The sequence below is a fragment of the Oncorhynchus tshawytscha genome, linkage group LG01, assembly GCF_018296145.1.
Source record: "Oncorhynchus tshawytscha isolate Ot180627B linkage group LG01, Otsh_v2.0, whole genome shotgun sequence".
In the NCBI taxonomy this organism is placed as follows: domain Eukaryota; kingdom Metazoa; phylum Chordata; class Actinopteri; order Salmoniformes; family Salmonidae; genus Oncorhynchus; species Oncorhynchus tshawytscha.
In genome coordinates, this window is record NC_056429.1 from 89,603,862 (window position 1) to 89,675,950 (window position 72,089).

At 42.4% G+C, this 72,089-nt stretch overlaps 1 protein-coding gene and 1 pseudogene across 1 annotated transcript in view; both read left to right on the forward strand.

Moving 5' to 3' along the window:
- The first annotated feature begins 3,525 nt into the window (after positions 1-3,525).
- Positions 3,526-29,204, forward strand: LOC112261414 (annotated as a pseudogene).
- Positions 29,205-39,479: 10,275 nt separating this feature from the next.
- The window catches only part of LOC112259988 (polypeptide N-acetylgalactosaminyltransferase 2-like), a 127,858-nt gene continuing 95,248 nt past the window's right edge, over positions 39,480-72,089 (forward strand). Inside the window, exon 1 of the mRNA XM_024434752.2 lies at positions 39,480-39,706. Within this exon, the coding sequence (XP_024290520.1) occupies positions 39,611-39,706 (96 nt within the window). The 5' untranslated portion in view covers positions 39,480-39,610. The remainder of the gene's footprint in view (positions 39,707-72,089) is intronic.

Here is a 72,089-nt window from a genome sequence, read left to right on the forward strand (position 1 = left end):
ACTGCAGCCGATGTGAGTCATCAAGCTTGAGACCCTGGGTCTCGACCCCGCCCTGTGCAACTGGGTACTGGACTTCCTGATGGGCCGCCCCCAGGTGGTGAGGGTAGGTAACAACATCTCCACCCCACTGATCCTCAACACTGGGGCCCCACAAGGGTGCGTTCTGAGCCCTCTCCTGTAGTCCCTGTTCACCCACGACTGCGTGGCCACGCACGCCTCCAACTCAATCATCAAGTTTGCAGACGACACAACAGTGGTAGGCTTGATTACCAACAACTACGAGACGGCCTACAGGGAGGAGGTGAGGGCCCTCGGAGTGTGGTGTCAGGAAAATAACCTCACACTCAACGTCAACAAAACTAAGGAGATGATTGTGGACTTCAGGAAACAGCAGAGGGAACACCCCTCTATCCACATCGATGGAACAGTAGTGGAGAGGGTAGTAAGTTTTAAGTTCCTCGGCGTACACATCACAGAAAAACTGAATTGGTCCACCCACACAGACAGCATCGTGAACAAGGCGCAGTAGCGCCTCTTCAACCTCAGGAGGCTGAAGAAATTCGGCTTGTCACCAAAAGCACTCACAAACTTCTACAGATGCACAATCGAGATCATCCTGTCGGGCTGTATCACCGCCTGGTACGGCAACTGCTCCGCCCACAACCGTAAGGCTCTCCAGAGGGTAGTGAGGTCTGCACAACGCATCACCGGGGGCAAACTACCTGCCCTCCAGGACACCTACACCACCCGATCTCACAGGAAGGCCATAAAGATCACCAAGGACAACAACCACCCGAGCCACTGCCTGTTCACCCCGCTATCATCCAGAAGGCGAGGTCAGTACAGGTGCATCAAAGCAGGGACAGAGAGACTGAAAAACAGCTTCTATCTCAAGGCCATCAGACTGTTAAACAGCCACCACTAACATTGAGTGGCTGCTGCCAACACACTGACTCAACTCCAGCCACTTTAATAATGGGAATTGATGGGAATTGATGTAAAATATATCACTAGCCACTTTAAACAATGCTACTTAATATAATGTTTACATACCTTACATTATTTATCTCATATGTATACGTATATACTGTACTCTATATCATCTACTGCATCTTTATGTAATACATGTATCACTAGCCACTTTAAACTAACTACTTTACATACTCATCTCATATGTATATACTGTACTCGATACCATCTACTGTATCTTGCCTATGCTGCTCTGTACCATCACTCATTCATATATCTTTATGTACATATTCTTTATCCCTTTACACTTGTGTGTATAAGGTAGTAGTTTTGGAATTGTTAGCTAGATTACTCGTTGGTTATTACTGCATTGTCGGAACTAGAAGCACAAGCATTTCGCTACACTCGCATTAACATCTGCTAACCATGTGTATGTGACAAATAAAATAAGATTTGATTTGATTTGATTTCCCTTCTCTCTCTTCAGCTTTGTTTTTCCACTCAAACCACCATGTCTGCTCACCAGCATCAAATTCAGATGTTATAAGCTCTTTGGCTTGGCAAAGGGAGCACTCTCTATACATACACTCTTAATTCAGGTTATCACAGCACAAAGACTCAATAAGGTTCCCATTGTTGCTGCAACTTTGTAATTTTGTGATACTGTAGTTTGTCCGCCATTAACTGGACATTGGCTTGGGTTTTGCATGTGGCATGTTTCCCTATCCTGGACTGTTGTTGACTTGACAACCCAAAAATATGTATTTTAAATAATTCATGGTAGGACATTTTAATATCTGAATTTTCCCTCTTAAAATCCTAATAAAGGTTCTGAATTGTGCCATTCAAGAAGCACTTCTGCTTTTTCATCTTGTTCCTCGTTAGTGTGTCTTTTTTCCCTGTTGTTGCTCTGCTGTTGTCATCACGTTCATAGAATCTAGTGATGTTCTCTTCTGTGGCTGTGCTAATTATGTTACACTGCTTTTTCCTGGAGTATTGAAGACTGGTTGGCCTGTTTCCCTCAATGCTTTTGCTGAAAATCCAAATTCTCTGTTTGCAGCTTTGACCAGGCCATACTTTCTCAGGATGTTGCCTCTGAGCATTTTTGAAGCCACTTGTTTGTCCTTGGCACTGTACCTGTTTTGATAATTTTGCTTTAACTCTGCAATGATGGCATTTTGAAACAATAAAATCCTTCTCAAGTTCTTCGGAGTTCCCTTCATTTTTCTGTTTTATCTTTGTCTTTGGGGAATCTTATCTCTCCATTTTCTTCATCAGTTGATTATCCGGCTACCCGGATAAAGCACTAAATAAACTTCAGTTCGTGCTAAATACGGCTGCTAGAATCTTGACTAGAACCCAAAAATGTGATCATATTACTGCAGTGTTAGCCTGCCTACACTGGCTTCCTGTTAATTAAGCCAAGGGCTGATTTCAAGGTTTTACTGCTAACCAACAAAGCATTACATGGGATTGCTCCTACCTATCTTTCTGATTTGGTCCTGCCGTACATACCTACACGTACGCTACGGTCACAAGACACAGGCCTCCTAATTGTCCCTAGAATTTCTAAGCAAACAGCTGGAGGCAGGGCTTTCTCCTATAGAGCTCAATTTTTATGGAATGGTCTGCCTACCCATGTGAGAGATGCAGACTTGGTCTCAACCTTTAAGTCTTTACTGAAGACTCATCTCTCAGTGGGTCATATGATTGAGTGTAGTCTGCTCTCTCTAATTCTCTCTTTCTCTCTTTCTCTCTTTCTCTCGGAGGACCTGAGCTCTAGGACCATGCCTCAGGACTACCTGGCATGATGACTCCTTGCTGTCCCCAGTCCACCTGGCCATGCTGCTGCTCCAGTTTCAAATGTTCTGCCTGCGGCTATGGATTCCTGACCTGTTCACCGGACGTGCTACCTGTCCCAGACATGCTGTTTTCAACTCTCTAGAGACAGCAGGAGTGGTAGAGATACTCTTAATGATCGGCTATGAAAAGCCAACTGACATTTACTCCTGAGGTGCTGACTTGCTGCACCCTCGACGACTACTGTGATTATTATAATTTAACCATGCTGGTCATTTATGAACATTTGAGCATCTTGGGCATGTTCTGTTATAATCTCCACCCGGCACAGCCAGAAGAGGACTGGCCACCCCTCATAGCCTGGTTCCTCTCTAGGTTTCTACCTAGGTTTTGGCCTTTCTAGGGAGTTTTTCCTAGCCACTGTGCTTCTACACCTGCATTGCTTGCTGTTTGGGGTTTTAGGCTGGGTTTCTGTACAGCACTTTGAGATATCAGCTGATGTACGAAGGGATATATAAATACATTTGATTTGATTTGATCATACCTTTATTTTGTATTTCTCAGTTTTCCTGTTAAGCTTTATCAAGTTTGGCATTTGTCATGCAAAGATCTCTATGTTTTTGAGCGACCACTTCCAACCTTTTTCCTTCCAATATGTATTAGACTTCTCATTCCTGTTGCAGACGATGAGGAAGGGGTATCAGGGCGTGCATCAGGGGCAGATAAGTTAGGGGGCAGGTATGATGGCCTCGTGTTATGGCTGCAGGTCATCTGGTGACTGAGGTGTTGTGTTGCCTGATGGGTAGGTCTCCATTGCAACTGTTCTCTTTAAAGTCTGTCTTCTATTCTGTTGGTTGGATTTCTATAGCCATCTCTTGCCTCTTTGCACTCTCTTTGTAAGCTCGAAGATAGATATCACTTCTCCCTTCTTTTTTTTCTTCCAGTATCTCTTCCTGTCTTTTTGCAGATGTTCCTGGTGTCGTATAGGATCATTTTTTAAATGTTGTTTCTATGTCTGTGACCTCTGTGCTGTTTTATGTGGCATCTTCTAAAAACAAAGAATAATACTCAAATTTTCCAATTGTGCACACCTTGGATAATTTTCTATATTAAAGTAATTTATAACATGATTAAATAAGCCTAAAGTTTAAAAAAAGTAAAAAGTAATAACATAATAGATTTTTGTAATTTCCACCATGTTCTGTCATTTCCATCAGAGTTACGTTTGTGATGGAAATGACTGTGATGGAAATGACGCTTCTGCTGTTTTTGGAGAAAAATTACAGACTGCTTAGCATGCTTTGGGCAACTACGGGAACTTCTCTGTCCTCAGGGTCAATTTTGTGGATTTTATAAAAAAATATATGTTTTTATTCTTTATATGTTAAGTTCACACGACAATCACCCCATATTGTTTTCAACATCTCTCTATCAAGTATTTTAGCTACTTTTCAGATGCATTTTATACCTCAATTTCACTGTTTTGCCCTTGTCCTTGACCCAGACTTTTGAGCTACTACGTTTTTCTATGAGAAAACATGAATAATTACACATGATGTAATGTTATCTTCTAGAGAAAGAGTCAATTAAATCAAATAAAATCTATATCAATATGTATTGTGAGTATGCCCTTTATATTGTTATTTCCACAAAATATACTTGTCCTTTGGTAGTGGTGTCATTTCCAGCACTGAGGGCAAATTCCTCTTGAATAAAGTTTTGTCAAGAGAATATCTTTAACGTTTGTTTGCGGACCACCATTTTATATAGAAGATGAAGACGAACACCATTTTCTAACAAACACATAATTGTGCATTTTATTAAAATGAGCAGCGCTTGAATTGTTCAGACATTGCCTCATCTGCACCATGCTTTCTTGATCAAATAGGTTCATGTGATTCTTGTTTGTTCTTACTAGCATCTCCTTCAGTTTTGTTACAACCTCATGTATTTATTAACTTCTTTGACCTGACAGGTCATTTTGACAGATGTCAGCATTGCAGCAACAATCTTATACCTTAGTTATAGTTATATAGTAGCTCATCAGGTTTCTCTCTCTGTTTTCTGCCTATGTTTTCTCTCAGGCTGATACAGAGAGACTCATCCATGCTTTTATTACAAGCAGGCTTGACTACTGCAATGCTCTCCTGTCTGGTCTACCTAAAAAAAGCCATTGGTCAACTGCAAAATATACAGAATGCTGCAGCAAGGGTACTGACCAAGACCAGACAGAGAGCACACATTACACCGGTTTTCCAGGTCTGCACTAGCTGCCTGTGAGATTTAGAATTCATTTTAAGAATCCTCTATTGGTTTTTAAATAAATCCACGATTGTTCACCTCAATACATGTCAGACATGCATTTAAGTTATGTACCCAGTAGGTCCCTCAGGTCCTCAGGCACTGGACTTTTAACTATCCCAAATCCTAGGACCATTACAAAAAAAGATTGCAGTATTTGCATGAGGTAGACACGGCTTCCAAAATAACACTGTTTTATTTGCTGCAGTAAGTTTGCAATGTAAGAGTGCAGTAAAACTGCTGTTCAACTGCAGTACACTACATTTATTATTGAAACACACCTTTTTAGCTTTGCTTTTCCTTAAGAGGCTTTTTAGCCATTCCATTCGTGTTATTCTTTAGTTTTTATCCTCATGTTTGTTGTGTAGTAAATGTTTCAGTTTTTATTTTTCCTGTGGAGCTCATTGTGTTGCATTCCATGTCTGAAATGTGCTGTAGAAATAAGGCTTGATTTCATTTGATTGGGTATTGGCTACATTTTATATTTAAAAAAAATCTGATTACAAGTTTATTTGACCAGTACACTCCAGGCATGGTACATTTATATTTCACAATCATGAGGATACTTCTATTTCAAGCCCATTCACTAGCTCCATTATTCCAAGTTGTCATAATTTAACTTTAAGGAAACGACTCCCTCTGCTGGCCAAATAAGATAACATTCCTTTTGTCTCAGAACTGTATTGACTCAGGTCAATCTCTCCCTTTCCACAGGCCTTGTTTTATGTACAGTATGGCTTCCATTTACTCTGTTATTCACATTAAGCTGAAAAAACCCCAAGACACCCTGGGTATAAAAACTGAACCATGCCCATTTTACACTGATGATACAACTGTTTTATTAAATGTCATGATTTCAAAAACAAAAAAAATCTCTCCAGGTTATAATTGAAAGGATTCAGGAATTGCCTCAGAGACCTCCTCAGCATCTGTCTCCACTGTGCTGAGCTTCTGTAAGGGCATCCTGCAAATCACAGTCCCCCTGACACAGGTGTTTGAGGTCCTTCTTACAATGAGCAGGTACCTCACTGTCCAGAGGTAGCAGGCCAATGTCAACCGTGTGTTTGTCCAAGTCACAACACACATGCTCCCGCATCTCCCCCTGCTCAGGGACCTACTGACCATCAGGGCCTAGATGGCTGAGAATGACCCATGTGTTGGCCAGCACCTGAGTAGGGACATCCGTGGTAAGGTGGACACCATCCGGCAGTCTGCCCTGTTCCTGCCAGACCACCTCCAGGCGTATAAGGAGAAGCCAGGAATGAAGAAAGGGTTGGCAAGGAAGGGCCTACTCTCCCTAATCCACACAGTAATTACAAAGCTCTGTGACACCGCTCTCCGTTACGGGGTCAGGTGGAGTTCCCTCCCGCTGCTCTTCAGGTTCTCACTGGTCGCCTACTGTAAAGGAGAGGATAATAAAGAACACAGTAAATCACCGCCGTGGATTTCATAAACGTGGTGACTCCCAAAGACACGTTTGATGGTGAAAACTGCAGCTTAGCTCTGCTGGCTTTGGAGAACCTCTTGAATTTATGCTTGACGGGAGACATTTACAATGTGTTGGCTGACAGGATAAAGAACAAGGAGGTTCAGTTGATTTTTTATAGGAAGGTGGTTAAGATGTTGTTTGACAATGCCAATCCCATTATATCAGCATGGTACCACTGTCTAAAAGCCCTGCTCAGTCTCAACCACCTGATCATAGAGCCGGACGTGGACGAGCTGCTGTCGGCCGGATGGATCAACTCCGACTGCACAGAGCCACGGGTTAGGAAGGCACACGAGGCCCTCATCTCCTCTGTTCTCCTGACCTACGCCAGGCTGAGGAGCTCCTGGCTGTCATCTGCCGCCCAGCAGTGGATGAGTTCCGACAGCCTGTTCCTCCAGTGGCAGTACAAAGGATGCTCAGCAGTGGATGAGCGCCGACAGCCTGTTCTTCATAGGACGCTCAGCAGTGTATTTTTTTCTTCACAATTATTTAACCAGGTAGGCTAGTTGAGAACAAGTTCTCATTTACAACTGCGACCTGGCCAAGATAAAGCAAAGCAGTGCGACACAAACAACACAGAGTTACACATGGAACAAACAAACATATAGTCAATAACACAATAGAGAACAAGTCTATGTACAGTGTGTGCAAATTAGGTAAGATAAGGGAGGTCAGGCAATAAATAGGCCATTGTGGCGAAATAATGACAATTTAGCAATTAAACACTGGAGTGATAGATGTGCATCGGTGTTCTTCAAGGTTCTGTTTTAGGACCACTATTGTTTTCACTATATATTCTACCTCTTGGGGATGTCATTCGAAAACATAATGTTAACTTTCACTGCTATGCGGATGACACACAGCTGTACATTTCAATGAAACATGGTGAAGCCCCAAAATTGCCCTCGCTAGAAGTCTGTGTTTCAGACATAAGGAAGTGGGTGGCTGCAAACGTTCTACTTTTAAACTCGGACAAAACAGAGATGCTTGTTCTAGGTCCCAAGAAACAAAGAGATCTTCTGTTGAATCTTACAATTAATCTTAATGTTTGTACAGTCGTCTCAAATAAAACTGTGAAGGACCTCGGCGTTACTCTGGACCCTGATCTCTATTTTGACGAACATATCAAGACTGTTTCAAGGACAGCTTTTTTTCATCTACGCAACATTGCAAAAATCAAAAACTTTCTGTCCAAAAATGATGCAGAAAAATTAATCCAAGCTTTTGTTACTTCTAGGTTAGTCTACTGCAATGCTCTACTTTCCGGCTACCCGGATAAAGCACTAAATAAACTTCAGTTAGTGCTAAATACGGCTGCTAGAATCCTGACTAGAACCAAAAAAATTTATCATATTACTCCAGTGCTAGCCTCCCTAGACTAGCTTCCTGTTAAGGCAAGGGCTGATTTCAAGGTTTTACTGCTAACCTACAAAGCATTACATGGGCTTGCTCCTACCTATCTTTCTGATTTGGTCCTGCCGTACATACCTACACGTACGCTATGGTCACAAGACACAGGCCTCCTAATTGTCCCTAGAATTTCTAAGCAAACAGCTGGAGGCAGGGCTTTCTCCTATAGAGCTCAATTTTTATGGAATGGTCTTCCTACCCATGTGAGAGACGCAGACTTGGTCTCAACCTTTAAGTCTTTACTGAAGACTCATCTCTCAGTGGGTCATATGATTGAGTGTAGTCTGGCCCAGGAGTGTGAAGGTGAACGGAAAGACTCTGGAGTAACGAACCGCCCTTGTTGTCTCTGCCTGGCCAGTTCCCCTCTTTCCACTGGGATTCTCTGCCTCTAACCCTATTACAGGGGCTGAGTCACTGGCTTACTGGGGCTCTTTCATGCCGTCCCTTGGAGGGGTGCGTCACTTGAGTGGGTTGAGTCACTGATGTGATCTTCCTGTCTGGGTTGGCGCCCCCCTTGGGTTGTGCCGTGGCGGAGATCTTTGTGGGCTCTACTCGGCCTTGTCTCAGGATGGTAAGTCGGTGGTTGAAGATATCCCTCTAGTGGTGTGGGGGCTGTGCTTTGGCAAAGTGGGTGGGGTTATATCCTTCCTGTTTGGCCCTGTCCGGGGGTGTCATCGGATGGGGCCACAGTGTCTCCTGACCCCTCCTGTCTCAGCCTCCAGTATTTATGCTGCAGTAGTTTATGTGTCGGTTGCTAGGTTCAGTTTGTTATATCTGGAGTACTTCTCCTGTCCTATCCTGTGTCCTGTGTGAATTTAAGTATGCTCTCTCTAATTCTCTTTCTTTCTCTCCCTCGGAGGACCTGAGCCCTAGGACCATGGACTACCTAGGACCACCTACTACCTAGGACTACCTGACATGATGACTCCTTGCTGTCCCCAGTCCACCTGGCCGTGCTGCTGCTCCAGATTCAACTGTTCTGCCTGTGATTATTATTATTTGACCATGCTGGTCATTTATGAACATTTGAACATCTTGGCCATGTTCTGTTATAATCTCCACCCGGCACAGCCAGAAGAGGACTGGCCACCCCACATAGCCTGGTTCCTCTCTAGGTTTCTTCCTAGGTTTTGGTCTTTCTAGGGAGTTTTTCCTAGCCACCGTGCTTCTACACCTGCATTGCTTGCTGTTTGGGGTTTTAGGCTGGGTTTCTGTACAGCACTTTGAGATATCAGCTGATGTACGAAGGGCTATATAAATACATTTGATTTGATTTGATGTGCAGAAGGTGAATGTGCAAGTAGAGATACTAGGGTGCAAAGGAGAAAAAAATAACAGTATGGGGATGAGGTAGTTGGATGGGCTATTTACAGATGGGCTATGTACAGGTGCAGTGATCTGTGAGTTGCTCTGACAGCTGGAGCTTAAAGTTAGTGAGGGAGATATGGGTCTCCAGCTTCAGTGATTTTTGCAATTCGTTCCAGTCGTTGGCAACAGAGAACTGGAAGGAAAGGTGGCCAAAGGAGGAATTGGCTTTGGGGGTGACCAGTGAAATATACCTGCTGGAGCGTGTGCTATGGGTGGGTGCTGCTATGGTGACCAGTGAGCTGAGATAAGGTGGGTGTCACGCCCTGACCGTAGATTGCTATGTATGTTTCTATTTTTAGTTTGGTCAAGGTGTGATGTGGGTGGGTATTCTATGTTATGGGTTTAGGTTCGTTTGTATTCAGTGATCAGTTTATTACATTTGCAACATGAACACTTACCACGCTGCGTTTTGGTCTACTCCTTCTTCCACCAACGACAACTGTGACAGTGGGGATTTACCTATCAAAGACTTATAGATGACATGGAGCCAGTGGGATTGGTGACGAATATGAAGCGAGGGCCAGCCAATGAGAGCATATAGGTCGCAGTGGTGGGTAGTATATGGGGCTTTGATGACAAAACGGATGGCGACTGCATCCAATTTGCTGAGTAGAGTGTTGGAGGATATTTTGTAAATGACATCGCCGAAGTCAAGGATTGGCAGGATAGTCAGTTTTACGAGGAAGGATGCTTTGTTGCGAAATAGGAAGCCGATTCTAGATGTTATTTTGTATTGGAGATGCTTAATGTGAGTCTGGAAGGAGAGTTTACAGTCTAACACCTAGGTATTTGTAGTTGTCAACATATTCTAAGTCAGAACCATCCAGAGTAGTGATACCAAATGGGTGGGCAGGTGCGGGCAGGGATCAGTTGAAGAGCATGCATTTAATTTTACTTGCATTCAAGAGCAATTGGTGGCCACGGAAGGAGAGTTGTATGGCATTGAAGCTCGTCTGGAGGGTTGTTAACACAATGTCCAAAGAAGGGCCAGAAGTATACAGAATGGTGTTGTCTGCATAGATGTGGATCAGAGAATCACCAGCAGCAAGAGGGGCATCATTGATGTATAGAGAAAAAAAGAGTCGGCCCGAGAATTGAACCCTGTGGCACCCCCATAGAGACTGCCAGAGGTCCGGACAACAGGCCCTCCGATTTGACACACTGAACTCTGTCTGAGAAGTAGTTGGTGAACCAGGCGAGGCAATCATTTGAGAATCCAAGGCTGTTGAGTCTAAGAATGTGGTGATTGACAGAGTCGAAAGCCATGGCCAGTTCAATGAATACAGCTGTACAGTATTGTCTCATCGATGGCGGTTATGATATCTTTTAGGACTATGAGCGTGGCTGATTTGCACCCATGGCCAGCTCGGAAACCAGATTGAATAGCGAAGAAGGTACGTTGGGATATGAAATGGTCTGTGATCTGTTTTTTAACTTGGCTTTCGAAGACCTTAGAAATGCAGGGTAGGATAGATATAGGTCTGTAGCAGTTTGGGTCTAGAGTGTCTCCCATTTGAAGAGGGGGATGACCGCGGCAGCTCTCAAATCTTTGGGGATCACAGACAATACGAAAGAGTTTGAACAAGCTAGTAATAGGGGCTGCAACAATTCCAGCTGATAATTTTAGAAAGAGAGGGTCCAGATTGTCTAGCCTTGCTGATTTGTAAGGGTCCAGATTTTGCTGCTCTTTCAGAACATCAGCTATCTGGATTTGGGTGAAGGAGAAATGGGGAGGCTTGGGCAAGATGCTGTCGGGGATGCAGGGCTGTTGACCAGGTAGGGGTGGCCAGGTGGAAAGCATGGCCAGCCCTAGAAAAATGCTTATTGAAATTCTCAATTATAGTGGATTTATCGGTGGTGACAGTGTTTCCTAGCCTCAGTGCAGTGGGCAGTTGGGAGGAAGTGCTCTTATTCTCCATGAACTTTAGAGTGTCCCAGAACATTTTTGCGTTTGTGCTGCAGGATGCAAATTTCTGTTTTAAAAAGCTAGCCTTTGCTTTCCTAACTGCCTGTGTATATTGGTTCCTGACTTCCCTGAAAGGTTTCATATCGCGGGGGCTATTCGTTGCTAATGCTATACACCACAGGATGTTTTTGTGCTGGTCAAGGGCAGTCAGGTCTGGAGTGAACCACGGGCTACATCTGTTCCTGGTTTTACATTTGTTGAATGGGGCATGCTTTAAGATTGTGAGGAATGCACTTTTAAAGAATAACCAGACTGGGGACAGCAAGGAGTCCTCATGCCAGGTAGTCCTGAGGCATGGTCCTCAGGCTCAGGTCCTCCGAGAGAGAGAAAGAAAGAGGGAAAGAGAGAATTAGAGAGCATACTTAAATTCACACAGGACACCGGATAAGACAGGAGAAGTACTCCAGATATAACAAACTGACCCTAGCTCCCCGTCCCTGTTCTCCATAGGACGCTTACAGTGGATGAGCTCCGATAGCTTGTTCTCCATAGGGCACTCAGCAGTGGATGAGCTCCTACAGCCTGTTCTCCATAGGATGCTTACAGTGGATGAGCTCCGACAGCCTGTTCTCCATAGGATGCTTACAGTGGATGAGCTCCGACAGCCTGCTCTCCATAGGGCACTCAGCAGTGGATGAGCTCCGACAGCCTGTTCTCCATAGGGCACTCAGCAGTGGATGATGACAGCCTGCTCCATAGGACGCTTACAGTGGATGAGCCTGACAGCCTGTTCTCCTCCAGTGGATGATCCGACAGCCTGTTCTCCATAGGGCACTCAGCAGTGGATGAGCTCCGACAGCCTGTTCTCCATGACAGTGGATGAGCTCCGACAGCCTGTTCTCCATAGGGCACTCAGCAGTGGATGAGCTCCGACAGCCTGCTCTTAGGGCACTCAGCAGTGGATGACCTCAGACAGCCTGTTCTCCATAGGGCACTCAGCAGTGGATGAGCTCCGACAGCCTGTTCTCCATAGGACGCTTACAGTGGATGAGCTCCGACAGCCTATTTTCCATAGGACGCTTACAGTGGATGAGCTCTGACAGCCTGTTCTCCATTTGCTTACAGTGGATGAGCTCTGACAGCCTGTTCTCCATTGGACGCTTACAGTGGATGAGCTCCGACAGCTTGTCCGACAGCCAGTGGATGACCTCCGACAGCCTGTTCTCCATAGGGCACTCAGCAGTGGATGAGCTCCGACAGCCTGTTCTCCATAGGACGCTTACAGTGGATGAGCTCCGACACCCTGTCCTCCATAGGACGCTTACAGGGGATGAGCTCCGACAGCCTGTTCTCCATAGGATGCTTACAGAGGATGAGCTCCATAGCCTGTTCTCCACGCTTACAGTGGATGAGCTCCGACAGCCTGTTCTCCAGGACGCTTACAGTGGATGAGCTCCGACAGCCTGTTCTCCATAGGGCACTCAGCAGTGGATGAGCTCCGACAGCCTGCTCTCCATAGGGCACTCAGCAGTGGATGACCTCAGACAGCCTGTTCTCCATAGGGCACTCAGCAGTGGATGAGCTCCGACAGTAGGACGCTTACAGTGGATGAGCTCCGACAGCCTATTTTCCATAGGACGCTTACAGTGTATGAGCTCCGACAGCCTATTTTCCATAGGACGCTTACAGTGGATGAGCTCTGACAGCCTGTTCTCCATTGGATGCTTACAGTGGATGAGCTGACAGCCTGTTCTCCATTCTTACAGTGGATGAGCTCCGACAGCTTGTCCTCCTTAGGACGCTTACAGTGGATGACCTCCGACAGCCTGTTCTCCATAGGGCACTCAGCAGTGGATGAGCTCCGACAGCCTGTTCTCCATAGGACGCTTACAGTGGATGAGCTCCGACACCCTGTCCTCCATAGGACGCTTACAGGGGATGAGCTCCGACAGCCTGTTCTCCATAGGATGCTTACAGAGGATGAGCTCCGATAGCCTGTTCTCCATAGGACGCTTACAGTGGATGAGCTCTGACAGCCTGTTCTCCATGCTTACAGTGGATGAGCTTGACAGCCTGTTCTCCAGACGCTTACAGTGGGATGAGCTCCAGTGGATGACCTCCGACAGCCTGTTCTTAGGGCACTCCAGTGGATGAGGACAGCCTGTTCTCCATAGGACGCTTACAGTGGATGACCCTGTCCTCCTAGGACGCTTACAGGGGATGAGCTCCGACAGCCTGTTCTCCATAGGATGCTTACAGAGGATGAGCTCCGATAGCCTGTTCTCCATAGGACGCTTACAGTGGATGAGCTCCAACAGCCTGTTCTCCATAGGACGCTTACAGTGGATGAGCTCCGACAGCTTGTTCTCCATAGGACGCTTACAGTGGATGAGCTCCGACAGCCTGTTCTCCATATGACCCATCTCTTGCAAAAACTGCTCACTCTCCAACAAATGAAGAAAGTTATCCTAAGCATGAGCTATGGGACAGGCTAGAGCTTCAGAAGTCCTCCGCAGAGCAGTCAAGTACATTGTGGGGAGAGAAGATCCTCAACTTGGCCAGCAGAATGACCAACTATGGGACTGCTAGGTCAGTAGTATGGATGCCATCACCTACCCAGTGGCACATTGGTACCTAGTTACCACAAACCTACCAATGATCTCGCTATACCTCTCAGAGGACGAAGTACTTCATGTAGCTGAAGTTCTCCTCAGCTCCCTACTTCAGAAGACACTAGACGACACCACTGAGAGGCTGTCTGTCTCTCTCATTTCCAAACATCTGCTTGAGAGCCTCATTCTGGTCAAGTTACCCATTACTCACTCTGCTGTGGTCAGATTGTGGGGATTCTCAGCAGCACCCCAGACATGACCCCAGTCCATCCAGCACTCATGAAGTTAAGTGAAGTCAGTTGTTCAACAGCTGAAGACAAAATAAGTGCAGTAACTCAGTCTGACGGTGATGTCACTGAAGCCCCTTCTGTTTTGAAGAGACTGGAGGCCACATACTGAGTTCTAGTACAACTGGAGCCTCTTTAACCCTATCCGAAAGTCAAGCCGATATCCTTTTAAGCTTACTTCAAGTCACCAATGCTCTTAACCCAGATCAAATGTCATCTGAAGACTTTTCAGGGCTCTTTCTGTTCTTAATTCCTCATTTTATTTTACCTTTATTTTACTAGGCAAGTCAGTTAAGAACAAATTCTTATTTTCAATGACGGCCTAGGAACAGTGGGTTAACTGCCTGTTCAGGGGCAGAACGACAGATTTGTACCTTGTCAGCTCAGGGATTCGAACTTGCAACCTTTCGGTTACTAGTCCAACGCTCTAACCACTAGGCTACCCTGCCGCCCCGGTGGTCACAGACACACAGCTACATAATGACGTGAAGCCTTCAGTGACAAGACATCTGCCGAATCAGATCTTCAGTCTCATGGGGTCACTTCTGGCAGGGAACAATTCTCATTGTGTTTTAAAGATTGTGCATGGGAGTAGCCTCATGGAGGCAGCTTTGGAAGCTCTCCTTTCACACTGCAGTAAGGGCCTCTCAAACTGTGGACAGCTCTGCTTGGCTGACTTTCTTAAAAACCATCCAGGATTTCATCCAGTCCCTGATTCTTTTTATAATCCACAGAAAGAACCGTGTCTGTCTCAACCAATAGAAATGCACAGGTGGTCGTTATGGCTTTGTCTACTGTCCCAGAAAACACTGTTCTCTGTACAGCTCCTGCTTGCATCTTTGAACACACTGTGCCAGGCCATGACCTCCAGCCTCAGCAAAACCAAGCAGCTAGATGAGACCCTGAGCCACTTGCTGGGGAAGAGCACTGCTGTCATGGGCCCTGCCATCCAGGCCTGCTTGACAGACAGTCTGCTAGGCCAGACCTTCTCTGTGGATGCGATGACCGGGATGGTGAAGAGCGAGCTGACCTGCGCTTGCCTATAGGATAAGCCTAGTGAGGGCATCACCCAGGAGAGTCTAAGTCACATGGGTCTCTATAGGAACTTCAGCCAGCAGATCCTGCGAGAGCTGTGCCCATCCTAGCACCCCATGGACTTCCTGGTCTCATCGCTCCACTTCTTTTCACTCTCTCATTACACAACAATGCACGTTTCTTTTTCATTTTTAGATTGACATTGACATTTTAGTCATTTAGCAGACACTCTTATACAGAGCCACTTACAGTTAGTGCATTCATCTTAAGATAGCTAGGTGGGACAACCACATATCACAGTCATAGTAAGTACTATTTCCTCAACAACGTAGCTATCAGCAAAGTCAGAGCTAGTAAAAGAAAAAGAGATCAGACTTGGTAGTGTGTTCTGAGATGGTAGCGCGTTCTGAGATGGTAGTGTGTTCTGAGATGGTAGTGTGTTCTGAGATGGTAGCGTGTTCTGAGATGGTAGTGTGTTCTGAGATGGTAGCGTGTTCTGAGATGGTAGTGTGTTCTGAGATGGTAGCGTGTTCTGAGATGGTAGGGTGTTCTGAGATGGTAGGGTGTTCTGAGATGGTAGGGTGTTCTGAGATGGTAGGGTGTTCTGAGATGGCAGGGTGTTCTGAGATGGTAGTGTGTTCTGAGATGGTAGTGTGTTCTGAGATGGTAGCGTGTTCTGAGATGCTCACCTGTACATTGTGGGATTTCCTGCTCCTGATAATAGCTGTAATAACCCTCCAGTAAATGTCCAAGTTAACTTCCTGTACCATCACTGACAAACATAGGTGACTAAAACAGACATCATTCAGAATTTCACAGAATTTCACAAAATGATAATAAAATACAACGAATAACAAAGTTCCTTTCCAGCTGCCTGATTCCAGAAACCTGCTTAGAGGCATTTTGACTCATTGCGTCTCAGATGATGTCTGCCTTGGTAGTAAGTATTCACTGTGACTTTTGATGTGCTGTGCTTTATTGAGGACTGTTCATCCAAATAAATGAATGCCGCTGAAAAATATTATTTGAGGTAGAATCATGCAAAATGTAGTTATGGTAAAGGCACAATGTGTCCTCACTTACAACCCTGCTTCCCATGCTTCAAGAGGGACAAAATAAAGCATTGGATTGGCTTTGGCATTGACTTAACATGGAATTAAAGAGTAAATGTGTTTCCTATTTAGCGTAGAAACCCCCTTAGGGCATTGCAAAAAGAAACACAGTGTCGTGTCTTTGGCTATGCCGGATTAAGTGATATGACATGCTATTCTATAAAATAATTTATCCGTAATTAATATGACCTGTTTGAGCTAATCATGTAAATGTAATTAACTAGAGAGTCGGGCACCACGAAATTATATTTATAGAGCTGTTATCTTCTGAATAAACTCTTAAAGACCTAGTAATATTTTACATCAATAGCAGTCAATATTAGTCATCATCTTAATTCAGTCTCATCTGAAAGTTGTAAATTCTTGGTTATCTGCATGAACCCTGGCGAACAAGTTGAATCAGCAATACAAAATTGGGTTTAATTATTTATTTACTAAATACCTAACTAATCACACAGCATTACACATACACATATTTAAATCATAACTTGATTACAAATTATGTCATAAAGGAAAATGTCCCTAGCGGATGGAACAGATATGACAGCTGGTTACACAAAAGAAAAGGGTCTGGGTTTGAGTGAAAGAGCGGGAAGACTGAAGGGCACAGGGAGAAGCTGTGCTATCATAAATAGAGTATCTTATGCATTCTAAATTACCGCCCATTTGGAAAAGGAAAATGCAATAAATATTTACTCTGAGCTGTGCTTCGGTAGGTTGGTGGTAGATGGAAGGCCGTGTTGCCCAACCGAGTCATTCGTCCTTTGAAGAATGTCTCTGCTGGTAAATTGAATATGTTGTAGTAACGTCGTTGTGTGGTAGATGGAATACTCTGTCTGTTCCTTCCTAACCCTCGTTTTCAGCGGTTGTTGCTAACTCAACGGCTAGGAGGTATCACTTCTGTAGTGAATAAGAGTTCAAAGTTCATATTATTATCTGAACTGTTCTGACATCGGACCGTCGTCCTCACGTCCTCGGAACAGGAGGTTATATTGTCGTCAAGGGCTTATATAGGAAGAGAGAGGAGGGCGTGTTTGAAAAGTTTCATAGCCCATGTCCCTTCACAGGGGCGGGCCACTGATTGAGCAGAGCCCTATCTTATGAAAACCCAAATCTCACATTTTAGAAGCTAAAAATCACATTTCATCACATCACGAATAATTTTATATTCAAACATTTAAATTGAAAAACAATTCCATGTGAATCCGATAACTCTGATGTGTAAGACTTTCCACTGTAGAGTTTGTCATCTTATCATTGATGAGAATGTCTCAGATGACAACCGAACTGACATCATATTCATTAAGTACCACCGCATATGTTCAATTGGTCAGATTACCAGAATATAGTTCATTTCCCCCAATTTATGATGTTCCCAGAATCTCTGTTAACCAAATGGTTTGCAAATGTAACATCAGTAGGGTAGAGAGAGGAAAATGGGGGAAGAGGTATTTATGACTGTCATAAACCTACCCCCAGGCCAACGTCATGACAACAGTCTGGCAGTCTGTTACAAAGCATGTCACGCTTCTCCTGCTCTGCACTGTCTCCCATGTCCTGGATGTGATTTGGGGGAAGAATTGGTTTAGCTGGGAAAGCCAATTTTGGCCTGCAGCAGTAAGTGTCTCCCTCCCTGTCTGTTTCAGTGTGCAGCAGGGAGAGTGACTACCTGTCCCGTTTAATCAAGCTGAATCTGATTTAATTTATTGATATGGCTCACTCTCACCTCACTGCAACTCTGCAGGAAGAACTAACATTAGGTGTTACCACACACAACTACAATCCCTCACTGTGTCCACAAGACTTACAAACAGTGGAGTGAATTGTGGAGTCAATTGGTGTTCCAGTATTTCTGTTTTTCTCTGTTCGCTCTCTCTGGGTGACACTTAGTACATTGAGAACCCACACAGGATGTAGTACTTCTCTCTCTTTATGTCCTTTGTCTTTGGTTGAACTCCCATTGTCCTCTCTTCTCTCAGTTTCTAGTGAAGGAGTCTGGCAAGCAGACAACCCTGACCGCTGCTCTGACCATGCCAGTGCCGGACACTCTGCTCCGTCATGGGGAGGAGATGCTCTCCAGCCCCCATGACGTGACCCTGGTGCTGGGAGCCCTGCAGTTTGTCCCCCTTGAACATCTGATCATGGAGGTCTACCACACTACCTTTGAGTCCATCCACGAGGCTCTGTTTGCAGTCATCCAGTGTCTCCCGCAGGTTAGTGGCCTAGGTTCGATACATGTCACTTCATGCATCTTTTTATGTTTTTACCCAATCCTTGGGCATAAGAATGGTTCTTTCTGGGATGTTTTTAGTGGATGTCATTGTGATTATGAAACTTATATTTGATTCCTTTATTTTATCTCTTAATATTCCCTTTGTCCATGGAGTTCTTTGATGTATTTTGGAGGACGTCTTGTTCTGAATAACACTACAGCAGAGCACATTTTGCCTGCGGTTTGATACCACTACAGCAGAGCACATTTTGCCTGCGGTTTGATACCACTACAGCAGAGCACATTTTGCCTGGGGTTTGATACCACTACAGCAGAGGACATTTTGCCTGGGGTTCGAAAACACTACAGCAGAGCACATTTTGCCTGAGGTTTGATACCACTACAGCAGAGCACATTTTGCCTGCGGTTTGATACCACAACAGCAGAGGACATTTTGCCTGGGGTTCGAAACCACTACAGCAGAGGACATTTTGCCTGGGGTTCGAAAACACTACAGCAGAGCACATTTTGCCTGAGGTTTGATACCACTACAGCAGAGCACATTTTGCCTGCGGTTTGATACCACTACAGCAGAGGACATTTTGCCTGGGGTTCGAAAACACTACAGCAGAGCACATTTTACCTGGGGTTTGATACCACTACAGCAGAGGACATTTTGCCTGAGGTTTGATACCACTACAGCAGAGGACATTTTGCCTGAGGTTTGATACCACTACAGCAGAGGACATTTTGCCTACAGCAGAGAACATTTTTTGATACCACTACAGCAGAGCACATTTTGCCTGGGGTTTGATACCACTACAGCAGAGGACATTTTGCCTGAGGTTTGATACCACTACAGCAGAGGACATTTTGCCTGAGGTTTGATACCACTACAGCAGAGGACATTTTGCCTGAGGTTTGATACCACTACAGCAGAGGACATTTTGCCTGAGGTTTGATAACACTACAGCAGAGAACATTTTGCTTGTGGTTTGATAATACTACAGTAGAGCACATTTTGCCTGTGGTTTGATAACACTACAGCAGAGCTGGTTTGCCTGGGCTTTGATAACACTACAGCAGAGCTGGTTTGCCTGGGATTTGATAACACTACAGCAGAGCTGGTTTGCCTGGGATTTGATAACACTACAGCAGATCACATTTTGCCTGGGGTTTGATAACACTACAGCAGAGCACATTTTGCCTGGGGTTTGATAATACTAGAACAGTGCACATTTTGCCTGGGATTTGATAACACTACAGCAGAGCACATTTTGCCTGGGGTTTGATAATACTGGAGCAGTGCACATTTTACCTGGGGTTTGATAACACTACAGCAGAGCACATTTAGGGGTTTGCATCACTTCTCTGAAGTACAACACAAGGAGCCCTGTTTTGTGCACTTCTAATCTCTGGTTGGGGATTACTTTCATATTCACAAGTAGGGTCTTCTGATTTTCCTTTTACCCAGACACCCTCAGGGTGTGAAGATCAATCATTGTCAGTGCTGTGGATTCCTTCTTTTCCCTCCTTCCCCTGAACCACAACTCAAGCCATGCTTCTCGGTAATCGAAAGCCCTAGCACTTTAAAATGTCCATGTACAGAGTGTCTGATTTGTGTTTAATTTGCTGTTCACAATAGAAAAAAACAGTACTTCCGTTATTGTGTCATAAACAATGGAATACAAGGCTTAGACAGGTAGATGGAAACAGCGGTTGCATGCTAAGGTGCTAGCACAGACATTGTGCACTGCAGCAAAGGGAATATTAGAGTTGCTGTCTTGGCAAGCGAAATGGTTGGCATGCCTAGTGTTTTATCCTGCAGCCAGGAAATCAATTTATGTAATTTGGTGCAAACATCAGTGTCCACTGATCCACGGTGTGGACTGACCCGTAGAAAGATTTAGTCTTGTTCATAATAATAGTTCTCGCTGAAGCAAAATTTGAATCATACCTTTTCACTACCAAAATCACATTAACTTTATTCAATTTACAATACTTTGACAATAGCAAGCAACTCTATGCTATATGGTTTTTCATTCTCAAGCCCTTGTAATCTCTCTGTAATGATGCGTCTCCTGAAGGCTTCCCTTCTCCCTGCAATGATTCGTCTCCTGAAGGCTTTTGACACTGTAGGTGTTGCCTAGGGAGGCCTTATACTTGCATGGACAAATAACATCTGTCTACACACCTGTCACACAGGTTTACCTAAGTGTTAATACAGAATCTTCCTGGCAGATGCTGCTCCAATTTCTCTAGCTTGATTCAGCCTATCACACAAGCATAAAACGGAGTGACTAGCTTACCCCTTCCCTATTTGCCATGACTATTATACTCAGCCAACCTTGGATCTTGGCCAGCACCTAAGTTAGCCCATTTCCACTTGACATTGAACATATTTTGGGGGTGCTAACCAAAGAAAACATCCCACTGCCTCCCACTGTAGGCAATAAAACAGAATAACTTCAGAATCAATTTCTGAAAAGGGCTGTTGGTCTGTGCCAGATGGGTGCTTAAGTGGAGGCAGATGTGCTCTGGAGAAGGGCACGTCTTTGGCGTGAACACTGGAGGATGTGTGGAAATGATTACCTCGCCAACTGATGACTCATAGGAACATGGTAGCTCCTGAGCCTGAGAATTGAGGGCATTTTTTTTCTCTTTCTCTCTCATTGGGAGACTGATAGCACGTGGCACCTTCCTCTCCTCGACCCATACCAAAACAATTACAGACCTCCAAGAACAGGGTCTAACAACCGCCTGACAAATATAGACCCACACAAATGCTTCAGTTTGATTATGTATTACATTTTTTTCCTTAAAATGTAAAATGCTTTAAAAGCATGTTATAGCTAAATGTAATAGAATCTAAATGTCTTTCAAATGCAAAGTTGTCGAAGTTGAACTTTTTGTAACGTGGCCCTTTTTTGGAATGTGCCCAGGTGAAAGCGATGCAGTCTTACCTCAACTGTTTGTACCGCCTGGAGGCCTCCTCATTCTTGTCCTTGTCTGATGAGGAATATGAAGGATCGGACCAAAATGCAGCATGTTAACTTCATTAATCTGAACACAAAATAAAAAAGGTAAAACAACGAAAAAACAGGAAACAACTACCCACAAACACAGGTGGGAACAGGCTACCTAAGTATGGTTCTCAATCAGAGACAACAGTAGACAGCTGCCTCTGATTGGGAACCATACCAGGCCAAACACAGAAACACAAAACATAGAACAAAACATAGAATGCCCACCCCAACTCAGGCCCTGACCAAACCAAAAATAGAGACATAAAAAAAGGAACTAAAGTCAGAACGTGACAGAGTGAATTAAATCATGTTGAAAACGCAATTAAGGGAATTAACTGGAATGATCTCTTGTCCTCTACAGATGTGGAAGCTGATTATCAGGTTTTTATATCCACAATCCAGACTACAATAAATGGCTTCCTAAAGAAAAGAAAATCCAAACCTGGCAAAATTAATTATCTTCCTTGACTACATGGAGAAATCTGGAAACTAACGATGAAAGATCATGCTCTAAAAAGAGCCCTGAAGTCCAAATTAGAGCATGACAGATGTAGGTTTACCATGTTGAGAAATAAGGTGATGAAAGAAATCAGACAGGCCAAGGCAAACTTTTTGATCAACATAATTGGTGAAGCAAAGGAAAATTCTAAATTGATCTGAGAGAATCTAAAAAAAGTGAACAGGGAAGACCATAGTAACACTGCACCCCCCCCCACTCGGTTCAGCAATAGTGAAGGACACTCAAGCTGTCTTCATCATAAGGGAGGTTTCTGAGCCAGAGGTGAAAAAGGTGATTATCTCACTAAAGAACTCTAAAGTCAAAGATGTGTTTGGGCTGGACTCTACCTTTCTTACAAACTACAAAGAGTCACTCATTGACCCCATTACTAAGGTCACCAACATGTCTATTGGTCAGGGGGTGTTTCCAAAGGTCTTGAAGTCGGCCATAAAAACGGCCATCATTAAATCATGCAACCCTGCTGATGTAAGAACTACAGGCCCATTAGTATATCACCTGTGGTGTCCAAGGTGCTGAAAAGTGTGTAGCAGAGCAACTGATTGCCCACCTCAACAACAGCCGCTTCACATTACCCGCCATACAGTCCAAGATGGACAAAGCGTTGTTGGGGCTGAATTTCTAGACCCAAGGAAAGCTTTTGATACTGTTAACCATGTGGTTCTCATCACAAAACTGTCCAAGTTCAACTCTTCCCCCGATGCCTTGAGATGGATGAAATCATACAGAGAAGGCAGAACTCAGTGTGTCAGAGTGATGATGTGGGCGTGCCCCAAGGGTCAATACTTGCCCTTCCTGTTCAGCCTGTACATGAATGATCTGCCTTATGTCTGTACTGGGTCTGAAGTTCAAATGTATGCAGATGATACAGTGATATATGTGCATGCAAAGAGCAAACAATAAGCTGCATGAGAACTCACTACTGTAATGGTCCAGGTGACAAAGTGGCTCAGTGACTCATGTTTGCATCTCAATGTGAAAAAAACAGCCTGTATGTTCTTCACAAAGAGGGCAACTGATGCTACTGAGCCAGATGTCTATGTGTCAGGGGAGAAGCTCCTGGTGGTATCCGATTTTAAGTACCTTGGCATCATACTTGATTCCAATCTCTCTTTTAAAAAAAGGTAACTAAAAGTTCAACCTAGCTAATTTCTGATTCATGCGAAATTGTTTGACTACAGAAGTAACAAAACTGTACTTCAATGCTATGATACTCCCCCACTTAACATACTGCTTGACTAGTTGGGCCCAAGCTTGCTGTTCAACATTAAAACCCATTCAGTCTGTCTACAAACAGGCTCTCAAAGTGCTTGATAGAAAGCCCAATAGCCATCATCACTGTTACATCCTCAGAAAGTGTGAGCACCTGAGTTGGGAAAATCTTGAGCAATACAATTGACGCATGTCTTGTATTCAATATCCAAATGGTCTAGCTCCCCTCGGCTTAGTACTTTTGTTAAACAGAAAACGCAAACTCATGGCAGAAGATCCACAAGGTCTGCCATGAGAGGTGACTGGATAGGTTGCTTAAGGAAAAGCACCTTTAGTCAATCTGCTTTCTCTGTGAGAGCTTCCCATGTATGGAACTATCAGACACACACAACTGCACCACCTATCACACCTGTTCTATATTTCTCTGTCTGCATGCTACATGACGCTTGAGTTCCTCTGTCTGCATGCTACGTGACACTTGAGTTCCTCTGTCTGCATGCTACATGTCACTTGTTCTATGTTTCTCTGTCTGCGTGCTACGTGTTGCTTGTTCTCTGTTTCTCTGTCCGCATGCTACGTGCTGCTTGTTTATGTTACTCTGTCTGCATGCTACATGTTGCTTGTTATATGTTACTCTGTCTGCGTGCTATGTGTCACTTGTTCTATGTTTCTCTGTCTGCATGCTACGTGTTGCTTGTTCTCTGTTTCTCTGTCCGCATGCTACGTGCTGCTTGTTTATGTTAGTCTGTCTGCATTCTACGTGTTTCTTGTTCTATGTTTCTCTGTCTGCATGCTACGTGTTGCTTGTTTTAAGTTTCTCTGTCTGCATGCTACGTGTCTCTTGTTCTATGTTACTCTGTCTGCATGCTACATGTTGCTTGTTCTATGTTACTCTGTCTGCATGCTATGTGTTGCTTGTTATATGTTACTCTGTCTGCGTGTTATGTGTCGCTTGTTCTATGTTTCTCTGTCTGCATGCTACGTGTTGCTTGTTCTATGTTATTCTGTCTGTATGCTCCGTGTTGCTTGTTCTATGTTATTCTGTCTGCATGCTCCGTGTTGCTTGTACCATGTTTCTCTGTCTGCATGCTACGTGACGCTTGTTCTATGTTTCTTTGTCTGCATGCTACGTGTTTCTTGTCCTATGTTGCTCTGCATGTGCTCACTGCTCATTGTTTGTCTGTATTGTTATTGTAATTGTTTTTAATAACCTGCCCAGGAACTGGGGTTGAAAATTAGCCGCCTGGCTAAAACTGGCACTTTTACTGAAATGCTGATTAATGTGCACTGTCCCTGGAAAAATAAAAATAAACTCAAACTCGTGCTGTCACCAGGATAACCAGTCCTGTTAGTAGGGCAGGAGTATTGCAGGATAAAGGAGAATATGATAGGTGTGTTTTATCATGTTATATTATGCTATTTCACACATGAAACTGGGCCTATTTTAAATCAGCAGAGCTCATCCAGTGGAAAGAGAGAAAGGAAGAAGAATGGTTTCGCCTTTAGTAATGTTATATTTCTGTAGCTGGTTGTATGCCCTGCTGGTCCCCGAGGACTGGATCAAAAGCAATGTGAGGGAAATCTAACATTCCCACTGAGGATGACAGAACTGTCATAGGAGACATGAAAAGCACAGTGCACAGCGGGAGTCCAGTACAAGCTCGTGGATGGACACCTTTTAATGTCCTGCACTGCTGAAAGCATCACTGATGAGTTGAATCAGTGTTGAGGAGCTGTATTCAGCTTTGTGATCAACATATTCAGGGATACATGATGTTTTCCTGTTTCTAAAAGGAGCAACATAATCTCAACATCAAAGCCTTCCTTACGCTGTTGATGAAAAGGAAATAATGACATATTCAATTATGCAACAGTAATTGTCTTCAGATGGGGTTTATTTTTAGAAATCATATATAACATGTTGTAAGTGTCCGTCTTCCTCAGCCAAAGGAGGCCAACTCTGTACACCTCTAGGGAGACCTCCCCTGTTCCAGGCACAGAGGAAGGGTCAACAATAGGAGATGGAGAGGAGCAGCTTGTTGATTTGAACTAGCATATAAGGCTCAGTGCATCATGTCCTGGCTGGCCCTGTGAAATATAGTAACCCTCACAGGTGACAAATTGCATGGAGACTGGGTTGTTTAACAACACCTCTCACCCTGACAACAGTGGCCATATTTCTCCTCTGTTTGTTTTCAGCAAGTGAGCTGTGCTTTACTGTACATCTAATCAGTCGAGAGGAAAGCAGGGATGGAGAAATTGTTCCAGCCGGGCCTTTGTGTTCTCTAATGGGCTATACTGTTTGTTTTATGCAGACTGTGAGCATAAACATTAGTTTATACACAATTACACAATTAGAATGATTAAATAGCTTTTGTTGCTCCATATTCTGGTCTTAGCTATCATGATTAATGTCTCAGCTTATACAAAACCCTGTTGTTATTGTTCTGCTCTGTCACAATGCATTGAAAATATATTCATTCTCAGCCGCACCCTGGAGATTTGATTCAAATGCTGTGCTGTCATCAGTTATATCCTGCCCATGTCTGTGTCAGGAGCACAGTGCACTCTGAACACCCACTGTGCTGCATCAGTTATATCCAGCCCACGTCTGTGTCAGGAGCACAGTGCACTCTGAACACCCACTGTGCTGCATCAGTTACATCCAGCCCACGTCTGTGTCAGGAGCACTGTACACTCTGAACACCCACTGTGCTGCATCAGTTATATCCAGCCCACGTCTGTGTCAGGAGCACTGTACACTCTGAACACCCACTGTGCTGCATCACTCAAAAGTCCCCATTTTGTAGAAGTTGTCCCACTTCTAAAGTTCTGTCTGAAATAAAAGTTTAACCGTCAGTGTTTGGCGTGGTCTAGTTTTCTAAAAGCTCTCCTCTTCTATTCCCCAGCCCCTGAGACCGATGCAGTGGTGCTTTTGAAGTGTACTCGCCTGGTGGAACGCATGTACTCCCACACCGCTACCACAGCCGAGGGCTTCACTATCCTCTCCTCCTTCATGGCAGCACAGTACGTCAGCGAGTTACAGAAGGTAAGATCTTTGGTTTTCTCTCATCATCAAGGGCAATATGAACAAAAATCCATTAAATTGACTGAATTATCACGGTAACGATCAATTGAACGATAAGTTTGTAACATTATCTACAGATGTTTTTTTTAAATATTACCCTTAAATCCACTACTACTACTTTGATTGCTGTAGCTATCAATTGTTCCTTTTAACAATCACCCATATTACCAAACTTCATTCATTTCAAACTGCATATTTCTCTTGTAGGACTCTATAGGTTATTTGTTATAGTGAATGATATCAGCAGAATATCCACGATGAGTTGTCGGTTTGTTCCGTGTGGATAAGTTGTCGGTTTGGTCAGTGTCGATGTGGATAAGTTGTCGGTTTGGTCAGTGTCGATGTGGATAAGTTGTCGATTTGGTCAGTGTCGATGTGAATAAGTTGTCGGGTTTGGTCAGTGTCGATGTGAATAAGTTGTCGGTTTGGTCAGTGTCGATGTGGATAAGTTGTCGGTTTGGTCAGTGTCGATGTCGATAAGTTGTCGGTTTGGTCAGTGTCGATGTGGATAAGTTGTCGGTTTGGTCAGTGTTGTCGATAAGTTGTCGGTTTGGTCAGTGTCGATGTGGATAAGTTGTCGGTTTGGTCAGTGTCGATGTGGATAAGTTGTCGGGTTTGGTCAGTGTCGATGTGGATAAGTTGTCGGTTTGGTCAGTGTCGATGTCGATAAGTTGTCGGTTTGGTCAGTGTCGATGTCGATAAGTTGTCGGTTTGGTCAGTGTCGATGTCGATAAGTTGTCGGTTTGGTCAGTGTCGATGTCGATAAGTTGTTGGTTTGGTCAGTGTCGATGTCGATAAGTTGTCGGTTTGGTCAGTGTCGATGTGGATAAGTTGTCGGTTTGGTCAGTGTCGATGTGGATAAGTTGTCGGGTTTGGTCAGTGTCGATGTGAATAAGTTGTCGGTTTGGTCAGTGTCGATGTGGATAAGTTGTCGGTTTGGTCAGTGTTGATGTCGATAAGTTGTCGGTTTGGTCAGTGTCGATGTGGATAAGTTGTCAGTTTGGTCAGTGTTGATGTCGATAAGTTGTCGGTTTGGTCAGTGTCGATGTCGATAAGTTGTCGGTTTGGTCAGTGTCGATGTCGATAAGTTGTCGGTTTGGTCAATGTCGATAAGTTGTCGGTTTGGTCAGTGTCGATGTCGATAAGTTGTCGGTTTGGTCAGTGTCGATGTCGATAAGTTGTTGGTTTGGTCAGTGTCGATGTCGATAAGTTGTCGGTTTGGTCAGTGTCGATGTCGATAAGTTGTCGGTTTGGTCATTGTCGATAAATTGTCGGTTTGGTCAGTGTCGATGTCGATAAGTTGTCGGTTTGGTCATTGTCGATAAATTGTCGGTTTGGTCAGTGTCGATGTCGATAAGTTGTCGGTTTGGTCAGTGTCGATGTCGATAAGTTGTCGGTTTGGTCATTGTCGATAAGTTGTCGGTTTAGTCAGTGTCGATGTCGATAAGTTGTCGGTTTGGTCAGTGTCGATGTGGATAAGTTGTCGGTTTGGTCATTGTCGATAAATTGTCGGTTTGGTCAGTGTCGATGTCGATAAGTTGTCGGTTTGGTCGATGTCGATAAGTTGTCGGTTTGATCATTGTCGATAAATTGTCGGTTTGGTCAGTGTCGATGTCGATAAGTTGTCGGTTTGGTCGATGTCGATAAGTTGTCGGTTTGGTCATTGTCGATAAGTTGTCGGTTTGGTCAGCTCTAACGATTAGGCTATTATTATACAGGTTGGAAACAACATGACATTTCAGATCTTCTCTCATCATCCCAACAAGCCCTTACATCTGAAGGGAATACACTCTATCTGCAAATTGAATTCAAGGATTTTTATTTGATCCATGGCTGTTTGTATTGTGGTGTTACACTATACATGGGACCATTTAGAGCTACTAAGGCAAGTCCCCTGGACTTCTCCGATTTGAAGGAGAGAGAAGTCAACATTTAATTTCCTCCATAATCTTGTGTCCCGCCCTGCGCCAACTTGTCCTCGAAAGGACTGTACTTACTGTAAAGTCTAGTAGACCGTTTTTCCGTCGATGTGATGCCATTATGTGATGCCGTCTGAGCATGTCTCAAACACTGTCTCAGTGTTTATTTTCCATGGAACATGCAGAGAGGGAAGTTGCATGAGGATTACCTTGGAATGTAAAAATCCATGGGAACCTCTTTGAGTAAGGATCTAACAAAGGATTGATTAAAGAAGTAGTTTAACACTGTCATGGTTCTTTCCAGGTAGACTAAGTGCTTATGTTGTCCAGTTTCCAGCTGGCAGTACATTGTATTCCTACCAGGCTTTCAAAACTGCCTCGGCTGAGTACACAAACAAAGGTGTAAGGAAAAGGCAAAACACAGATCAGCCATCTCACTCATCACACCAACATTATGACGGTTACATTTTAATACCCCTTCCCAAGCCTCAAACGCTCAGTCAAATTGAAACCATTTTTGGGGGCCTGCCTTTCAAAGATAATGTCTACTTTTTTAAAGATATTTGAAGATGTGCATGCTTTCCCCTGAGAGAATAACTTCACTGGGCTGTTTGTCCACTTCTATCTGAAACATCCTGGTTGGTACTGCCTCTTCCTAGCCTCCCCTCCACTCCTCTCTCCTCCACACCCTCAAGGTGACTCTGCAACCAGACTTCAAGAGGCACCTGACAGAGGGAGTCTACAGGATCCTGGACCTCTGTGTTGAGCAGGAGGTAAGGTTTCTGAATAACATCCTCCAGATGGGTCTCAGAGAAGTGTTCAACGAGATCTACGGTAGTTACACTTATTACCATAAAACCCAGTGGCAAGGAGAGGAGAAATATACTGCCTGGGACTCTCCTCTACCGTCTCCCTTTCCAGAAAGATTGTCTTTATTGTAGGCACATTCTGTCTTAACAAAACAACTGCTTAAACATGTAAATTGTATTTTTTATGTCATATGGTGAAAAATAACAAATCATTTGTTGGTCTGCTGAGGATGAGAGTAGATGATTGTAATACCAAAAGCAAATTGTGGAAGTGATTTCTAATGCTTCTAGGTGATTCTGGAAATGGTTTAAACCTGTATATATAGTGGAGGTGAATGTCATTAACATCTCTTTATCACATGTTTTAACCGTGTGCCTGAAACGTTCCCTTGTGATTAGCTGTTGTTATTAACTACCAGACAAGGAAAGCTTAGGAGAAATCTATATTATACTTGGGGTGAGCTTTCGCAGATGAATACAGAAATAGGATAATTTATTTTCACATATATTGAGCAGAATGACATAGATCTGGTTTTCAGTGGAATGTCATTATGGATATTCCACTGTTGTCTAACATGATCATTTTCCAAAAGGGCTAATCAAGCGAATGTAAACCCTCCAGTAGGAGTCAATATAATCATTTTGCAAGGGTTGTTTTCTTTTCTTCTGCTTCAAAATAAATATTTGTACCCTCAAGTGTAAACACGAGACATTTCTGAAGTGTTTGTTGACTGAATGTCTTCAGTCATAAAATGTTCAACCCCTTTGTTAAGTCAAGCCTAAATAAGTTCAGGAGTAAAAAGGTGCTTAAAGGTCACATAATAATTTGCAATAATAGTGTTTTGACATGATTTCTTAATGACTACCTCATCTCTGTACCCCACACATACAATTATCTGTAAGGTCCCTCAGTCGAACAGTAAATTTCAAACACAGATTCAACCACAAACACAAGGGAGGTTTTCCAATGGCTCGCAAAGAAGGGCACTATTGCTTGGCAAAAACAACAAAAAAAAGACATTGAATATCCCTTTGAGCATGGTGAAGTTGTTAATTACACTTTGGATGGTGTATCAAGACTCACTACAAAGATACAGGCATCCTTTCTAACTCAGTTGAAGGAGAGGAAGGAAACTGCTCAGGGATTTCCCCATGAGGCCAATGGCGACTTTAAAACAGTTACAGAGTTTAATGGCTGTGATGGGAGAACTGAGGATGGATCAACAACATTGTAGTTACTCCACAAAACTAACCTTATTGACAGAGTGAAAAGAAGGAAGCCGTGTACAGAATACAAATATTTCAAAACATTCATCCTGTTTGCAATAAGGCACTGAAGTAAAACTGCAAAAAAATTGGCAAAGAAATTAACTTTATATCCTGACTACAAAGCGGTATGTTGGGGGCAAATCCAACACAACACATCAGTGAGTACCACTCTTCATATTTTCAAGCATGGTGGTGGCTGCATCATGTTATGGGTATGCTTGTCATCGGCAAGGACTAGGCAGTTTTTAGTTTAAAAAGAAACAAATAGAGCTAAGCACAGGCAAAATCCTAAAGGAAAACCTGGTTCAGTCTGATTTCCAACAGTCACTGGGGAGATGAATTCACCTTTCAACAGGACAATAACCTAAAACACAAGGCCAAATATAGACTTAGGTTGCTTACCAACTAGTGGCCTAGTTACAGTTTTGATATAAATCGGACTGAAAATCAAATCAAAGTTTATTTGTCATGTGCTCCGAATACAGACCTTACAGTGAAATGCTTACTTACAGGCTCTAACCAATAGTGCAAAAATAATGTATTAGGTGAACAATAGGTAGGTAAAGTAATAAAACAACAGTAAAAAGACTGGCTATATACAGTAGCGAGGCTATAAAAGTAGCGAGGCTACATACAGACACCGGTTAGTCAGGCTTATTGAGGTAGTACGTACATGTAGATATGGTTAAAGTGACTATGCATATATGATGAACAGAGAGTAGCAGTAGCATAAAAGAGGGGTTGGCGGGTGGTGGGACAATGCAGATAGCCTGGTTAGCCAATGTGCGGGAGCACTGGTTGGTCGGCCCAATTGAGGTAGTATGTACATGTATAGTTAAAGTGACTATGCATATATGATGAACATAAAGTAGCAGCAGCATAAAAAAAGAGGGGTTGGGGGGGGGCACACACTGCAAGTTGTCCAGGTAGCCATTTGATTACCTGTTCAGGAGTCTTATGGCTTGAGGGTAAAAACTGTTGAGAAGCCTTTTTGTCCTAGACTTGGCACTCCGGTACAGCTTGCCATGCGGTAGTAGAGAGAACAGTCTATGACTGGGGTGGCTGGAGTCTTTGACAATTTTTAGGGCCTTCCTCTGACACCGCCTGGTGTAGAGGTCCTGAATGGCAGGCAGCTTAGTCCCAGTGATGTACTGGGCCGTACGCACTACCCTCTGTAGTGCCTTACGGTCAGAGTCCGAGCACTTGCCGTACCAGGCAGTGATGCAACCAGGCAGTGATGCTCTCGATATTGCAGCTGTAGAACCTTTTGAGGTTCTCAGGACCCATGCCAAATCTATGGCAAGACTTGAAAATGTCTCTCTAGCAATGATCAACAACCAACTTGACAGAGCTTGAATAATTTCAAAAGAAATGTGTGCAAATATTGTACAATCCAGGTGTGCACAGCTGTTAGACTTACCCAGAAAGACTCACAGCTGTAATCGCTGCCAAAGGTGATTCTAACATGTATTGACTCAGGGGTGTGAATACTTAAGTAAATGAGATTTCTGTATTTCACTTTCAGCACATTTGCAAACATTTCTAAAAACATGTTTTCACTTTGTCATGATGGGATATTGTGTGTAGATGGGTGAGAAACACATCTATTTAATCCATTTTAAGTTCCGAATGTAACAACAAAATGTGGAATAAGTCAAGGGATGTGAATACTTTCTGAGGGCTCTGTATATCCCCTTGAGAGGTTGAGCACCCATGTTTCAATAAACACATATTTACCTTATAAAGTCATTACATGAAAGTTCATATTTTTTGTCTTAGACTATGTTTATTCAAAAGTTAGATTTCTGTCAGGATCGACAATTTACAATGTCTGAATCTACCAACTCGCCTGGCAAGGTTTCCTATAATATTCGCAGAAGCTCTTTTATTTAATTAAACTGATAATTGAATTAGAGTGATGGCTACTGCAGTCAGTGCCAGTAGGCAGATGATGGCTGATTAAAGAGCTGACATAATACTTGCTGGCCAGTGATGTCCAGGTGAAGTGGAAAGACTTCTGCTTGAAATAATAAAGCAGGGCATTTCTGGCTCCCTCACACATTCCCTCCTGACTTTGCTAAAATGAGCGTTCTGCTGGTTGCTTTCGCATTCTCAGTTCTTCTAAAGTCATAAGCCTGATGTTGCCTCACAACAGAAAGAAATTAGAACATGAACTGTCTGCTGGTTCTCAACAGGGTTGCTGGGTGTCAGCAGGGTTTATTGGGTGTCAGCAGGGTTTATTGTGTGTCAGCAGGGTTTATTGGGTGTCAGCAGGGTTTATTGGGTGTCAGCAGGGTTTATTGGGTGTCAGCAGGGTTTATTGGATGTCAGCAGGGTTTATTGGGTGTCAACACGGTTGCTGGGTGTCAGCAGGGTTTATTGGGTGTCAGCAGGGTTTATTGGGTGTCAGCAGGGTTTATTGGATGTCAGCAGGTTTTATTGGGTGTCAGCAGGGTTTATTGGGTGTCAGCAGGGTTTATTGGGTGTCAAAAGGTGTCAGTTATGGGCCCAATTGTATGAGTGAATACCCCTTATTTATTAATAGGTAGGTGCTTATATTGTACAAATGTGTATTAATAATTTTAAAAGTACGTTGTCACATACTCCTGATAGGTGTAGTGAAATGTGTTTAACAGGGCCAGCCATAGTAGTATGGTGTCCCCTACACATGTGTGAATTGGCAGTTTTTTTTGCATATCCCAAATCTCCCTTAGACACTCACGGAGAGTGGGATAACAGCCAGGGTCTTCCATTATCAATGCAACCCTCTGATCTCACTGGTAAGCCATTATCAACGGTGACCCTCTGATCTCACTGGTAAGCCATTATCAATGCAACCCTCTGATCTCACTGGTAAGCCATTATCAACGGCGACACCCTGGTCTCACTGGTAAGCCATTTATACAGCCAGGCTCCATAGTGAAGCAGGTGTTATACAGCCAGGCTCCATAGTGAAGCAGGTGTTATACAGTCAGGCTCCATAGTGAAGCAGGTGTTATACAGCCAGGCTCCATAGTGAAGCAGGCGTTATACTGCCAGGCTCCATAGTGAAGCAGGTGTTATACAGCCAGGCTCCATAGTGAAGCAGGTGTTATACAGCCAGGCTCCAGAGTGAAGCAGGTGTTATACAGCCAGGCTCCATAGTGAAGCAGGTATTATAAAGCCAGGCTCTATAGTGAAGCAGGTGTTATACAGCCAGGCTCCATAGTGAAGCAGGTGTTATACAGCCAGGCTCCATAGTGAAGCAGGTGTTATACAGCCAGGCTCCATAGTGAAGCAGGTGTTATACAGCCAGGCTCCATAGTGAAGCAGGTGTTATACAGCCAGGCTCCATAGTGAAGCAGGTGTTATAAAGGCAGGCTCCATAGTGAAGCAGGTGTTATACAGCCAGGCTCCATAGTGAAGCAGGTGTTATACAGCCAGGCTCCAGAGTGAAGCAGGTGTTATACAGCCAGGCTCCATAGTGAAGCAGGTGTTATAAAGGCAGGCTCCATAGTGAAGCAGGTGTTATACAGCCAGGCTCCATAGTGAAGCAGGTGTTATACAGCCAGGCTCCATAGTGAAGCAGGTGTTATACAGCCAGGCTCCAGAGTGAAGCAGGTGTTATACAGCCAGGCTCCATAGTGAAGCAGTTCTTATAAAGCCAGGCCGGGGAAATGCATAAGTATTACACTGTACAGTAAAATAGTTGGTACTGGCACTCAACCATAGGTGATACAAATAAAGACCTCTGTCTGAGCAAGGAATGAAGTGCAGTGTGTTTGTTAGACATTTTGTTGTTCATGATTTTGACACAACGGGTGAGATAGAAAAATGTCAGGAAGGATTTCACAATGTGCAACCATGACCTGCATTAAAGGTGATTCAGGTGTTTCGTATTTTAAAAGAAAAGGGAATTAAGAGAGTCTTTAAAAAAAATAATTATGGGGTGGATTTCTGTAGAGTTATTGTATGGGGTAACAATTTGATCTAGTGCTTATATGCTAGTCTACTGTTGGAACTCTGTTAAGGACAATCAAGATCCACATTATTGTGTTTGTCACACATGCTGTAATAAGAAGAGGACATTGCTTGAATATATACCTGAAAAGGTCCAATGCAGCCATTTTGGTCTTAATATCAAGTAATTTCTGGGTAACAATTACAAACCTTACTGTGTTTGTTAAAATTGAAATGTTCAAAAATAACCAAATGTAACTTCTTAGGAAAGAGCAATTTCTCAAGCAATCATTTTTCTAGGACTGTCTGGGAGTGGTTTGAAAATGATCTGTTGGCAGAGAGGTTTGGAACTCTTTCTTATTGGTCTATGAATTATTTATAGCATAGTGATGTCACCAGGCAAGCAAAAACCCCATCCCACCAAAACAGGCTGAAATGGTATTATCACCATTTTCATAATTTCACAGTATTATTCCAACCTAATAGTGTGGAAATATATATAATTTTTTTTATTTTTGACTGCACTGGGCCTTTAAACCTCATTCAAGAGACGTAAGTACACAATGTGCATGATGGCAGTGTATATAATCCAATGCGATTTTACACAAATAGTGATACATACATTATTTGACATAAATGGTTAGCTGAACTTTTTCTCTTGTTATTCTAATGAAATTCACATGATTATTTGGGATAGATGAAGTGCCATTGTTTGCATTGTGGATCACCACCTGCCTCATTATCTTTTCAAGATGACACGAGCGGTGAATTAATCCTCTCTCCTATTCACCCCATCTTGATGTAACAGCTCGACAACCCCTCGGATGTCTGAGGTGGTGACTGAAATGAAAGGGTTCATTCTGAGACTCAGAAGTCAGTTGGACACCCCTTCAATATTTATTAACCTGGGTCTTTCCGCATGGTTTGCAGCACGTTTGCCCTCCAACAGTCCTTGAAGTCTATTTGACAACCCTTGTTAAGCCCTTCTAACTTCAATGAGGGTAACCTCCATTTTTCTGGCAGAACTACCATGCTTCTTCTTGTCAATGGTAATTACAGCTCCGGAGCCCTGCTTCTCCTATTTGCTCTGTCTTTGTGAGTGGCTTGGGAATCCTGGGATCAAACAGACACCATATTCTGGGTTTGAATTGGGAGTTTGTAAGTAGTAACAGATGCCAACTGTCCATAGGTGTTGATGAATTGCAAGGAAAACTCTCTGCTTTGTGGTTTTTCAACAAGAAACCTAAGTAGGCCTACAAAAGTAAGCGGTCTCCATTTCATCAATCTACATATAAGCCCAATTGAATAATGAAATCCATTTTGATGTGGGCTTACCTCTCACTGATGTCTGGTGTTCATTTGTATGGTTCATTAAGCTGTTTGAGGCACGCTAAGCCTCATATTAATACTTATTACTACGTTGTGTGCCCTCAGCACAAGGGTAAGGTTATTTAGAGAAATGCCCTCTGATGGAAAATGGAAGGCAACAATAGATTCTGCTTGATATGGCTAGAACGTATTATTCATAGTTGAAGAAAAATACCTATTAGAGGACAACAGGGTGGTAAAATCTTTTACATTCTTTTTTCTATTAGCTAAATACATTTAGTAAAACATTTCATTGGGAAAGACTTTGGCGATTAGGCGGTGCTGGGCCAAGTTGCAGAGATGAGTACAAAGAGTTGTGGTGGCTACAAAGTCTTGATGATGAGGAGAATATGATCTGTGAGGAGAACAGAGACATTACATATCGCTCTTCTATCTCTTCTTAACCAGTCCTGAGACCCCAGCAAAAATCTGCTTTTCATTTATCTGACATGAATGTATCTGCATGAACAGCCCTTATATTTAGCCTCACGATGAAGTGTTTCACCATTTTCTTTTCAGGACAACCAGGGCAACAAGTAGAACACAAAACTATGACATAAACAGTTGCTTTCAGGAGTTTTATTGACAAATCACAATACAAAAACCTGATACAAATGAATGTCTATGAATGCTGTAAGTACAAAATGTTTTACTCACCAGGAAATTAATATCTAACTAGTCAGTGACAACTGTGTGGAGTTTGTAGTTTGTTACAGCAACTATGTGAGCTTCTTACAGTATTATATACACTATGTCAAATCAAATCAAATGTTATTTGTCACATGTGCCAAATACAACAGGTGTAGACCGTACTGTGAAATGTGTACTTACAAGTCCTTAAACAACGATGCAGTTAAGAAAAATTATATTTACTAAATAAACTCAAGTTTAAAAAAGTTACTCAATAAAATAACAAAAATGAGGCTAAATACAGGGGGTACCGGTATCGAGTCAATGTGCAGCGGTACAGGTTAGTCGAGGTAATTGAGGTAATATGTACAATACCAGTCAAAACTTTGGACACACTTACTCATGCCAGGGTTTTTCTTTATTTGTACTATTTTCTACATTGTAGAATAATAATGAAGACAGAAAATAGTAAAGACATCAAAACTATGAAATAACACATATGGAATCATGTAGTAACCAAAAAAGTGTTAAACAAATAAAAATATATTTTATAATTTAGATTTTTCAAAGTAGCCACCCTTTGCCTTGATGGCAGCTTTGCACACGCTTTGCATTCTCTCAACCAGCTTCATGAGGCAGTTACCTGGAATGCATTAACAGGTGTGCCTCTTTAAAAGTTAAATAGTGGAGTTTATTTCCTTCTTAATGCGCTTGAGCCAATCAGTTGTGTTGTGACAAGGTAGGGTTGGTATACAGGAGATAGTCGTATTTGGTAAAATGACAAGTCCATATTATGGCAGGAACAGCTCAAATAAGCAAAGAGAAATGACTGTCCATCATTACTTTAAGACATGAACGTCAGTCAAGGCAGAACACTTCAGGAACTTTGAAAGTTTCTTCAAGTGCAGTCGTAAAAACCATCAAGCACTGTGATGAAACTGACTCTCATGAGGACCACCACAGGAAAGGAAGACCCAGAGTTATCTCTGCTGTAGAAGATAAGTTCATTAGAGTTACCAGCCTCAGAAATTGCAGTCCAAATAAATGCTTCACAGAGTTCAAGTAACAGACACATCTCAACATCAACTGTTCAGAGGAGACTGCGTGAATCAGGCCTTCATGGTCAAATTACTTCAAAGAAACCACTACTAAAGGACACCAATAATAAGAGAGTTGCTTAGGCAAGGAAACACCAAAATTATTGGATCTCTTGATAAAGATGAGCAAAAAGACTGTATAAACTAAATAATAGAAATACTGAGCTGTATTGCTGACAGGTGTATCAAATCGAGCAGGCAGCCATGCAATCTCCATAGACAAACATTGACAGTAGAATGGCCCGTACTGAAGAGCTCAGTGAACATCAACGTGGCACCGTCATAAGATGCCACCTATTAAACAAGTCAGTTCATCAAATCTCTGCCCTGCTAGCGCTTCCCCGGTCAACTGTAAGTGCTGTTATTTTGAAGTGGAAACGTCTAAGAGCAACAGCGGCTCAGCCGCGAAATGTTAGGCCACAAAGCTCACAGAAAGGGACCACCGAGTGCTGAAACGCGTAGCGCCTAAAAATGGCTCAACACTCACTACCGAGTCGGAGGCAACATCAGCACAATAACTGTTCATCCATGGCCGAGCAGCCACATACAAGCCTAAGATCACCATGCACAATGCCAAGAATCAGCTGGAGTGGTGTAAAGCTCGCCGCTATTGGGCTCTAGAGCAGTGGAAAGCGTTCTCTGTAGTGATGAATCACACTTCACCATCTGGCAGTCCGATGGACATATCTGGGTTTGGCAGATGCCAAGAGAACGCTACCTGCCCCACTACATGTTTTTCATGGTTCGGGCTAGGCCCTTTAGTTCCAGTAAAGGGACATCTTAACGCTGCAGTACATTCTAGATGATTCTGTGCTTCCAACTTTGTGGCAACAGTTTGAGGAAGGCCCTTTCCTGTTTCAGCATGACAATGGCCCCGTGCACAAAGCGAGGTCCGTACAGAAATGGTTTATCGAGATCGGTGTGGAAGAACTTGACTGGCCTGCACAGAGCCCTGACGACAACTCCATCAAACACCATTGGGATGAATTGGAACGCCGACTGCGAGCCAGGCCTAATCGCCAAACATCAGTGCCCAACCTCACTAATGCTCTTGTGGCTGAATGAAAGCAATTCCCCGCAGCAATGTTCCAACATCTAGTGGAAAGCCTTCCCAGAAGAGTGGAGGCTGTTATAACAGCTAAGGTAGGACCAACTCCATATTAATGCCTATGATGTTAGACGAGCAGGTGTCAACATACAATATACACTACATGACCAAAAGTATGCTCAAATTATATTATTTTAGAAAAATACAATTGCCCTTTGAAATAGATTTTTTTTAAAGTATAATAAAAAAAAAAATAATATACGTAATATAATTGGAACAAATTATCGGGGGGCCTTAGAATCCAATGATCCCGATACGCAACACAAAGTTAGGATCTTGGGCATTACCTTTCAAAGTTTGCAGTTTCAATATCTTGTTATAGCGCCACCATCTGGCCAATCAGTGTAATTTTGTAAATGCCGGCTGTATACGGCAAGACTCATCATTTGCCTCGTTCAAGTGCTAGTCGGAACTAGGTAACTCGGAAATCTCCGATTTTTTAAACTGGTTGTAGTTATACACGTGACGCATTGAACAAATCAGCAAGTTGGACATTTCCGAGATTCCTAGTTCCGAATAGCATAGGAACGCGACAATTCACCCACATTTCGTCAAAATCTGGCCAGTGCACTTTCCTCTCTAAAATATCGCGTGTGACTGACATACGAATAAACGAACATACCAACGAATAACGTATGGACGGAAACGGATCCACAGTTCCCTCCCCGATTTCATCGTGGGGGACAGTGAACAACACAACCCTCTCTGTTACTCTTATATTATGGATTACAATACCATATACACAGGCCGCAGGGTCCGCTTAATCTGTTACACAAACGGGGTTGTTTGAAAATCCACGGCGACAATGTTGCAGAAGCTAAAATGATGAATTCACTCATACATCGACACAAGACTGCAACAATGTTTCTTCTGTCAATGTCAAGAACGCTTGCAGAGCGACAAACGTACCAACCCCCATCACTCCTCCTTCCACGGAGCGTGATTGGATTAGAGACGGCCTTTCCCCTCTAACCTCGTGATGTTGGCTGTTTCCTGTTTTTTCTGCTGGACTGCCAAAGCTTGCACTGAACATTGCTCGTCGATAGCAGGCACACAGCTCGGATATAGGACGCTTTAATCAAAGCATAAAGCTATCGGACATTTATTTCACATTCAAACAGACAGCAATGCGAAGGAAATCGAGAATGTTACTATGCTTCGCGGTCCTGTGGGTGCTTGGCATAGCATATTATTTCTATTCGGGAACAACGTTAAATCGAAAGGTATGTTAACCCCCGACACTTTTTGCTCTTATTGAAAATGCATCAGGGGTGTATTCATTACGTCAATTCTGCTGCAAAACGTTTCTTAAATGGAACGAAGCGATTTGCGACCTAACTGAATTTGTCCAACATAATTAAGTTTTTCTCTATTTGATTCCGTTTGGTTCTTAAACGGTAAATCGTTAACGTAATAAATACACATCATAGCTCGCTTTCAGGAGATTTTAGTCCGTGGAATCCTTTCAAGACTAAAGTAAAAAATACCGTGAAGATGTTTAACAAGTGGCTATTTTGATAGGCGGTTTATATTATGAAATATATCGTTCCAAAATCTGTTTCCATCATCAACTAGATTATTTTAATTTGCTTGAAAAGAGGGATATAGTTCTTGTATGATTTGAACGTTGCTCTGTCTGGTATCGTATAATTTCGCTGTGATTGAATAGCTGGGCGGTTGTAAACACTTTATGAAGAGCTGCGTTTCACGCACACAAAGCTTACTTAGTCGACTATTTAGGAAGACCTCAACAGTGAAGTATATCTGCTACAAATACTTAATTGTTGAAATATATTCCCCCGCTATACTGGCAGGAAATGTATAGGCTACATTGTAACAAAATATGCCAACCTTATGGGTCCGTCTGCCATTGTTAAAATCCCTGTTTATTTATGGTCATATAATTTCAATTGAGGAATAGGCTAATGCCTGTAGTATATAGCATAAGAACTATAGTTCTCTCCCAAGCCTTTCATTCTTATTTCTCTGTTACCTTAATATACAGGATTGACGAGGTCAAACACGTCACTTAGTTGTTGTCCTTTCAGCAAAAAAATGACTGTTTTTATCATGTAACCAACCCCAGTGATAACACCAACGCTCTTAACTGCTCCTCTTGTCATTTTGTGATCAGTCATTCTGTCCCTTACATTTGACATTAGACTGATAGGTGGTGCAGCTAGATAAGGACTCTTGGGCATTCTGATTTGATTAACAAAGGCCTAATCTCCAGTTATCAGCGAGCAGTTACCTATTTCCCTGGCGAGTACAAGGCAGTGGGACGCCTCAAGGCCAAATCACAGGGTACCTCTCACAAATGACACTGCTGAGCTAAACTCCCACATTGTACTTAAATAGGGGTGATCAAGTTGCCGCTGGTATGCTTCCTGTGGGAAGGGGGCATCTGATGTCTGACTTTTGTTATGGAAGGAGATGAGCCTGCAAAATAATGCACTTTCATTGTTTTTCTATCCATGTGTAAGACAAGCTATATCTACAGTTAGGCCTATAGCTGATCTGAGCTGTCTGTCTGTGATTTGGGTGGATGCTGCTTAGCATTGTTGCAGGAGAACAACAGTAATAGGAGACCACGGTGGTTGAGAGCGCAACAGCATTATGCTTCCTCCTGCTACTCCAGACTGGAACCCTCTGTTTCTGACTGTTTACAGGCTCCTGCTACTGCAGACTGGAACCCTCTGTTTCAGACTGTTTACAGGCTCCTGCTACTCCAGACTGGAACCCTCTGTTTCAGACTGTTTACAGGCTCCTGCTACTGCAGACTGAACCCCTCTGTTTTGGACTGTGTACAGGCTCCTGCTATTGCAGACTGGAACCCTCTGTTTCGGACTGTTTACAGGCACTTTGAGATTTATTTTAAACTGCAACTACGTACCACTGCACTTTGTATACCAGGGTTGGCTGGCCTTCTCTAGTCACTCGTAGGCTCAGGCACGGGTATACTTTTATTTGCAAAGCCATTTTGGGTTCACTACCTTTTGTATTTGGGCATTTTTATTGTTCAGAAATGTGGCGGGTACTCTATTCGTTCGCTGGACTTTATCCTGCTAACTGTTCCAAATGTCCGAACTGAATTTGGTAAAAGGGCTTTTATGTACTCTGCGCTATCGTCTTGGAACGCCTTACAATATACTTTTAAACTGGAAGAACTTGTCCCGATTGGTATTTTTAAATTACTAATGAGTGATCTTGAGACTGATTCACTGACCTGTCAATGTTTTTAAATTTGCTGTTTTTGATTTTGTTATATTCTTGTGAATACTATGCTTTTTACTAGATTACTTGTAGTTTTTCATGTTTGTCTGTAATTTTTGTAATGACTTGGTGCTGCTATCTTGGCCAGGACACTCTTGAAAAAGAGATTTTAAATCTCAATGAGCCCTTCCTGGTTAAATAAATGTTAAAAATCATGTGTGTATTTCAATTGAACAATACACTTATATGAAAAATTGTAGTCATTTAGCAGGGGCTCTTTTCCAGACCGACTTACAGGAACACTTAGGGTTAACTACCTTGCTCAAGGGCGGTCTTAGGCACTGCATCTCAGTGCTAGGGGTGTCACTACAGACCTTGGTTCGATTCCAGGCTGTATCACAACTGGCCATGATTGGGAATCCCACAGGGCGGTACACAATTGGCTGAGCGTCGTTAGGCTTTGGCCGGGGTATGCGGTCATTGTAAATAAGAATTTGTTCTTAATTAATTGACTTGCCTAGTAAAATAAAAACACATTATAAAAGGGCACATCGACAGATGTGTCACTTAGTCTGCTTTGCAATTTGAACCAGCGACCTTTCAGTTACTGGCCCAACGCTCTTAACCGCTAGGCTACCTGACCCTTTTTTGCATCTTACAGTGAATGGTGTGATGGGATGTACATCAGACGTTCAGGTTTCTGTCTGTACTCACAGCTCAGGAGGCCTCTGTAACTATTTAAATATAATCAAATTTATTGCTCTCCACCGAGCAAGTTCTTGTTTACAGACATTTTACCCAAAACATCTCCCAGACATTTACAGTTTCAACCCAACACTTTCACTTTGGAGACTTAACCTAAACAGAGAAAATTGCTGCCTTGAACTGACTGAGTAAACTATATACTGAAAGGCCTTAAATTAGGCCTCTATGCAGCCATGCAGATTGGAGGTCGTCAGTGTTTAGCAGCCAGGTCGGATGATGGATGCTTTCCCGACCTGTCACATTATTGTATTCGGAGCTGCTGCGGCTTGGTGAGAATGCACTCACTGGACTTGTATGGTAACCAGATTGGCAGCTTTTATCTCTGGCTCCAATGTGTTTGATCTGATCTCCGCTCTGCAACACAATTATTGACAAGCTGGTTGTTCTGCTCTGGCTCAGCGGACAACATTGTAGCTGCGTCTGCGAGTGTGAATGGCCATGCTGTGCTTCCTCAGCTTTTACATCAAAGCTCTCTTTGGAATAATAATGAATTAATGCATTGGGAAGTGCACATAAAAAATATCAAGTGTGTTTTAAAGTAGAGGGAGAGTTTCTTCATTCTCTGCTGATGTCATAACTGAATCCTCAGGTTACATTTTGTTCAGTTTTGAACAGCTCACTGGATGTTTGATTCATTTGCTGAAATAATGTTTGTAATAATAATGGTATTCATTCACAAATGTATTCTGATATTTGAGTGTTCCTAGTAGAGGTCGACCCATTATGATTTTAACGCCGATACCGATTATTGGAGGATCATAAAAGCCAATACCGATTTAATCGACCGATTTTACAATGACAAAAATACTGAATGAACACTTATTTGAACTTAATATAATACATCAATAACATCAATTTAGTCTCAAGTAAATAATGAAACATGTTCAATTTGGTTAAAATAATGCAAAACAAAGTGTTGGAGAAGAAAGTAAAAGTGCAATATGTGCCATGTAAGAAAGCTAATGTTTCAGTTCCTTGCTCAGAACATATGAAAGCTGGTGGTTCCTTTTAACATGAGTCTTCAATATTCCCAGGTAAGAAGTTTTAGGTTGTAGTTATTATAGGACTATTTCCCTCTATACCATTTGTATTTCATTAACCTTTGACTATTGAATGTTCTTATAGGCACTTTAGGTTTGCCAGTGTAACAGTATAGCTTCCGTCCCTCTCTTCGCTCCTCCCTGGGCTCAAACCAGCAACACACCGACAATTAGCGCGCGCTAACTAGCTAGCCATTTCACGTCAGTTACGAGCTTCATCTCAGGAGTTGATAGGCTTGAAGTCATTAAAAGCGCAATGCTTGATGCACAACGAAGAGCTGATGGCAAAACGCATGAAAGTACTGTTTGAATGAATGTTTTTGCACCTGCTTCTGCCTACCACTGCTCAGTCAGATACTTGTATGCTCAGTCAGATTATATGCAACGCAGGACACGCTAGATAATATCTAGTAATATCACCAACCATGTGTAGTTAACTAGTGATTATGATTGATTGATTTAAGGTAAGTTTAATGCTAGCTAGCAACTTACCTTACTGCATTCGCGTAACAGGCAGCCTCCTTGTGGAGTGCAACGAGAGCAAGTCGTTATTGCGTTGGACTAGTTAAGGTTGCCCCGAGCTGACAAGGTGAAAATCTGTCGTTCTGCCCCTGAACAAGGCAGTGAACCCACTTGTTACGAATCCCTTTTGGCCCAACAGTCTAGGGGAGATGGTAACGAGACCCGTAACATAACTCATGCAATTTATAATAGTGACAAAGTAAAAGTGAGAACGAAATGACCACGACAACTGAAATCTACCGTCAAACTCAGGGTTTATTAGTAAACACACAATAATGGGGGGGCAGGAAAAGGGGCTGAGCTGGACCCAAGGAAAGAAACAATAAGCATCCAAAGCACCCCTAAGCTAGACTAGCCTATTTTAACAGCTAACTAACCAAAAATACAGTGGGTGGTCCGCCCAGTTCCAACTAGTGTATTTAACAAAGTCTACCTATGGGTAGTGTATGCCCATGGGCGACTTGTCTTGGTTCCCCCTTTTCCCACCAGCAAACAAACAAACACCATAACCAACAAACAATACTAACAGGTTAGGACAAAGTGATATGGAGGTGCTCAAGCAAAAGAATGCTCAATATATAAAGAGCGATAGAGCCATAGTAGGAGTGGGTGAAACAGAGCGATCTACAGACATATGGCATTTACAGAGAGATTGAGCTCCAGAGCAAACAACTGACAGGGTTTTTAAACCAAGGGAAAGGAACTATGATTGGGTAGGAAACAGGAGGAGGTGTGTCTTCTGATTGATGATTGGTGACTGATTGGGGAGTAATTATTTTCATCTGTGAGAGGAGAAGGAGAGAAAAGCACACACACACACACACACACACACACACACACACAGGATACCTGTATCCGTAACACCACTGTTCCTAGGCCGTCATTGAAAATAAGAATGTGTTCTTAACTGACTTACCTAGTTAAATAAACATTAAATTAAAGGTCTAAAATCTGCAAATCGACTCCCAAAAATACAGATTTCCGATTGTTATGGAAACTTGAAATCGGCCCAAATTAATCGGCCATTTCGGTTAATCGGTCGACCTCTAGTTCCTAGTCCTCCTGGATTACTATTCCCTCGGTCAGAGCCAACACCTAGTCCTCCTGGAATACTATTCCCTCGGTCAGAGCCAACACCTAGTGCAGTTTTATTCTCCTCAGACAATTTATAATGATGTGGCATGTTGCAATCTCTGTTTACGGAATAACTCGGCATAGGACCCGAGTCCGTTTTTTGAAATCCCCCAAAATATTTTTTCCTGCTATGTATGTGTCGTAGGATGCACTTGGGTTGATTCATATGAATAATTGTGTGTAAATTACGCTAGGTTGTTGTCTCTTACCACCACTCCCACTGTTTATCTTTAGCCTACCTGTGAGGGGAAATGTGTTGTCATGTGGAGAGCACATTGCTTTTGATGCCCCTGCTCTATCCTGACCTTTGCCTTGTATGTGGTTTAACATGGAGCCAGAAAGTGTTTAGAGAGCATTCCAGGCCCTTCCAGTTTCTGCCCTTTTGATCCAGCAGAGCGATCCCTGATCTAATATTGACTAGGCTGAATAAAGATGGACTGGATGGGCCAGTTGATCACAAAGTGTGAAACCCCAAGTTAAATCTCTCCACTGCTCTGCTCCAGATCAGCAGGAACTACTGTTTTTGTGGGTTGTTGTCTACTTGTCTTTATCCTGTGTGTGTTGCTCTTACAGTTGAAGTCGGAAGTTTACATACACTTAGGTTGGAGTCATTAAAACTCGTTTTTCAACCACTCCACAAATGTATTGTTAACAAACTATTGTTTTGGCAAGTCTGTTAGGGCATCTACTTTGTGCATGACACAGGTAATTTTCCCAATAATTGTTTACAGACAGATTATTTCACTTATAATTCACTTTCACAATTCCAGTAGGTCAGAAGTTTACATACACTGAGTTGACTGCTTGGAAAATTCCAGAAAATGATGTCATGGCTTTAGAAGCTTCCGATAGGCTTATTGACATAATTTAAGTCGGTTGGAGGCGTACCTGTCAAACTCTGTGCCTCTTTGCTTGACATCTTGGGAAAATCTAAACAAATCAGCCAAGACTTCAGAAAATATATTGTAGACCTTCATAAGTCTGGTTCATCCTTGAGAGCAATTTCCAAATGCCTGAAGGTACCACGTTTATCTGTAAAACAATAGTATGCAAGTATAAACACCATGGGACCATGCAGCCGCCATACCGCTCAGGAAGAAACGTGTTCGGTCTCCTAGAGATTAACGTACTTTGGTGCAAAAAGTGCAAATCAATCCCAGAACAACAGCAAATGACCTTGAGAAGATGCTGGAGGAAACAGGTACAAAAGTATCTATATCCACAGTAAAATGAGTCCTATATCGACATAACCTGAAAGGCCGCTCAGCAAGGAAGAAGCCACTGCTCCAAAACCGCCATAAAAAAGCCAGACTACTGTTTGCAACTGCACATGGGGACAAAGATCGTACTTTTTGGAGAAATGTCCTCTGGTCTGATGAAACAAAAATAGAACTGGTTGGCCATACTGACCATTGTTATGTTTGGAGCAAAAAGGGGGAGGCTTGCAAGCCGAAGAACACTAGCCCAACCGTGAAGCACGGGGGTGGCAGCATCATGTTGTGGGGGTGCTTTGCTGGTGCACTTGACAAAATAGATGGCATCATGAGTCAGGAAAATGATGTGCATATATTGAAGCGACATCTCAAGACGTCAGTCAGGAAGTTAAAGCTTGGTTGCAAATGGGTCTTCCAAATGGACAATGACCCCAAGCATACTTCCAAAGTTGTGGCAAAATGGCTTAAGGACAACAGTCAAGGTATTGGAGTGGCCATCACAAAGCCCTAACCTCAATCCTATAGAAAATGTGTGGGCAAAACTGAAAAAGCATGTGCGAGCAGGGAGGCCTACAATCCTGACTCAATTACACCTAGCTCTGTCAGGAGGAATGGGCCAAAATTCCCCAAACTTATTGTGGGAAGATTGTGGAAGGCTACCCAAAACGTTTCACCCAAGTTAATTTAAAGGCAATGCTACCAAATACTAATTGAGTGTATGTACATTTCTGACCCACTGGGAATGTGATGAATGATTTATTTAAGCTTTTATTCTTTCTCTCTACTATTATTCTGACATTTCACATTCTTAAAATAGTGGTGATACTAACTGACCTAAGGGAGGGACTTTTTACTAGGATTATATGTCAGGAATTGTGAAAAACTGAGTGTATATGTATTTGGCTAAGTTGTATGTAAACTTCCTACTTCAACTGTATCTGTTTCCTGGCTAAGCCATATAAATGAACCTAGTTTGGAGCTGATCTGTCTTCTTGCAGTGCTTGAGGAGCTCCACTGATGTACATAACTGTCAGTGTTTTTCCATGATTGTTTTGTTCGATAGGGTGGTTTGGGTGCTTTGAGCTCGTCACCTCCAGCAGTGGTAGTACTCAGTGCCATGACGAGGAAAGGAGCCTACTCTGAAATAATTTTACTCTGTGAGCTTTTAAATTATGACTTTTATTATTACTTTCTGACTTTTTCCTCTTCTGAGGAATATATAACTTGTGAGATATATGTAACTGACCTTTCTATGGGTCCATGAAAGATGAAAAATGCTATTTTTTTTAAATGATTGAGACAGTTGGTTAGGCATACAGTGTTTTGACAAGTACCACTACTTCTGAATGGAGACATTTGACAAGGCGAAGACAAAAGAGAGTGATGAATGCTGCTTTGAGTGGTGAAATGTTTATGCAGCTTATTAGCCGTAGTCATTACATTCTGAATTGCAAATGCTTCACCACCATATATTTCTGTCAAGGGAGCCAGAGGCTGTTTGGGCAAAACCCCACTGGTCTGCGCTGCCCAGTACACAATGGCTCCATTTTCCATAGGACCTGTCGATATAGAGATACAGTACACCACAGGCATGTGAGGAATTACATTGACTCTCGTTATAAAGCATTCATAGGACACATTCATTACTGCTGGATTACATTACAGGTAATGAGTGTAAATCAAGTCCAATTAATGTAATGACGAAAGATTAGGCACACCAGTCTGAATTATGGTCAAAGAAATACATTTCCTCAATGCTTACTCCATTTTTCATTTTGTCATCTTTGATTTCCTGATAAGGTTTACAATAGTGTGTCAAGTCTATTCTAGTGATGAAGTATTAACATAATGCTTTCCAACGCTTAGTCTCTCTGTAGAACAGGAGGCAGTAAAACCACTTGGACACACATGGTTGTAATACTTGGATAAGTAAGATTGTCTCCCTGACAGTATTATGTCTAACAAGGTGCAGATGTGCTCAAGCCACCGTACAGCCTGTGAGACAGTAATATGACTCTGAAGGGACTGGCCAGGGATGGTACCAGCAGGAATGTGTACTTTGGCATGAGGACTTATAACACACAGGCCATCCTCACTACTCTGCTGACTAAACAGGGTTTTCCTTCTGGGCTTCAACTGTTTATGTGTAGAGAGAGGGCTACTGCCCTGAAAGGTCTCACACTTTCTGTTTGTATTTATTGGCCCTCTGTCAAGTGTGAACATTGACTCTTTGTAACCAACTTGTTCTCAGCTTTGACAAAACAATCTCATGTGTTTGAGAGACTGCACTTCCCAGAAGAGTTTGGGATTGTGTGAAGAGCACAGGTCAGGAGTGGTTCTGAGGATGACCAGCACTAACTGGAATAGAGCCTCTTTGTGCTTTTAATGAAAGTGCTGCTGCCTCAGATTTGCCCTAAGACCCTGTTTCAATTTATTTTCCTTGGGCTAAACATGTTTTATGGAAGAGGGCAGATCCCCTTTTTACCCTTCTTCAACAATGTGCTTTGTTTTATTGGAAGGATGAACAATGGATTTGCCAGTAGAATTTTAGTGTTATTGGGTTTTCTGGATTTTTTTGAGTTTACAAATACTCCCCAGCTCTGCTTTTGCATAATTGATATTCAGATTTCCATTTGCTGTCTGTGAATGTTCCCTCTCACTGTGATTTGAACAGAATGCACCCATTACATTCTAACACTCATGGCGTACTGCTCCTGCCCCATGCCCATATACACATTTTGATGCCTTCTGTAGATCTGGGGGAATTGGGTCTACCTCGCCTACCTACCAGATGCTGAAGATCTATGAGGACAAAAGTCTATTTTTATATAGCTTGAGTTACTTATTACCTTATATAGCTTGAGTTACTTATTACAATCGGTCAATCCTATAGTAAAAAATAAATAAATTAATGTGTGCAGTTATTGTATGAGTGAGGTTTAGAGACAGTGTTTCTTAACTTTGTAAAAAGTGGAGTTTGGTTTCGTTTCCTTCCTTTACAGCAGTAAGTGATTGTTTTACAACCCCAGTGCCCTGCCCAGGTCTGTTTCAGATGGCACTCATAAATTTGCTTGTTGCCTTAGACACAACAAAATCACTGTTTGAAGAACATTATCAGTTCCAGGTCTTATTGGAAATGTACAGGCTCACAGGCAAAGCCTAAGGGAAGACATGATCCTAACAGTTTTGGCTTGTCTTAGTGTACCACTGTGGAAATCTAGAACAACCAAGGCCATGCAGATGAGGAACAAATGTGAACAAAGCCACTAAATGTGTTGTGTTTATTGACATCTGTGGGAATTAACTTTTGACTGAGGGATAAGGCAACTGTTCAATAGTTTGGAGTTGTTCAGAAGACTAGAACTAATTTCAAGAGCTGTTGGATCTCTTGCCGCTGTGGTCTTTTAATTTGGGTAAAACCTGTTTTAAGACTTGAGTCATACCAGAACTATTTTGTGTGCTGATGGCATCCTCCCTTTTAATCACACTGCCTTCAGAAAGTATTCATACCCCTTGACTTATTCCACATTTTGTTGTGGAACTGTGTTACTGTATAAAATATATTTTTCTCTCACCCATCTACACACACTACCCCATAATGACAAAGTGAAAACGTGTTTTTTAAACTTTTTTTGCAAATGTATTGAAAATTAAACACAGAAATTTAAATGAGATCAGTATTCACACCCCAGAATCGATACATGCTAGAATCACCTTTGGCAGCGACTACAGCTGTGAGTTTTTCTGGGAAAGTCTCTAAGATCTTTTCACACCTGGATTGTTCAACATTTCCCATTATTCTTTGCAAAATTCTTCAAGCTCTGTCAAATTTGTTGATTGTTGCTAGACAACAATTTTCAGGGCTTGCCATAGTTGCAAATCTGCTTGAAAATCTAACCCGGCTTCTCAGGAACATCCACTGGCTTCTTGGTAGCAACTCCAGAGTAGATTTGGCCTTGTGTTTTATCTTATTATCCTGCTGAAAAGTGACTCAATCACCCAGTGTCTGGTGGAATGCAGACTGAACCAGGTTTTCCTCTAGGATTTTGAATGTGCTTGGCTCCATTCTGTATTTAAAAAAAAAAATCCTGTCCTAGTCCCCTGCTCGGGGACCTTACAGATAATTGCGTGTGTGGGGTACAGAGATAGTCATTAAAAAAATCCTGTGAAACACTATTGTTGAACAGCATAAGTCCATGCAACTTATGTGACTTGTTAAGCACATTTCTACTCCGGAACTTATTTAGGCTTGCTATAACAAAGGGGTTGAATACTTAAGGCATTTCAGCTTTTCATTTTTTATTAATTGGAAAAATAAAATAAAAAAACATAATTCCACTTTGACATTATGGGGTATTTTTTGTCTAAGTCTACATTTAATCTATTTTTAAATTCAGGCTGTAACAACAAAATGTGGAACAGTCAATGGATGTGAATTCTTTCTGAAGGCTCTGTAGCTAGTACTGTACATACCCTGTTTTACCTGATTTTACTTTGTAAACTTTAAAATATTACCTTTAACATATTGGCAAATGAGAAATTATTAGAAAAAAGTTTTGTCAAGGTTGTTAGTTGTCTATGTCAATTCTCTGTGCAGGCTACTATTTTATCAATTTATGTTGTCACCCACTGAAAGCAAGGCACATTGATAATACGTACAGCACTTGTCAAAAGTTTGGACACACCTACACATTCAAGGGTTTTTCTGTATTTTTACTATTTGCCACATTGTAGAATAATAGTTTTCTTAACTATGAAATAATACATGGAATCATGTATTAACCAAAAAAGTGTTAAACAAATGAAAATACATTTTAGATTCTTCAAAGTAGCCACCCTTTGCCTTGATGACAGCTTTGCACACTCTTGGCATTCTCTCAAACAGCTTTACCTGGAATGCTTCTCTGACAGTCTTGAAGGAGTTCCCACATATGCTGAGCACTTGTTGGTGGCTTTTCCTGCACTCTGCGGTCCAACTCATCCCGAACCATCTGTGGCGTATGGCATTAACATCAAATAGCCCCTGTGATATGCAACTCTTCAGGAACCAGGAACCAATACACACAGGCAGTTAGGAAAGCAAAGGCTAGCTTTTTCAAACAGAAATTTGCATCCTGCAGCACAAACTCCAAAAAAGTTCTGGGACACTGTAAAATTCATGGAGAATAAGAGCACCTCATCCCAGCTGCCCACCGCACTGAGGCTAGGAAACGCTGTCACCACTGATAAATCCACAATAATTGAGAATTTCAATAAGCATTTCTCTATGGCTGGCCATGCTTTCCACCTGGCTACCCCTACCCCGGTCAACTGCCCTGCACCCCCGACAGCATCTTGCCCAAGTCTCCCCTTTCTCCCCTACAAATCAGCAGGGCTAGATAATCTGGACCCTCTCTTTCTAAACTTATCAGCTGAAATTGTTGCAACCCCTATTGCTAGCCTGTTCAACCTCTCTTTCGTTTTGTCTGAGATCCCCAAAGATTGGAAAGCTGCCGCGGTCATCCCACTCTTCAAAGGGGGAGACACTGTAGACCTATATCTATCCTACCCTGCCTTTCTAAGGTCTTTGAAAGCCAAGTTAACAAACAGATCACCGACCATTTCAAATCCCACCGTACCTTCTCCGCTATGCAATCTGGTTTCCAAACTGGTCCTGGGTGCACCTCAGCCAGGCTCAAGGTCCTAAACGAGATCATAACCGCCATTGATAAGAGACAATACTGTGCAGCCGTATACATTGACCTAGCTAAGGCTTTCGACTCCATCAATCACAATATTCTTATCGGCAGACTCAACAGCCTTGGTTTCTCAAATGACTGTCTCGCCTGATTCACCAACTACTTCTCAGAGTTCAGTGTTTCAAATCGGTGGGCCTGTTGTCCGGACCTCTGGCAGTCTTTGGGGGTGGCAAAGGGTTCAATTCTCGGGCTAACTCTTTTCTCTGTTTTTCATCAATGTTATCGCTCTTGCTGCTGGTGATTCTCTGATCCACCTCTACGCAGACAACACCATTCTGTATACTTCTGGACCTTCTTTGGACAATGTGTTAACTAACCTCCAGACGAGCTTCAATGCCATACAACTCTCGTCCCGTGGCCTCCAACTGCTCTTAAATGCAAGTAAAACTAAATGCATGCTCTTCAACCGATTGCTGCCCACACCTGCCCGCCCGTCTATCACTACTCTGGACGGATCTGACTTAGAATATGTGGACAACTACAAATACCTACAGTGAGGGGGACAAGTATTTCACCCCCCTGCTGATTTTGTATGTTTCCCACTTACCAAGAAATGATCCGTCTATAATTTTAATGGTAGGTTTATTTGAACAGTGAGAGACAGAATAACAACAAAAAAATTAAAATGCAAATCAATTTATAACATTTTTGACATGCGTTTTTCTGGATTTTGTTGTTGTTATTCTGTCTCTCACTGTTCAAATAAACCTACCATTAAAATTATAGACTGATCATTTCTTTGTCAGTGGGCAAAAATCAGCAGGGGATCAAATACTTTTTTCCCTCACTGTAGGTGTCTGGTTAGACTGAACTCTCTTTCCAAACTCACATTAAGCATCTCCAATCCAAAATTCAATCTAAACTCGGCTTCCTATTTCGCAACATTGCATCCTTCACTCATGCTGCCAGACATAACCTCGTAAAACTGACTATCCTGCCGATCCTTGACTTCAGCGTTGTCATTTACAAAATAGACTGCATCCAGTTGCTTAGTGTTGGAGGCTATCACAGTGCCATCTGTTTTGTCACCAAAGCCCCATATACTACCCACCACTGCAACCTGTATGCTCTCGTTGGCTGGCCCTCGCTTCATATTCTTCGCCAAATCCACTGGCTCCAGGTCATCTAAGTCTTCGCTAGGTAAAGCCCCACCTTATCTCAGCTTACTGGTCACCATAGCAGCACCCACCTGTAGCACATGCTCCAGCAGGTATATTTCACTGGTCACCCCCAAAGCCAATTCCTCATTTGGCCACCTTTCCTTCCAGTTCTCTGCTGCCAATAACTGGAACGAATTGCAAAAATCACTGAAGCTAGAGACCCATATCTCCCTCACTAACTTTAAGCACCAGCTGTCAGAGCAGCTCACAGATCACTGCACCTGTACATAGCCCATCCAACTACCTCATCCCCACACGGTTATGTATTTTTTTGCTCCTTTGCACCCGACTGTCTCTACTTGCACCTTCGTCTTCTGCACATCTATCACTCCAGTGTTTTAGTTGCTAAATTGTAATTATTTCGACACTATGGCCTATTTATTGCCTCCCTTAGAACTGTATATTAACATTTTATTCTCTATTGTGTTATTTACTGTGTTTGTATATTCCATGTGTAACTGTTTTGGTCGCAGTTGTAAATGAGAACTTATTCTCAACTAGCCTACCTGGTTAAATGAAGGTGAAATAAAAAATATCTCAATATAGGTTGAGGTCGGGTGATTGTGGAGGTCAGGTCATCTGATGCAGCACTCTGTCACTCTCCGTGGTCAAATAGCGCTTACACAACCTGGAGGTGTGTTGGGTCATTGTCCTGTTGAAAAACAAAAAGCACAAACCAGATGGGATGGCCTATTGCTGTTGTAGCCATGGTGGTTGTGTGCCAGGTAATTCTAAATAAATCAGTTTCAGCAGCAAAGCACCATCATACCACCACCTCCATGCTTCAGAGTGGGAACCACACACGCCGAGAATCTGTTCACCTGCTCTGCGTCTCACAAAGACATGGCAGTTGTAACCAATCTCAAATTTGGACTCATCAGACCAAAGTGCAGATTTCCTCTGGTCTAATGTCCATTGCTCGTGTTTCTTGGCCCAAGCAAGTCTCTTGTTGGTGTCCTTTTATTAGTGGTTTCTCTGGAGTCATTTGACCATGAATGCCTGATTCACGCAGTCTCCTCTGAACAGTTGATGTTGAGATATCTGTTACTTGAGCTCTGTGAAACATTTATTTGGGCTGAAATCTGAGGTGCCTTTTAATCGAATGAATTTATCCTCTGCAGCAGAGGTAACTCTGGGTCTTCCTTTCCTGTGGCAGTCCTCATGAGAGCCAGTTTCATCATTACACTTCATGGTTTTTGCGACTGCACTTGAAGAAACGTTCAAAGTTCTTGATATGTTCCCTATTGACTGATCTTCACCTCTTAAAGTAATGATGGACTGTCGTTTCTCTTTGCTTATTTGAGCTGTTCTTGCCATAATATGGACTTGGTCTTTTACCAAACATGGCTATTTTCTTTCTACCTTGTCAGAACACAACTGATTGGCTCAAACACATTAAGAAGGAAAGACATTCCAAAAATGTACTTTTAACAAGGCACACCTGTTAATTGAAATGCATTCTAGGTGAGTACTGTACCTCATGAAGCTGTTTGAGAGAATGCCAGGAGTGTGCAACGCTGTCAAGGCAATGTGTGGCTACTTTGAGGAATCTAAAATCTAAAATGTATTTTGATTTGTTTAACACTTGTTTGGTTACTGCATGATTCCGTATGTGTTATTTCAGTTCTGATGTCCAATAGTAAAAATAAAGAAAAACCTTGGAATGTGTAGGTGTCCAAACGTTTGACTGATACTGTGTGTGGAATGCATGACTGGCCCTCATGCTGACTGCTGTAGGCTGTTTCTTGGAGAAAAAAAACATGGCAGCCACGTGAGCCAACAGATTTGGTGGTTTTGCAGGTATTTGTCATGAGCTTTGAGTCCAAAGGCTAAAAACACTGATCAACACCCAGAAATGGAGAGTAGCCCTAGTATTTTCGGTAAATTAAACCCCCTGTGTGGATACTATATTCTTACTGGAGGTTGAGCAAATTTAAATCGAACTTTCCCTGCCTGTGATTTGTTTCATCCTTTGAAAAGGACTGAATGCTTTACAACTTCTTGATCAGGAATGACAAATAATCCCTCCTCTGGAGAAATTGAGAATCTCTGTGTGTTGTAGGCAATTGAACATGTCTTTCCTATTCTAAAAGCAAGACGCTTGCCTATTGGAGGCATGAATTGAAGACATTAAAGGACATTGACAAACTTCCAATACTTAATTTACAGAGGATACCCATGTTTGTATAACTGATGTGATCATACTTCATAACTCTCTTGCGTTGTGTTTTTAAAGAAAGGACTGTCCGGCCGTCGATCCCAGTTGATTGGTGTTTATTCTGACGATAGACACAAGGAAGCACATTAGATGTGCAGGACAACAGGATGTTGATGGCTGTAGATTTGTGATTTGTCTGTTTAACATGGAAATAAGTGAATTAGCAGGGGCTAATGTCATCATTACAATTTAGAGCATGCTTACAGCAATAACATACAGAAGCTAATCCCAGGATGCCCCCAATATCTAACTGGTACCTTATACCTACAGGTTACACACATCAGGCGATGTACCTAGTGAACTCGTACATATTGTAAATGTGACGATAGAATCCAGTTTTTCAGAACTTGACCTACCGCTTGCATGGCAGTATCTGACAGGGGGAGATCGCAAATGTCAATTCTTCCCAATCTGCATGCATGACCAATGGCATAACGCCTTATTGATATGTACATTTAACCAACCAATAGAAATACAGTCGTATGAAAAAGTTTGGGCACCCCTCTGAGGCTGCATAATAATTGACTCTGCCGTCACAGAAAATCATCACAGTGGCATGCCATTCATTTTCTAATAAAAGCTGAGTACAGGGGTATTGTCCAGACAAAGATTTTTAGTGTAGCAATATAAAGTTGTATGAAATTAAATCTGATGTGAAAAATAGGCTATGCAAAAATGTGGGCACCCTTGTCATTCTGTTGATTTGAATACCTGTAACTACTTAGCACTGATTAATTGGAACATAATTGGTTTGGTGAGCTCATTAAGCCTTGAACTTCATAGCCAAGTGCATCCAATCATGAGAAAGGGTATTTAAGGTGGCCAATTGCAAGTTGTTGTTCTCTTTGACTCTCCTCTGAAGAGTGGCAACATGGGGGCCTCAAAACAACTCACAAATGACCTGAAAACAAAGATTGTTCAACATTCTGGTTTAGAGGGAGGCTACAAAAAGCTATCGCAGACATTTAAGCTGTCAGTGTCCACTGTTAGGAACATAGTGAGGAAATGGAAGACCACAGGCACAGTTCTTGTTAAGACCAGAAGTGGCAGGCCAAGTAAAATATCGGAGAGGCAAAGGAGAAGGATGGTGAGAACGGTCAAAAACAGCCCACAGACGACCTCCAAAGACCTACAACATCATCTTGCTGCAGATGGTGTCACTGTGCATCGTTCAACAATTCAGTGCACTTTGCACAAGGAGAAGCTGTATGGGAGAGTGATGCGGAAGAAGCCTTTTCTGCCAACATGCCACAAACAGAGTCGCTTGAGGTATGCAAACACACATTTGGACAAGCCAGCTTCATTTTGGAAAAGGTGCTGTGGACTGATGAAACAAAGGTTGAGTTATTTGGTCATAACAAGGGACGTTATGCATGGCGGCAAAAGAACACAGCGTTCCAAGAAAAACACTTGCTACCCACAGTCAAATTTAGTGGGGGTTCCATCATGCTGTGGGGCAGTGTGGCCAGTGCCGGTACTGGGAATCTTGTTAGAGTGGAATCCATGCGACTTTCAACTATCAGCAGATTCTTGGGAATAATGTTGAGGAATCAGTCACGAAGTTGAAGTTATGCCGGGGCTGGATATTTCAACAAGACAACGACCCAAAACACTGCTCAAAATCTACCCGGGCATTTATGCAGAGGAACAAGTACAATGTTCTGGAATTACCATCCCAGTCCCCAGACCTGAATATTATTGAGAATCTGTGGGATGATTTGAAGCGGGCTGTCCATGCTCGGCAACCATCCAACCTAACTGAACTGGAGATGTTTTGTAAGGAGGAATGGTCAAAAATACCTTCATCCAGAATCCAGACACTCATTAGAGGCTATGGGAAGTGTCTAGAGGCTGTTATTTTAGCAAAAGGAGGCTCTACTAAATATGGATGTGATTTTTCTATTGGAGTGCCCAAATTTATGCACCGGTCTAATTTTGTTTTGATGCATATTGCAAATTTTCTGTTAATCCAATAAACCTCATTTCACTACTGCAATATTACTGTGTCCATCAGTTATTTGATACATCAAAATGAAACTGCTGATCCAAACACCCAATTATTTATAAATGGAAACCATGGAAATTGTCAGGGGTGACCAAACCTTTTCATTTGACTGTACATGAACATTGAATACATATTTATTCAGTCAAGTGGAAACATAACCAAGCCTGTTTCATTTGTATAACAAGGGCACATTTTGATGTCAATATTTTGATATAGTACCATATTTTGAGATCACATTTTGAGCATATGGGGGTGTGTGTGTGGTGTGTGTGTGTGTGTAAGTAAGATTGAATTAACTTCTTATTCCTATCTAATTGGATCATAAATTCAGTTTCCAACTAACCTGATCTTGTCACTGTGAGTAGCACTGTCCAACTGCACAAAACCCAGGGGTTTAGGTACTAGCAGAGAGATGTTAGAAACATCCGGGGAATTTAGCAGTTGATATACTGTGAATGATATATCACATTTGAGCTTTCTCGTATATAGTCAGTTAACAATTTGTCTTAGCAATGAAACATGGGAGTGACTTTGAGACATCCAGAGGGAGACAGTGGTTGTCTGTAACGAGCTGAAATTACTGTGGTGAACAATGCTATCACAGTTAATACACAATCAAAAATAAAGTTGGTTATTATGCTAATTTGACAGCAAATGAAACTGCTGTTACAGCTATGTGATGAAGATGGATATTTAGCCTAACCAGTGTTCTCGAGCCTAACCAGTGTTCTCGAGGCCATGATTAGACTGGGCAATAAAGAGCACAAACAGAAGTCCTACATTTCACCCATCTTATGCCTGGTTCCCACACGGCATTAAGACAACACAAAAAGATTGTTAGACTAGCTCAACTGTGTTAATAGAATAAGAATAGTTACTCCGGTCTCCAACAGCACAGTGACGCAAAAATGATTGCCCCATTTTTCCAAAATCATTCTGATTGAAACTGATTCCATTGCAGAGGGAAGGTCCAACAGCCTGTCTATGCTTTACGTAACTTGTGTATAGAAAGGATGGAACCATAATAAGGCCCTGATTCCCATCTTATTCTATAGATTACTTTAAGCCTGACTGAATTCTCCCTCCAACAACAACATGCTGTAGATATTTATGAGCCCCAGTCTATACAGTGTGGATTGCCCTATGCTGATTTCACTGGAATCCGGTGTTGTCTGCTCTGTGTGTCTGAGGGTTCAGCGAGAAAAGGACATGTATTTTTTATCTTTCAGATTTGGCTTTATTTTCTCCCAGTGGTGCATCACTGAATCAATTAGAGAGTCATTTTATTGGTCTGATAATTAGAGGTTGACGGATTTTTTTTTAAATTTTTTTTTTTTTTTTTTTTTTTTTTTTTTTTTTTTTTTTTTTTCGGAATGGCCGATTGAATTATGGCCTATTTTCAAGTTTTCATAACAATTGAAAATCGGTATTTTTGGACACCAATTTGGCCGATTTTAAAAATAATAATAATACATAAAAAAATAATACAAAAATACAAAAATTACACTCCTTTATTTAACTAGGCAAGTCGGTTAAGAACATATTCTTATTTTCAATGACGGCCTAGGAACGGTGGGTTAAAAGCCTCGTTCAGGGGCAGAACTACAGATTTTCACCTTGTCAGCTCGGGGGATTCAATCTTGCAACCTTAACTAGTCCAACGCTCTAACCACCTGCTTCTCATTGCACTCCACGAGGAGACTGCCTGTTACGTGAATGCAGTTAGCCAAGGTAAGTTGCTAGCTAGCATTAAACTTCTTATAAAAAACAATCAACCATAATCACTAGTTAACTACACATGGTTGTTGATATTACTAGTTTATCTAGCGTTTCCTGTGTTGCATATAATCGATGCGGTGCATATCTTTGTGGCTATTGTTTACCTAACCATGAACATCAATGCCTTTTCTTAAAATCAATACTCAGAAGTATATAGTTTTAAACCTGCATATTTAGCTAAAAGAAATCCAGGTTAGCAGGCAATATTAACCAGGTGAAAGTGTGTCACTTCTCTTTCGTTCATTGCACGCAGAGTCAGTGTATATGCAACAGTTTGGGCCGCCTAATTTGCCAGAATTTTACGTAATTATGACATAACATTGAAGGTTGTACAATGTAACAGGAATATTTAGACTAATGGATGCCACCTGTTAGATAAAATACGGAACGGTTCCGTATTTCACTGAAAGAATAAACGGCTTGTTTTCGAGATGATAGTTTCTGGATTCGACCATATTAATGACCTAAGGCTCGTATTTCTGTGTGTTATGTTATAATTAAGTCTATGATTTGATAGAGCAGTCTGACTGAGCGATGGTAGGCAGCAGCAGGCTCGTAAGCATTCATTCAAACAGCACTTTCGTGCGTTTTGCCAGCAGCTCTTTGTTGTGCGTCAAGCATTGCGCTGTTTATGACTTCAAGCCTATCAACTCCCGAGATAAGGCTTGTGTAACCGCTGTGAAATGGCTAGCTAGTTAGCGGGGTGCGCACTAATAGCGTTTCAAACGTCACTCGCTCTGAGACTTGGAATGGTTGTTCCCCTTGCTCTGCATGGTTAACTGTGCTTCGAGGGTGGCTGTTGTCAGTGTGTTCCTGGTTCGAGCCCAGGGAGGAGCGAGGAGAGGGACGGAAGTTACACTGGCAATACTAAAGTGCCTAAAAGTACATCCAATATTCAAAGGTTAATGAAATACAAATGGTAAAGAGGGAAATATTCCTATAATAACTACAACCTAAAACTTACCTGAGAATATTAAAGACTCGTGTTAAAAGGAACCACCAGCTTTCATATGTTCTCATGTTCTGAGCAACGAACTGAAACATTAGCTTTCTTACATGGCACATATTGCACTTTTACTTTCTTCTCCAAAACTGTGTTTTTGCATTATTTAAACCAAATTGGACATGTTTCATTATTTATTTGAGGCTAAATTCATTTTATTGATGTATTATATTCAGTTAAAATAAGTGTTCATTCAGTATTGTTGTAATTGTCATTATTACAAATAAAATAAATAAAAATCGTCCGATTAATCGGTATCTGCTTTTTTGGTCCTCCAATAATCTGTATCGGCGTCGAAAAATCATAATCGGCCGACCTCTGCTGATAATAAGCACAATCTTTCTTCTATGGGTATTAGAAATGCATATTTACCCAAAACTGGAATTGAAGTATAATGACCACTTTAATTGTTTGTTTTGAAATGAGCTGGCAGCATGAATTGTTATACGCACCATTTCCAGAAGGACTTAACCCTCAAGGCTGGCAGTAAGGGTGGACCAGCACAGTTGGCCAAGGAAAATGTTCTTGGAGTAAAGAGGGAGGGATTGGCAAATGAAGAGAGAAGGAAAATAGTGGTTTGTTTCCATGGGTCCTGATGGATTGACAGTTGAGGGAGCCATCTGCCTGTCTGTGAGACCCAGGGTCTAATGAGAGAATGTTTCCTGCTCCCTGTGTCTGTCACGATTCTGAGCACTCCCACTCCTCTTCTCACTCAGCCCATCCAAAATGGCTGCATCCCAATTCAAATAAGATCTTTTGAGGATGCCAAAGTAATTAAGACTACTGCTGGGGAAATGTTCAGGTTATGACATTCAGTGGTTGATGAACTTCAAGCCATCAATGACTGTAGCTAAACACTAATTGCTTTTTTCCCATACATGTCAACAATTTTATTCAGGCCCCCAAATTGTATGACACCACAGAATCGGGCAGACCGCATGACTTGTCAAACTTTTTAACCTCTGTCTAGTAAAAGATGCACATCATGGCCACTCAGTGGAGACATGAGCAACAGTTGCTATGCTGACTCTCGTTGGCTGCGCTGTGGGCAATCTTCCTGTCCCAGGTTGTGACCTCAGACCTGGAGACTGCAGCTTGGCGGTTTCAGTTGAGACAATACCATGGGAAAGGACCAGGATTACTTGAGAAATCTGAAACTTAGTCTAACTGGGCTGTGTTTTTATATATGGGGATGAATTAAGATCTTGTTTGCATCTCATGGAATGAATACTAAGCAAGTGACCAAAACATCTGGAGTCTTCATTCAAATTCTATTAATCCAAGGTTTCATTGAATCCTTTTGTTTGTCATCATACAATGCTCGTAACGTGTCTAGTCACTTTCATTTTATGGGTTTACATATACAGTGCCTTGTGAAAGTATTCTGCCCCCTTGAACTTTGCGACCTTTTGCCCCATTTCAGGCTCCAAAGATAAAGATATAAAACTGTATTTTTTTGTGAAGAATCAACAACAAGTGGGACACAATCATGAAGTGGAACGACATTTATTGGATATTTCAAACTTTTTTAACAAATCAAAAACTGAAAAATTGGGCGTGCAGAATTATTCAGCCCCTTTTACTTTCAGTGCAGCAAACTCTCTCCAGAAGTTCAGTGAGGATCTCTGAATGATCCAATGTTGACCTAAATGACTAATGATGATAAATACAATCCACCTGTGTGTTATCAAGTCTCCATATAAATGCACCTGCACTGTGATCGTCTCAGAGGTCCGTTAAAAGCGCAGAGAGCATCATGAAGAACAAGGAACACACCAGGCAGGTCCGAGATACTGTTGTGAAGAAGTTTAAAGCCGGATTTGGATACAAAAAGATTTCCCAAGCTTTAAACATCCCAAGGAGCACTGTGCAAGCGATAATATTGAAATGGAAGGAGTATCAGACCACTGCAAATCTACCAAGACCTGGCCGTCCCTCTAAACTTTCAGCTCATACAAGGAGAAGACTGATCAGAGATGCAGCCAAGAGGCCCATGATCACTCTGGATGAACGGCAGAGATCTACAGCTGAGGTGGGAGACTCTGTCCATAGGACAACAATCAGTCGTATATTGCACAAATCTGGCCTTTATGGAAGAGTGGCAAGAAGAAAGCCATTTCTTAAAGATATCCATAAAAAGTGTTGTTTAAAGTTTGCCAGAAGCCACCTGGGAGACACACCAAACATGTGGAAGAAGGTGCTCTGGTCTGATGAAACCAAAATTGAACTTTTTGGCAACAATGCAAAACGTTATGTTTGGCGTAAAAGCAACACAGCTCATCACCCTGAACACCATCCCCACTGTCAAACATGGTGGTGGCAGCATCATGGTTTGGGCCTGCTTTTCTTCAGCAGGGACAGGGAAGATGGTTCAAATTGATGGGAACATGGATGGAGCCAAATACAGGACCATTCTGGAAGAAAACCTGATGGAGTCTGCAAAAGACCTGAGACTGGGACGGAGATTTGTCTTCCAACAAGACAATGATCCAAAACATAAAGCAAAATCTACAATGGAATGGTTCAAAAATGAACATATCCAGGTGTTAGAATGGCCAAGTCAAAATCCAGACCTGAATCCAATTGAGAATCTGTGGAAAGAACTGAAAACTGCTGTTCACAAATGCTCTCCATCTAACCTCACTGAGCTCGAGCTGTTTTGCAAGGAGGAATGGGAAAAAATTTCAGTCTCTCGATGTGCAAAACTGATAGAGACATACCCCAAGCGACTTACAGCTATAATCGCAGCAAAAGGTGGCGATACAAAGTATTAACTTAAGGGGGCTGAATAATTTTGCATGCCCAATTTTTCCGTTTTTGATTTGTTAAAAAAGTTTGAAATATCCAATAAATGTCGTTCCACTTCATGATTGTGTCCCACTTGTTGTTGATTCTTCACAAAAATATACAGTTTTATATCTTTATGTTTGAAGCCTGAAATGTGGCAAAAGGTCACAAAGTTCAAGGGGGCCGAATACTTTCGCAAGGCACTGTATACAGACTTCTCCATGGAGTTTATAAGCTCTGTTTAATGTTATCAACTGATCTGCCCCTAAGTGGTCACTTTACCATCCACAGTCCTCATCCAGCTAGCTACTGTTTACAGGACCATCTGATGGCGACTGGCGACTAATTACAGGACCATCTGATGGCGACTGGCGACTAATTACAGGACCATCTGATGGTGACTGTAATTACAGGACAATTTGATGGGGACTGGCGACTGTAATTACAGGACCATCAGATGGGGACTGGCGACTGTAATTACAGGACCATCTGATGGGGACTGGCGACTGTAATTACAGGACCATCTGATGGGGACTGGCGACTGTAATTACAGGACCATCTGATGGGGAACGGCGATAGCATTTACAAGACCATCTGATGCTTTCAGGACATATTTCCTGGGTGCGGGAGCTGGAGACTAGCCTGCAACTTCCTCAGTGCTGGCCATGCATCATCACCTGACAGTCCCTTGCCGCCCAAACTCTTCATTTTGTCACACAGAGCCTGATTTGATTTGATTTGACTGCCGCCTCCCCCCATTCCACCGACCCCACTCAGCTCGGCAGCCTTGTCTGCCAGCACAGAGCTGCCTGCTCCTCACCATTCTACACAAACTGTTAAGAAGTAATCAACAATATGCCGTTACCTTGACAAGGTGAACAAACGTACAATGAATTATTCAGTCATGATTATGAAATATTTCCTTTTAAAGAAAATATTTAAAACTATCTCCTACTTGTTGGCTCATGATTCTCAATCATTCCACTGTGTGTGTATTGTGCTTCTGGTCCTACAAGAACGATGTGGATATTTATTGGATGGTATCCCTGATCATCTCCTCTTGTGATCTTGGTGGAAAATTAGGGCATTTTATGCCGTGCCATTTTTGTTAATGAGAGTTGGCCTTGGTCAATCTAGGCACTTGCATTCCACAAGTGAGCTCTACTTCATGCACATTGACAATTACCAATGGCTGGAATTTAAAGGAAAGACTGGCCAAGCTCAACATATTTCATTGGATTGAATAAATGATTGGAATCACAAAGGCGGATGCCCTGCAGGATCGAATTATGAAAACTGAGAATCTTTTTCTCAAAGTCAACTTTATGACCATCCCCCAAAATATTTGATTTTCTCTATTGATGTTTGAAGTATCCCTTTGCTCTCAACATCAGCTTGCTAGGCGTGTATGAAATGTGTTTCATTTCAGAGGCAATACAGGACTGGAGTACAGTACAAGTTACTACCTTTATGGAGTTTTTGCCTGAAACCCTATGCCTCTCAAAATGTCCACCTTGCTATTTGCAGAGACTTATTTCTAGGAATCACAGTTAGTCTTTGTACATTTTCCTTGCTCCTCTCCAGCTCCACAATATTTCAGTTCAGCGGTTTGGTTAGAAAGACATTGTGTGTTTGAAGCAGGCTCATTGCAATTCAGGTCGTTTTGCCTCGGCACCACGCTTCATATTCCCCGAGTCATCCACGGCTACACACCCAAGTGCCGGAGATGATTTGGGTTTCTGTTCGATGGGTGAAGGACGACACCATTGGAACACTGATCAGAGAGGCCAGGCCTGATTGACACACTGAGGAGGAATGTGTCCAATTTGCACTAGTCTCCAGTAACAGAATAAACACCCTGTGTGTGCCCAATATAAATGAATCCTCCCACCTGCTTCTGTTTCCCTTCACAACCAGTCGTCCCCTTCATATCCGTGTTGGTGTGATTTGCTGACAAGGAGTCTGATTCATTTTGGCGTAATACCTTTATGTTTAGCTTGTTTCATTTCATTATGATTTGGTAGCGACTGCTAAATAGTAACCACTCCAACTGTAGGATTGGAAGAATGTCTCATGCTCCACAGGCCATGGCTTTTTAACAGGGCATTTAAATCATTCCGGTATACGAGAGACAAAAAAAAAAATATTCACCTTTGTTTAACCAGGTAGGCAAGTTGAGAACAAGTTCTCATTTACAATTGCGACCTGGCCAAGATATAGCAAAGCAGTTTGACACATACAACAACACAGAGTTACACATGGAGTAAAACAAACATACATTCAATAATACAGTAGAAAAAAATAAGTCTATATACAATGTGAGCAAATGAGAGGAGATAAGGGAGGTAAAGGCAAAAAAAGGCTATGGTGGCGAAGTAAATACAATATAGCAAGTAAAACACTGGAATGGTAGATTTGCAATGGAAGAATGTGTGATGTAAAAATAGAAATTATGGGGTGCAAAGGAGCAAAATAAAGAAATAAATACAGTAGGAGAAGAGGTAGTTGTTTGGGCTAAATTATAGGTGGGCTATGTACAGGTGCAGTAATCTGTGAGCTGCTCTGACACTTGGTGCTTAAAGCTAGTGAGGGAGATATGGGTCTCCAGTTTCAGAGATTTTTGTAGTTCGTTCCAGTCATTGGCAGCAGAGAACTGGAAGGAGAGGTGGCCAAAGGAAGAATTGGTTTTGGGGGTGACCAGAGAGATATACCCACTGGAGCGCGTGCTACAGGTGGGTGCTGCTATGGTGACCAGCGAGCTGAGATAAGGGGGGACTTTACCTAGCAGGGTCTTGTAGTTGACGTTGGCGACGAGTATGAAGCGAGTGCCAGCCAACAAGAGGGCACAGGTAGCAATGGTGGATAGTATATGGGGCTTTGGTGACAAAACGGATGGCACTGTGATAGACTGCATCCAATTTGTTGAGTAGGGTATTGGAGGCTATTTTGTAAATGACATCGCCGAAGTCGAGGATCGGTAGGATGGTCAGTTTTACAAGGGTATGTTTGGCAGCATGAGTGACGGATGCTTTGTTGCAAAATATGAAGCCTATTCTAGATTTATCTTTGGATTGGAGATGTTTGATGTGAGTCTGGAAGGAGAGTTTACAGTCTAACCAGACCACTAGGTATTTGTAGTTGTCTACATATTCCAAGTCAGAATCGTCCAGAGTAGTGATGTTGGACGTGCGGGCAGTGATCAGTTAAAGAGAATGCATTTAGTTTTACTTGTATTTACGAGCAATTGGAGGCTACAGAAGGAGAGTTGTATTGCATTGAAGCTCATCTGGATGGTTAACACAGTGTCCAAAGAAGGGCCAGAAGTATACAGAATGGTGTCGTCTGCGTAGAGGTGGATCAGAGACTCACCAGCAGCAAGAGCGACATCATTGATGTATACAGAGAAGAGTCGGTCCAATAATTGAACCCTGTGGCACCCCCATAGACTGCCAGGGTCCCGGACAACAGGCCCTCCGATTTGACACACTGAACTCTATCAGAGAATTAGTTGGTGAAGCAGGCGAGGCAATCATTTGAGAATCCAAGGCTATCGAGTCTGCCGATGAGGACGTGGTGATTGACAGAGTCGAAAGCCTTGGCCAGGTCAATGAATACGGCTGCACAGTATTGTCTCTTATCGATGGTGGTTATGATATCGCTCAGGACCTTGAGCGTGGCTGAGGTGCACCCATGACCATCTCTGAAACCAGATTGCATAGCGGAGAAGGTATGGTGAGATTCGAAATGGTCGGTAATCTGTTTGTTGACTTGGCTTTCAAAGATCTTAGAAAGGCAGGGTAGGCTAGATATGGGTCTGTAGCAGTTTGGGTCAAGAGTGTCCCCCCCCTTTGAAGAGGGGGATGACCGCAGCTGCTTTCCAATCTTTGGGAATCTCAGACGACATGAAAGAGGTTGAACAGGTAGGTAATAGGGGTTGCAACAATTTCGGCAGATAATTTTAGAAAGAAAGGATCTAGATTGTCTAGCCTGGCTAGATTTGTAGGGGTCCAGATTTTGCAGCTCTTTCAGAACATCTTCTGACTGGATTTGGGAGAAGGAGAAATGGGGAAGGCTTGGGTGAGTTGCTGTGGGGGGTGCAGTGCTGTTCACCGGGGTAGGGGTAGCTAGGTGGAAAGCCAGCCATAGAAAAATGCTTATTGAAATTCTCAATTATAGTGGATTTATCAGTGGTGACAGTGTTTCCTATCCTCAGTGCTGTGGGCAGCTGGGAGTTGGTGTTCTTATTCTCCATGGACTTTAGTGTCCCAGATATTTTTTGAGTTTGTGTTGCAGGAAGCAAATTTCTGCTTTAAAAAGCTAGCCTTGGCTTTTCTAACTGCCTGTGTATATTGGTTTCTAGCTTCCCTGAAAAGTTACATATCACGGGGGCTGTTTGATGCTAATGCAGAAAGCCGTAGGATGTTTTGTGTTGGTTAAGGGCAGTCCGGTCTGGAGAGAACCAAGGGCTATATCTGTTCCTGGTTCTAAATTTCTTGAATGGGGCATGCTTATTTAACTTCTTATGGCTGCAATTCCGTTAACGGGAGTGATGACAACCAGTGAAAGTACAGGGCGCCAAATTCATAACAGATATCTCAATTAAAATTCCTCAAACATACATGTATCTTATATCGTTTTCAAGGTAGTCTTGTTGTTAATCTCACCACAGTGTGCGATTTCAAATAGGATTTACGGGGAAAGCACCACAAACGATTATGTTAGGTCACCAACAACTCACAGAAATACACAGCCAATTTTTCTAGCCAAAGAGAGAGAGAAAAAAAGCACAAATAGAGAAAATGAGTCACTAACCTCAAATTACCTACATCAGATGACACTCCTACGACTTCATGTTACACAATACATGTATGCTTTGTTTGATAAAGTTCATGTTTATCCAAAAAATTAGTTTACATTGGCGCGTTACATTCACTAGTTCCAAAAAACATCCAGTAATTTTGCATAGCCACATCGATTCCACAGAAATACTCATCATGTAGATGATAATACAAGTTATACACATGGAATTATAGATATACCTCTCCTTAATGCAACCGCTGTGTCAGATGTCAAAAAAACTTTACGAAAAAAGAAACCCATGCAATAATCTGAGACGGCGCTCAGAATTAAAAATCACCACAGCCGCAACGTTGGCGTCAACATAACCAAGAAATTACATGATAAATATTCCCTTACCTGATCTACATCAGAAAGCACTCCAGGAATCCCAGGTCCATACTAAATGTTTGTTTTGTTTGATAATGTCTGTTATTTATGTCCAAATACTGTGTTTTGTTAGCGTGTTTGGTATACATATCCAAACGCTCATTCTGGTCAGCGTTACATCGGACAAAAACTTCACAAAGTTATATTACAGGTTGAAGAAACATTTCAAACTAAGTACAGAATCAATCATTAGTATGTTTTTAACATATAGCTTCAATAAAGTTCAAACCGGAGAATTCCTTCCTGTCTCCATGAGCAATGGAACGTAAGTGGGTACCATGAGGAATACGTGTGATCAGAAAATGGCTGCTTGATAGACACCTGATGCATTCTGCACTCATTCACTCCCACAACACCATAGAAGTCTCATTAAAATGTCTATTATTGGTTGACATTGAGTGGAACCCCTAGGCAGTGCAACATCATTAATATCTCAAGGGGATTTCATTGGGGACTCTGATGAATACATACAAAGCTCAGATTTCTCACTTCCTGTTTTGATTTCAACTCAGGATTTTGCCTGCCATATGACTTCTGCTACACTCACAGACATCATTCAAACAGTTTTAGAAACTTTAGTGTGTGTTCTATCCAATACTAATAATAATATGCATATATTAGCAACTGAGACTGAGGAGCAGGCCGTTTACTTTGGGCAACTTATTCATCCAAGATACTCAATACTGCCCCCAGCCATAAGAAGTTTTAAGATGGTGAGGAAGGAATAAAAAAACAGGCATCCTCTACTAACAGGATGAGGTCAATATCCTTCCCGGATAACCCGGCCAGGTCAATTAAAAAGGCCTGCTCGCTGAAGTGTTTCAGGGAGCGTTTGACAGTGATGAGTGGAGGTCGTTTGACAGCTGATCCATTACGGATGCAGGCAATGAGGCAGTGATCTACGAGATCTTGGTTGAAAACAGCAGAGGTGTATTTAGAGGGCAAGTTGGTTAGGATGATATCTATGTGGGTGCCTGTGTTTATGGCTTTGGGGTGGTACCTGGTAGGTTCATTGATAATTTGTGAGATTGAGGGCATCAAGCTTAGATTGTAGGATGGCTGGTGTGTTAAGCATGTTCCAGTTTAGGTCGCCTAGCAAAACGAGCTCTGAAGACAGATGGGGGGGCAATCAGTTCACATATGGTGTCCAGAGTACAGCTGGGGGCAGAGGGTGGTCTATAGCAGGTGGCAATGGTGAGAGACTTGTTTTTAGAGAGGTGGATTTTTAAAAGTAGAGGTTCAAATTGTTTGGGTACAGATCTGGATAGTAGGACAGAACTCTGCAGTCTATCTTTGCAGTAGATTGCAACACCGCCCCCTTTGGCTGTTCTATCTTGTCTGAAAATGTTGTAGTTTGGGATGAAGATTTCAGAATTTTTGGTGGTCTTCCTAAGTCAGGATTCAGACACGGCTAGAACATCCGGGTTGGCAGAGTGTGCCAAAGCAGTGAATAAAACAAACTTAGGGAGGAGGCTTCTAATGTTAACATGCATGAAACCAAGGCTATTATGGTTACAGAAGTCATCAAAAGAGAGCGCCTGGGGAATAGGAGTGGAGCTAGGCACTGCAGGGCCTGGATTCACTTCTATATCACCAGAGGAACAGAGGAGGAGTAGGATAAGGGTATGGCTAAAAGCTATGAGGATTGGTCGTCCAGAACGTCCAGAACAGAGAGTAAAAGGAGGTTTCTGGGGGTGATAAAATAGCTTCAAGGTATAGTGTACAGACAAAGGTATGGTAGGATGTGAATACAGTGGAGGTAAACCTTGGCATTGAGTGATGAGAGCGATATTGTCTCTAGAAACATCATTGTAACCAGGTGATGCCATCGCATGTGTGGGTGGTGGAACTGAAAGGTTGGATAAGTTATAATGAGCAGGGCTAGAGGCTCTACAGTGAAATAATCACGAACCAGAACAGCAATGGACAAGACATATTGACATTGAGAAGCATGCATAGTCGAGTGATCATAAGGGTCCAGTGAGTAGTGAGGTTGGTTGGGGTCATGGCGATTCAGACAGCTAGCAGGGCCATCGGTAGCAAGCTAGCATAGGATGGAGGTCTGTTTTTAGCCACCTCGTGCGTTTCAGTTGGTAGATTAGTGGGGTTCCGTGTGGTAGAGGGGATCAATCCAATTGGCAAAATAGATATAGTTATAGTGACCCAAGAAAAATTGTCCGATAGACTTATTCAGATAGCAGCCGATAAGACAGCTAACGATTAGCGGGCCGCAGATGGGTGTTCAGGTAACGTCGCGACGGAGCTGCCAGTTGGATAACTCCCTCGGGCAGATAACGTCGGTAGTCCAGTCGTGAAGGCCCGATGGGGCTCCGCTTTGGCAGTAAAACGGGTCCGGATAGGTGATTGTAGCCCAGGAGTGGCTGATGGAACTCTTCAGCTGGCTAGCTCTGGAATAATTGATGTTTGCTCCGGGACCGATGTAAGCCAATAGGCACTTGGATAACAGCTAGCTAGCTCTAAGATCCAGGTGTAAATGTCCAGAGCTTGTGGTAGAAATCCGGGGATATGGAGAGAAAATAGGTCCGGTGTACTCTGGTCTGAATCGCGTTGTACAAAACTGCCGATTTTGCTTTTCGAGCTAAAGGATAGCTGATGACCACCAACTGTGGTTAGCTGAATACTAACATTAGCCAGTAAACTGGCTAGCTTCTGGCTATGAGCTCAAAAGCGGAGCAGTTGCTCCCTACTGCAAGTCAGAAGTGAATACTGATTGTGTGCGGCGTGCTGTGACGAAGCAGTTGGCTGTATCTCTGCAGTCATCACCTGTGTTTAACCTTGTCCCGTTCCAAGCCAACCTTCATACAGAAGGCCGTTTACAATGAGATCTATCATCTTTAATACTGCTGGGCATGAGTCTAGGCTCTGACTGTTGCTTCCTCTTACGTCAACTGTGAGCCTGCCTTTCACTGGCAGCATATCCTTGGTTAATTCTAACAGCAATGCTCGGTAGTGGTTTAAAACATCAGCCATACAATGTGGTGGTTTAGTAGGACATTGCCTAGATTTGGTTGAATATGGTTTAGGGTGCTGTCAGTGTTGTTGAGTTTGATAATAGCAGTTAAGGGAGTACACCCTGCTGTCCTTTTTAACTAATGGAAAAACTTACTGACAGTCAAAGAAGGAAGGACTTGCCGGCATAATGGGAAGTAAGATTTCATTTCTAAAAGTGTCCTAGTTTGCTCAAAGGGGAAATAGGGAAATCAAAAGGGAAATACTATACATAGTTTGATCAATCATTGTTGCACCATACATAGCGTTTTCTCTGAAGACAGGTGCCACTGAGAAATACTTCTGAAATGGTGTCTGAACCATCTATTTCTCCTGTTGTGTTTCCACTTCAAGTACAGTAGTGAGTGATCAAAACCACAACGTTCATCCTTTCCACCTCACACTGTGTGAAAACCGTGTTCTTCTGAAGAGGCTGAAGGCCTCCCGTTGAGCAGCTAAGGGTCACAGTGTTTATTTTCTAAGAATAGGAAATATATGACTGTCTTGAACATTCCTATTATCAGTATTTGAAATCAAATGCTCTGTGAATGTGAAGCAGACAGGAGTTCCCCCAAACAGCTCATTGTTGTTGCCCTTTGGGAAGAACACTGGCTAGTGTAGATTATCCAGATTTAAATCCATCCTCTCAGTAGTTGGCTTGTATTGCAAATGTGTTACTTTATTTCATAGCAACATATTGTTAGCAATAATGTGCTTACCTGTACAAATTAATCAATAATATAGAATACAAACACATCCTACCAATTTTACTTACTGAATAGTCAAGCCAGAT